Below are 71,318 nucleotides of genomic sequence, written 5' to 3' on the forward strand. Positions count from 1 at the left end.
AATTGAGCTGATGACAATGAGACATTTCTTTCCATCTCATTCATAAGCTCATTAAAACTTGGTGGTCTCAAGTGATTCATCATTCAGGCACTCTCAGGTGCAAGAGTATGTTTTCTTGTTGAGCAGTGTGACCTTGATTTTAGTAAAAGTGCAAGGGGAAAATTTAATGAAATGGTAGCTGCATTCTATAACAACATTGCAAACTTGGTTTTCATTTTGGACCATCAAAGATCTTTTCCTCATCAAAGTTCATAGCGGCTCCACATCTCTCTCAAGGTGGTTGTCCGGCCTTTGCCTTGCCCATTGGCACTTTTGGCTTCAGATACAACAGTTTTCTCCCTGGCAGCAACCTGAGCGGGTTCTTTGGAGGAGCGCAGCTGGGGGAAGACGTGGTTCTTCCAAAAAGGAAGCCGATGTGCAGAGGAAAATATAGGCAAGCAATGGAAGAGAGGGCGACTCATGAGGCCAAGGGTGAAGTTGATCATGGGCGAACTGGATACATGCTGTTTGAGCTCAACTTGGTCCAGGTGCCCGGCCTCTAGAGCAGAATTGGAGAAAGGATTGGCGACGGGAAGACCTGGCCATGTTCCAACCAATGTGACCAGCCTTCATGGCGCCGAAGCCGTTGACGCAATCACCAATCACAAACAGGCACTTCTGGAAGGCCGGGTAATCCTTTTGCGGGATGGCGAAGGGGCAGGCAGAGGAGATCTGGAGCAATGCAAGCCCGGGTGCGCAGACGGAAATCTCCCCCGTTGGTGTCTCAATTGGCGACGGCCTCAGCCGCGGCTGCTCTTGTTAGAGCCCGACTCGACAGCCACGCGGCCTGATTTGCTCTTCTTATGTAGCTGCAGATCGCCCCCCAACTTGGCCAGATTCCCGCACTCTCCGAGGAAAAAATGAGCGCCAAAGTTGGCAAGGGCTTGGTTAGCTTTCTGGTTGATCTGATGGCCCAAAGAAAAGAACGTTTTAGAGCTTGTGTCACCATGGGAGTTTCCTCAGCACTTGCGTGCAAGTGCCATCTCTTAACTCAGTCATAGATTTGGTTGGATCTCACTTAGATTCTGGTTTGAAGGCAAGGTTCATGTCTGCCATAAAATATCCTGAAAGGATCTGGAACAATACTTGATGTATTGTGTAATGTATGTGTAAAATGTATACCACACCTATGCTGAAAACAAGGCCATTTTAATGATAAGTTTTACTTGATCCTCAAGCTTGACCAAAGTTCCTCATAACTCAATTATCATGATTTTTGAACTCTTTGAAAGCCCATACCCAGTAGTTTTCTCTGAAATGGTTTTTGTATTTATTTTCAGGGCACACACCAAAAAGCTGCCAGTTATTTCTAAGTTGTTTCTATTACACATGGTGAAAACTTTGGATGGAGTGTAGTGATACTATGGGAGGTAGAGCTGGTCCCTAGTACCCGTTGGCGGGTACCTGTGGAAGAGCGCAGGTATCCGCTGGGTGCAGGTGCGGGTGTCCAGTCTGGGTCCAAATTCAGGCAGGTACCCGCGCACAAATTGCTATTCTGGGGTGTCCAGTCTGGGTCCAAATTCAGGCAGGTACCCGCGCACAAATTGCTATTCTGCACAGCTCTGCTTGCCCCTAGTGCCCATTGGCGGGTACTAGGTACCTGTGGACGGGTACCCATGGAAGTACGCAGGTAACTTCCAGCGGGTTCCGGGTGTCCATTCAGGCAGGTACCCACACCCGCCGCGGGTACCCGGGTGCAAAGTGTCAGCTCTAGTGGGAGGTCTGATTTTTCTCTGGTACTACGGTTTGACTTTTGTGCTGTAGGGCCAGCTGTCACACAACCATGTAACCTGTGCGGGTTTCTGTGACACATTGTGTCACACAAACGTACGCGCGCGCGTTTGTGTGACACGTAGACCATCACCCAGCCATATCATGCCAAGATGAGTGCCCTGAAATCCCAGGGTTGAATTAGCTGAATCCTTTAAGAATGGTATCTGATCTTCATCCATCAGTACAGAAATCCTGTTGAGGAGATTTTCTGAATTCGTACACAAACCCTGGGTAATCTGAGGTTCCCCTGGACTTGTCCCAGAATTCTAACTCCCTTGGGACAAAATTTAGCAGCTGAAGAATGTGCCACACAAATTTACACATGTGTGCTGGTGTGTCACATTTTTCATCACTGAGCCAAGTGATGCCAGCCTGAGTGCTCATGCAGAGCCAGGGGCTTAGGTGGACCCTTCAAAAATTGTTTATAACGTTCAGCCATATGTGCACAAATGATTTTGGGGATATTTTCTGAAGTCATACACAACTCCTGATTAATATGAGGTTTTTTTCCATTTCCAAGAAAATGGGTTTGACTCATTTTACTGCAACATTTCCACATTCCATTATTCTAAAACCAGTAATACCAAGTTGACTTTTACTTTAATTTTTTACATGAGGGCCAATAATGTGCATTACAAGAAACTCATTTTTTCAGAGGAGTTGATTTTGAGAATTCCAATTTTGCTTTGCTATCCTTCAACCCTTATTATATTTGACATTTCCCCACTTTTTTTATGCACTCCTTGAATTAGCATGACACCATCTTTCATCTCTCATTCCACTTTTTGCCTGTATTTAGTATCTTCTGAAACCAATTAGACACAGCCCACCAGCTAAAATATCTCATCCAGGGATAGACATCAAAGAGCATATCACATTTGCACCTTGCTTTTAAATACTACAAAGAAATAACAACTGGAGAATTGAGAGAGGCAGAGTCGCCAAGATCACACTGAGTTTAATAAGCTTCAATTATCAAACTTTCAAGTATAATTATCATGTATTGATGCAAGAATTACTCAAAAGGGAGGCTAAAGGTGTTCAACTTTAGGACCAGTTTGGCTTAGAACTGATGATGAAATTTCTTGAATGGGAAAACAATCTTCAAGTAGCAAACACCAGGGGGGAAAGTGTGGCACTCCCTGGAGAGTGCCAGACCGTATGTTCCTTTGGGAAGACTGTCTGATGTCAAATTATGTGTGAGCATGTGTGATTTAGGCTTCAAATATGTTGACCTTATGTTCAACTCAGGCTGATCTTTGATCCACTCCATGGTGAACATGTTGGTAATTGAGTTGAGAGTACCCCCACTTGATGCCTGGTACACCCTGGTATTCTACACTTAGTGGTGTGTTTCAGGAATCAATTTGAGACCCCCTCCACTCAATGAATGGGTTGTAAAGTCATTGAGTGGAGATTCCCTCCACTTGATGACTGTTGGACAACCATTGATTGGAGGTTGTGTCCACTCAATGACCATATCTAAATTACCAGCCACCAAGTGGAGACATCCTCCACTCGATGACTGGTTTTTAATGTCATTGAGTGGAGGGATTCTCCACTCGAGGACTGGTGTGTATACTGGCTGTTGAGTGGGGGGGTTCCTTACTCGGTGACTGGTTCTACTGGCCATTGAGTGGAGACACCCTCCACTTGATCACAGTTCACTAGGCTGGGAAAATCCCAGAGCAGTGACCAGTACTGCATGTTGGTCATTAAGCCGGGCCTCTCCCAGCTTTAAGGACTGTATGTACTGTACTCAGCGCGGGGAAAGTCCCGGCTTGATGGACAGTATGTACTGTCCATCCTGCTGCACTTTTCCAAGCTGAGTGGCCAGTGTAGGCTGCCTACCGCGCTCGGAAAGGCTGACTAGATGATCAGCATTTGCTGGTCGTTGGGCCAGGGCTTCTCGCTGGATGACCAGTATCTACTGGTCATCGGATTTGAGCTCGGAGAGGCTGCAGATCGATGACCAGGGCATGATGCCTGTCAAGCGCGGCCTCTCTGAACTCAATGGCCAGTTTGTGTTGACCATCCAGTCGGAGAAGCCCTGGTCCAATGACCAGCACCTATTGGTCATTGTTCTGGGCCTGTCTGAGCTTGGTGAGCAGTCTGTACTGTCCACCAACCTCGGAAAAGCCAAGCTGAATGAACAGTATTTGATGTACTGTTCATTGAGTTGGGGCTTTCCCAGCTCCATGACCAGCAAACAAAGGTCATCGAGCCCGTGTAAACAAGCAACTCGCCAATGTCCACCCTGATGTTTGGCCGAACATGACGGTGGACATAGCGACAAAAAAAACACGCTCCCCGGGGACACCCGGGGATGCAGAGCTGATCCCTGTTGCCCCGCTGCCACCGTAGTTGACTTGTGCACAGATTGAAACTCCTGGAACACAAGCTTTTTTGGTGATTTGAAACACATATGAACACCATTTTTGCCACTACAAAATGATGATGATTTTGATTGTTCTGGATACAGCAGGTCAAAAGAGCATCATTCTTATCTTACACCTGGTGCTAATAATTACCATGTGATAAGAGCAATCAACACCATTTTGTTGCACAATGGCCATGGACATAATGGTAGGTGTGATGAAGGTATGCTACCTGAAGGAAAAAATTGCCCAAAACAGTCAGGCAAAAGGTGTGAAGATGACCAATCTGCAAGACAAACGGTATGACCCTGCATGCTGAGATGTGTGTGGACATTTCAGAGTTGACTTTTCACCTCAGAGTTCAGACCAGCTATTGAAATCTTTCTCCTGCTGGTTCCAGGATCATCAAAATGTTGATGCATCTATTGATATCCACCAATCTGCCCCCTTCCCTCTGTGAAGCTTAATAATTTTAACCTCTAGCTGCTGCATTTTTCAGTCAGATGGAGGTCAAGTGAAGGAAAATTGTGCAATGTGTATTCACATACAAAAGGTGCATGGACCCAAATGAACAGCTGACCGTATGGCAAACTTTAGCCTGCATAAGTGGACCATCACTTGGTAAACATGGTTGGTGAAAAGGCCTCTTTGATTGTTCACATTTCATATTACAGGGAGGGAAGACAGGTTACAGAGGTTTTCCCAGCTTTGACACTGTGTGATACTCAAAAAAGAGAAATTTAATTTTACATAAATTTCCTCCCAATTGATAAAGGGAACAAGCATGGCAGAAATATCCCACAAGGATTAATCTACCAGTTAGCTGAGTCTTTGCGGTTGCTATAATTTACAGCTATCTTTCATTATGTGATTTTATGTGGGTTTTGATTGAAAAAAATCAGCCCTGAAAAATCTTCCTTCTCACTTGGTCAAGGATATCTTTGAGCATCAGGATAGTTACATTCTTGGCAAAACATGTTGTGAATTGAAGCTCACATCCTGGATTTTGTTTGATATGAACCAAACAGAAAATTTCAACTAAGATATTTCCATGTGTTGGAATTGAGTTACAGATCATCCCGCAACCACTTCACCTACAGTTACACATCTGTTGGGAAGAAAATTGAACAAGGAGTTGCAACTCACATCTAACTCACATCAGACCATTTGACTGACAGAATTACGGCCTGGCACTCTCCAGAGAGTGCCACACTTTCCCCCCTGGTGAAATAAACATTTTGCAGAATGTTGTCCCATGATATGCATGAGCAATGCATAAGAATAAATACACAACAAAATGAAGTGACATTCAAGGGATTTTGAGTTACAAGAAAAGGAAAGTGACATGAAATGGAAAGAGAGAATTACACCATGACAGTTGAGTACACCCACTCTTTGAAGAGAACACAGACTTTTTTACCATGAGCTGTCATTATGGTCACTCTTGGGCTCAAGAGCTGCAGTAATCCAGCTTAGTGTTTCCACTTGCATATTGCCTGATTTGGATAAAAGATGATGTTTTGTCTGAGAAAATACCACTGCTTGAAACTTGATTATGCTGTGAAGATTTTTCAAAGACTTTTGGGGTGGTGGGATAATTTGGTTCTCCATTTGTTGGCTATCATCCATCATATTTGTTGAAGTGAAATTGCATGCAATTTTGCTGCTGTTTGAATATCTACATACATGTTTTTGAGGATATTTCCTCCTGAAGTATCCAGTTCATCACATAAGAGATGTGGGGTGGGGTTGTGGGTTATGTTATGTTACCCTCTTCCCCTGAAAGTGCAGCAGTGTAGCCGCCTTGAACTCTAGTATTACTTGTATCATAGTCCCCACTTATGCGTAACGGAATATGAGTGTGAGAAGGGATAAATGAGTGATACCCTGTTACGAGTTCATTTCCCGTGTACTGTAATATTCAGGTGTACTGTAATTATGGTCTTCAAAGTTGAAGTTCATGCATGTATAAATGCATAAATCATAAATTCATAAAACTTTGTTGTTAAGATAAAGTAGCCCGTATGTACTACTTGTATTCTTATAGTTAGTTATGCTTTTTCATGAATTTATGATTTACACATTTATGCATGCGTGAATTCCAACTTTGAAAACCATAAATATTAAGGTGTACTGTAATATTAATGTTACATGTAACTAAACTCTTATAATGACAGTACATTGATGTAACTAGATGTATATGTGTAATACAGATGTAAAATAGAGTACTGTGTGTAATGTAGACAATTGCAGGTACTTGGTATGTGTACAGTACTGTGACCACTGACGTGTACTCTGTGGCTGACATCTTATCCACCAAATACACCACTCCTTCACAGAATTTACTTGCTCATAATGTGCATGTTAAGAAACACAGCATGTGCCAACCACATTTAGATAGGATATTAAGGATATTATGTAATCAAAGTTTGAAAATTTAAGAGCACAGTCACACCTTCTTCTGGAGGATACTCTAGTTTTTCAGACACTCAGAACCACAAAAACCCACATCAAACTAGGATCAACCACATTACTGCACAACACTCAAATATATTGATGGTTATTAACCTTCCTGTGATTTTTTTTTCTTCTTCTCAATTTCACCTTCTCTGGCCTCCTTGACGTGCTTGTCTTTCCTCCCCTGTATCTTGAAAATCATCAAATCATATATCTGTAATCATCCAATCCAATCAAAGATCACCTCAAAATCATGATGTATCATTCTCTTTCTGCAGTTTTTCAACGGTGTATCCGCTGGGCTACACTAAAAAAAGCAACCTTTTAGCGTAGCGCAGCAGTTGACCGCTACATGGCCAGACCAAAGAGGAATAGCGCAGCGACAACACCGCTGCGCTACTCGCTAAGCGCAGCAATCGTCCGCTACCCTAGCGGAACAGATCCTTTGAATGTATAATTGGTGGAATGTTGGAGGATGTTTGAAAGGTTGATGGCGACTTCCAGCATCTTGATCCTACATAACATGCATACCTCAAGCATGTGCTCGTAGCGCCAGATAGTGGTCTTTTTGTGTGTGTTTCACTGAGACAGTATTGGCCACCGATTATAGGTCAACCTCTTCCAGCGGGGCGAGTTGGGTAGGTCTCTTATGTGGCTAGCGACGTGGCAATGCGGCTTAGTATTCTGTCAGAGTGCTTCAATGAGAACACGACTCGCGCGTCCCCTTTGCGATCACGGGGCAATCACCTGAACGAGGGTCTTGGCAGCTTGCGCAGCGCAAAGCACGGAGCCCACCTTCGGCAGCCTATAAAGAACGCACCACCAAGACCGGACTACCTAGCTCCAACACTCCTCCCTACCCACTCAAAAAAGAAGATGCCTCCTCCACAAGTTGTCGTCGTCAAGAACGAGGGTGGCAAGGAGATTGGAGGCGGCAACCACTACTGCATCATCTGCCGCGCCCCCGCTTCATCTACCCCTTCCGGTAAGCACCCCAAGTCCTCTTCATCACATTCCTCTCACAGAATCCCCCGCACACAGCTTAAAAGTTTGAGTTTTGTAAAGCTTGATTTATTTGAATGTATGAGGTCGGGTTGGATGTGGCCGCAAGACCTGGCTAGCCCTATGACTTCCGAACCCCTGCCCTAATATAATGGGGTATGAGCCAATCGAGCTCTAGAGAAAACTAGAGTTTAAGCTCCCTAGGTCGAACCAGAAACACACACAGCTGAGAATTCTGAGGCGATTGAGTTCGGTGAGGTCCGGTGGATGTGGCCGTCACACCACCTGAGGCCTCTCACTTCCCCGAAAGGAGGAATAATCTTTACTGCCAGGCAAAGGCCGGATGAGTGTCTCCAGTTTCTGAGAAGACTTACAGCGTAGTCGCGACGCGGGTTAGGATTCCGTCCGAGTGCTACACGATCCGCGCGCGCCCTTTGAGATTGAGATCACGCGGTGACTTGTTGCATAAGCAGAACACGAGTCGCACGTCCTTTGTGGACACGCGGCGGTTGCCTGGACGAGGGTCTTGGCAGTTTGCGCAGCGCGAGACGCTGAGCCCACCCTCGCCTGTCTATAAAAGACGAACCACCAAGACCGAACTACCTACCTCCAACCACCAACTCGCCCTCCTCCTCACCCCCTCAGAAAAACAAAAAAATGCCTCCCGTTACCTGCACCAACCACGGCAAGGAGATTGGTGGCGGCAACCACTACTGCATTATCTGCCGCGCCCCCGCTCCCCCCACCCCTCCCGGTAAGTGAAAAGAATCCTCTTCACACAACCCGACTCCTGCAGAACGACTCGACTGACCCAAGATTCCACTTATACTTTGATGTTCCCAGCCTGAATTCTCCTCCCGCCTGAGGCTCCTGCAAACTTACTTTGGCCTTTCTGGAACTCTTTCTTTTTTTCTCCGAGCAAACCGTAGGTCTCTTTCAACATCCACATCCTCCTCACTCGAAATCAGCCTTGTACTAATTTTTTCCTCCACTATCAGTCTGTGTATCACACTCGGGCACCATCATGGCTGAGCATCTTATTATCTCAATTGATAAATCGAGGTAAGGTATTGGATACTATTGCAATCCTTTCGGTTGAATCACACACTGATATCCTTCCTCTCTTCTCTTAACACTGTGGCGTTTCCGACGGCGGTGGTTTCTTTACTCTCCCAGTTTCCTTTCTGATTTGCAGCCATATTGTTGTATATTTAGTTCTCTCTTTTTTTGCAGATGTTTTTGAAATTCAATGCCTCTTGCCTTGATCGAGCTCTGAGAAAAAATAGTCTTTTCATGGAAAGAATTTTGCAATTTTATGTGATCTGTACAATGAACATGATAAAATTTGATGACACTCTTACTCGATCCTTCCTCTGGCAGGACATTGGGAGATTGAACAGTATTCTTGCTTCTTAAAGCATAGGACACCAATATGCGTCACTTGTCCGTCACCGCCAGCTGAGTAACCAGGACATTCGCAGCAAAATGGGGTTGAGTCTGATTCCTCCCAATGTGCCAGGTCCGGGTGGATGCGGCTGCCCCACCTTAATTTTACCCTTCTCACTTTCCCGAAAGGAGAATTGGGAATAATTTAGTGTTTTTTTATATTTGTCCGAACCAGGCCGGCAGAAGGTGTATAGTTTTTTTAGGGGGCTAGCCAAGTCGCGAGGCGGGTCAGCATTCCGTACGAGTGCTTTGATGCGAAACCCGACTCGCGCGGCCCCTTTGTGATCACGCGGCGGTCGCCTCGACGAGGGTGTTGGCAGCTTGCGCAGCGTGAGACGCTGAGCCCACCTTCCCCTGTCTATAAAAGACGAACCACCAAGACCGAAGTACCTGCCTCCAACCATCACCTCGCCCTCCTCCTCACCCCCTCAGGAAAAACAAAAAGACAAAAACAAAAATGCCTCCCGTTGTCTGCACCAACCACGGCAAGGAGATCGGTGGCGGCAACCACTACTGCATCATCTGCCGCGCCCCCGCTCCCCCCACCCCTGCCGGTAAGTGAAAAGAATCCTCTTTGTACAATCCGAGTCCTCAAGAGCGGCTCGATTGACCCAACATACCATTTTTACTCTCATGTTCCTTGTAGCCTGAATGTCCTTTCCCCCTCGTCACGCTTCTGGAATCTTTGTTCGGCCTTTCTCGAAATATTGTTTACTTGAGCAAGTTGTAGGTCTCTTTTAGTATCCACATCTTCCTCGCTTGGCATCATCATCGGGCTAATTCCTCTGTGACTTTCCTTCAGTATCAGTCTCTGTTCTTCCTCATCATGGCCAACTAGTCAAGTATCTCAATGGGAACATCGAGGTAAAGCATTGGCTGGTATTGAAATCTCTCGGGATGAATTCCATACTGAATCATTTCTCTTTTCCCGAAATCTTGTTTCAGACGGCGGCGGTCTCTCTACTCTCTCAAACTTTTTTCTGACTTTTAAACTGGTCTTTGTATCTTTAGTTGTCCTTATTTTCGGGTGTTTCTCAAATCCAATGCCTTTGATTTGTGACCTTCTCAAACTGCGAAAGCCCTTCCTCAGAGTACTTCTTGAATTGTTTTTGGCCTTCAGGAACAAACCTGGGATACTCAAGCAATCCTAACTTTTCTTATCCTCATAGTCACCGAATGCATATATCTATATTCCAAGTTTTACAATCGTGCATGGTGTATTTTCCGAAAGAGAGAAAGAAATCACAATTTACCCTTGCTTAATGTTATTTGGGGAACACGAGCTGCCTCTGTTTCCTGGTCTTCGAGCAGAGTGCAAGCTCTTCCGAAGTGCCCGGGATTGCCTTAAGAGACAAAGACAAATGTAGTGGCTCGCAAAATGTCCAGAAACAACAATATATATAAGGCCTACCGCTGTCAACCAGCGTCACCTCGCTCCCATGTTGTGATTCTTTTCCAGTTTCTGCTCGGGGGTATTCACTCATCGAGCCCGATAGAAAACTGTATTTTACCTCCCCTTGGATAATATAGTTAGCCCTATTGCATGACTTCTGCCCCCTTCCCCTAGTGTAATCCTGTTTTGCTTTTTCCTCGGGGGTATTAACCAATTGAGCTCGATAGAAAAATTGATTTTACTTACCCTCCCTAGGTTGACCCGTACACAGTTGAGAAGTCTGAGGCAGGTTGAGCTCGATAGTTCTGAGGGTTTGAGGTCTCGGTGGATGTGTCCGTCAGGCCACCTTAGCCCTATAGCTTCCCGAAAGGAGGCATATCTGATTCTTATTATTTGCCGGGAACGGGAAAAAGCATGCTGAGTGTGTAGTTTACATGTACAGCAAAGTCGCGATGCGGTTTAGTATTCCGTGCGAGTGCTTTGATGAAAACACGTCGCGCGCGCCCCCTTTGAGATCACGCGGTCACGCCCCAATGCGTGCGCAGCGCAAGACGCCGAGCCCACCTGCACCGGTCTATAAAAGACCAACCACCAAGACCGCACTACCTACCTCCAACCATCACCTCGCCCTCCTCTTCACCCATAAAAAAAGAATGCCTCCCCCACAAGTTGTCGTCTGCACCAACCACGGCAAGGAGATTGGTGGCGGCAACCACTACTGCATTATCTGCCGCACCCCCGCTCCCGCCACCCCTCCCGGTAAGTTGAACAAACCCTCTTCGCACGATCCGATCACTTCTGAAACCGACTGACCAGTGATTCAACCTCTGTTCTAATCTTCCCAGCCTGAATTTCCCTTCTCGTTAACTTCTAGGCTCCTGCAATCTTGCTTTCGGCTTTCTGGAACTCCTTTTTGTTTTTCCTGAGAAAAGTGTAGGTGTGTCTCTTCCAGGATCCACATCGAAATCAGCCTTGTATTTGTTCCTTTGTCCTGACTTGATTTTCCACAAATTTCAGTGCGTGTACATATCATAGTCAGTTCAAATCACCCCCGAACAGCCAAGTATCTCAATGCGAACATCGAGGTGAGGTATTGGATACTATTGAAATCTCTCGGGTTGGATTCCACACTGAATCCCTCTCCTTTCCCTGACAATTTGTGATATACTTCAGACGGCGGTGGCCTCTCCACTATCCCAATTGTTTCTCTGCTTTTCCACCATGTCTTTGTATCTTTAGTTTTCCCTGTTTTCCGGCCTTTCTGAAATTCAAAGCCTTCAATTTTTTTCCTTCTCAAAGTGGGAAAGCCCATTTACATTCCGTCTCAAAGCACTCGTCGGATACTCAAGCAATTCTTCATTGTATGTATACTTAGTGGTGAAATGTTGTTGGCCACTTCCAACGCCTTGATCCTACATGATCATGTTTTCATACTGCCAAATAGTGGGCTTGTTGCCTACGTTTAACTTTCACCTCGGCATATTCGCCACCGATAAATGCCACTCGTCCAACAAGGCAAGCTGAGTAGGATTCTGAGGTGGCTAGCGAAATGGCTGCGTTGTTTTAATATTCCGTCAGAGTGCTTTCGCGGGTCCCCATTGTGATCACGCGGCGGTCGCTTGGACGAGGGTCTTGGCAGCTTGCGCAGCGCAAAGCACGGAGCCCACGTTCGGCGGTCTATAAAGAACGCACCACCAAGACCGGACTACCTAGCTCCAACACTCCTCCCTACCCACTCAAAAAAAGATGCCTCCTCCACAAGTTGTTGTCGTCAAGAACGAGGGTGGCAAGGAGATTGGAGGCGGCAACCACTACTGCATCATCTGCCGCGCCCCTGCTTCACCTACCCCTTCAGGTAAGCACCCCAAGTCCTCTGCATCACATTCCTCTCGCAGAATCCCTCGGCGGACTCGGCTTCTGATTTCACTCTATTCCCAGCCTGAAAACCTTTTCTACTTTTCTTGATCTGATGGTCGGGCGCCTGGAAGTCTCCCCACCATACTCTTCCTCATGCCGTAGGTTCCTTTCAATGTATATTCATCTGGTCTCATTTGCACTGAACTCCCCAGACATTTCTGGTTGCCCTTAGCTCGCCCCTCACGTTTTCTCCGAAAAAACAAAAAAAAAAGCCCTGTTGATCACAGCAGAAAAATCAAGTCGACATATCTACACAACCATGTAAGACTTGCTATCCTCCCAACATTGCTTGGCTATTGGGCTGATCTCTTGATCGTTCTCTCCCTTTCGGCCCTCTCGGTACATAGGATCCCCTCCTTTCTGATTTATCTATCTCTTGTTTTTATCACCATCTGTTGTAACTTTACCTTTTCGATCCTCAGAGTCGCGGAAGTCTGAGCTTTGTAAAGCTTGATTTATTTGAATGTATGAGGTCGGGTTGGATGTGGCCGCAAGACCTGGCTAGCCTTATGACTTCCGAACCCCTGCCCTAATATAATCCTGATCGGCTTTTTGGTCGGGGGTATGAACCAATCGAGCTCTAGGGAAAACTAGAGTTTAAGCTCACTAGGTTGAACCAGAAACACACACAGCTGAGAATTCTGGGGCGAGTTGAGTTCGGTGAGGTCCAGTGGATGTGGCCGTCAGACCACCTGAGGCCTCTCACTTCCCCGACAGGAGGAATACTCTTTACTGCCAGGCAAGGGCCGGATGAGTGTCTCTAGTTTCTTAGAAGGCTTACAGCGTAGTCGCGACGTGGGTTAGGATTCCGTCCGAGTGTCCGCGCGCCCCTTTTGAGATTGAGATCACGCGGTCCAAGCCGTCTCCGTTCGTCCGTCGTCTGCACACGTTTCCGGGAAAATCCTCCTGGCTGTCTTAGTATCCAGGAAGATTATTCCCGTAGACTCTTGTGGTCCCTACCTGCCGGTAGGTTTTCACCAGAATCAGTGTTCGGGTCTCGGCGGAGAGAATTTGAGTTCACCTGGCTGTCTCGGCCTCTGGAGTGCCTCGACCCGGTAGGGTGGAGCCTCTTGGCGAGTCCCAGTAGATCAAAGACTCTCCTCCTGAAGCAGAGAGGAAAGCGTAGGAGAGGCTGCCGTGGCAGGTGTGGAGAAGGGGTTTGGGTTACACCCTCAACTCAGGGAGAAGCCTGAGCCTACACGAACCCCCACACTTCGACCTACACTTACCGACCCGAAACACTGGACTAATATCTTACTCAAGGCATATGCTAAAGCCGGTACATAAACCGCGTCGAAGGCGGCTGCGCCTGGGCTATGTGAAGAACATTAATGGGCTATATGGCGAAGATTACCTGCGACAGAAAACCTCTCAAATCTTCCGGCAGTTCAGCGATCAATTGATACTTGACGTCCTGCCCCGAGCGAATGCCCCTAGATAAAGCGTCGGCTTTGTTATCCTTCGAGGTTACGCGCCTGGCGACCAAGTCCACGCCTTCTTCAATTAGTATGTTCTGGATCAACCTCCATTCATTGTTCGCGTCGACATCTCTCGTCTTCTTGTTGTTGATACCGTTTTCGGTGGTCGTATTGTCTGTCCAGACTACCAACGATTTGCCCCGCTGGTCCCGGAGTTTTAGTACCATCAGGAGACCAAGGCGTACCGCGACTGTTTCTAGATATGATATTCGCGCCTTCTTGCCCCTGGGCTCGTGGAGCCTGAATTGTGCCCAGGATTTGCCGACCAATACACCAATTCCAAAGGAGGTTGAAGCGTCGCCTACCCACCCTATATCAATGGGTGGCCCATAGTTGATTATCCGAGTGTGTTCAAAGTTCTGTAAAGTCGATTTCCAAACTTCAAGGTCGAGCAGGACATCCGCTGGGGTTTCGCGCAAGGCCTTACGGTATTGCCATGACATGAGCCACCGGTACAATGAGTTAAGGTGGCAACGCAGATGGGGGAGTATGTATGAGACGTGATTGAGGCGACCGACGAGTACCTCCACGTCCTCATAATCGAAACGTGAACCCTTCTCCAGATACGGCTGGATCTGGCTTAACCGCTTCTGAATCTTCTCATCCGGGAGGTGGACCGTTTTGTTGATCCCGTTCCACACGAAACCAATGAACTTTTGTTCTGCGCCAAAAGGAGAGTACTTTGTCGTATTCGTCAGGACTCCTAGAGCAGTCGATTTTCGGACTATATCTTCCATATCCACGTGAGTGTCTTTGACCTTGACGAACAAATTATCATCTACCCATCTGAATATTGTGACCAAATCAAAATGACTCTTCATAATCAGTTTCCACGCATCTGCCGGTCGTCCAAAAGAACCGCACCCAGCGACTCCTCCAAAAGTAATCCGCGTGTCAATAAGAAAGTTCCCGTTGAAATCTTTTACCGACAAGTACCTCCATTGGGAGGGCATTGTGGGGATTTGTCTATACGCTTTTTCCCAGTCAAATAAAGCCAGTTCCAGAGGCCGAGGGTCTTCGGCAAAGAATTTTGAGACCCGATTGAAATCGTCCCACGTCGTTTCGAACCTTGATTTATCCACGAAGGAGTTCACCGACGGTACTGAGGGATCGTTCTTTGGAAATGAAAAATTGTTTATCGGCCGGATCGCCCCGTCGCTGTTAACTACGGCCCCTAAAGGATTGGATCTGAAGAAAACAAAAAGTGCTATCATCTGTTGCTGTGTGAATGGACCAAACATCCTGTTGGCCTTCAGCTCCTTTGCTATGGATTCTTCAATTTTCGGCCTCGCTTTCTCAGACGATGTGTGATTATCGGGAGTGTAGCATTCCAAAGAACCTAAACTATGCTCTGGAATTCCTTGGTCAAACCCGTACTTAAAACCAGTAAGCACATCGTCGTATTCCGGTAGTAAGCCATTCTCCACCAGCGCTTTCTCCCACATTGGTAAGTTCATCTCGCAATGAACGGATGTTGGCAGCAATGGCTTCTCAGCAGAATTCATGGCATCAATATGATTGCCATACTGTGGAACACCGTTCACGAAACTCGCATCAATCGACCAGCTTATTACAAAGGAACCACGCCAGTGAGAAACAAAAAGACAAAAACAAGGAAGTTAGGAATTCTATGTATGCGGAGAGCTTCGGAAACAAAGTTGAGAAATAAAATTCTTGAACAACGATTTATTAATCATGAACGAAATTGTGATTGAAGGCAAATACAAAATTAGCGAAACTGAAGCCCACTAAGTTTCTTTGTCTTTCATCGAAGATGGATAATCCTTCTTTTTGAACGTTCTGGAAGGACCCTGGTCTCTTCCATAACCACCGCGATCGCGATTATAACCCCCGCGATGACTGACCCCGGCTTCATTGCTCCTATGGTACTCCTGTTCTCCATACCCATTGTCTCTGGGTCTTTTATTGTATCCCTCTTCAGAATAATGAAAATCATGATAATTTCCGTAATCCGAGTTGTGTCTGTCTTGAGACCATCTGCCCCCAGATCCTCAACCACAATAGCCTCCTCTGCCGCGCCCGGAGTTCGAATCGTGCCTTGATTGATCTTCACCGCTTTTCTGAGCCTTGACGCGCGGTTTCCCGGTGTTAGGATTGTAACCGAATTTCTCGCCTCCAATTGCATAAGGATTGTCAGTCTCGTCGTTTTCGCCCAGGGTCAGAGTGATACGCCAGGCTTCTCGTTTCACGTCGTTACGATACATTGATATATCAACTGCTGAGATCGCCCCCGTGTCCGTCGTTACTTGATACGAGAAAGCGTTTTGTCTGACTATCATGTCGTATCTAAAAGCAGTCATGAACCCTTCTTCTCCTACAATTTTGTCGACGTTCTCCTTATGTAATAAAATCCATTCTGCAAATTCAGGGTAGCCATACAGATCTCTGAAGGTGATATAGAAGTTGCAATGATTTGTCGTCCACTTGCTAAAAGATTGCGACCATTCATTCGGATATTCGTATCCAATATAATTTCCGTCTTTCTCGTCACCTTTAGACCTTCGATTCGTATACCATTGGATTGCATCCCTTTGCCAATTCTTGTCGAAAATAGTCAAAGGAATAGGCCCTCTAAACTCTCTTATATTCTTGTCGAAATACGGCGTGAACCCAACATCAAAGTGTTTCGGAAGCGAACCTTTGATGAAGACAATCGAAGTTTTATCGCTCGGTCGTTTAGCAATGTTCAACGCCGGATTCACTGCATCACAAGAGCTGGATCTGAGTATATCTGGTTTATCTGGAGTGAGGCTAGAACCCATCTGCCCGTAAACCTTCAAAAAGAAGTCCGATGTAACTTTATCGCCTTTCTCAAATGCCTCAGTCGCTTTATCCCAAACTTCTTGTTTGATAGTCTTTGACGGCGGGGCTGGTATAACAGCTATCTCTTCCCCCGGATCCGCAGGTTTAGTCGCTCTAGTCACGGTAACTGCTTCTGGCTCAACTATTGCAGGTACGGTTGACAAGATCGCCTTGTATTTCGCCGCTGTACCGCTGATATCTCTCATAGGATTCGGTATTTCTGTTACACGTTCAAGGGTAATTGCCCAGTTAACATCACATCGAGCAAATTACGATTGAACAATTGCATATATGATTGCTTCTCAGCAACTTTGAGAGCGGAATACTAACCTTTGAAACTATCATCGCTATCGCTTTCATGAGTCGTTTCTTTTTCCTTCTGCGTAATTTGGTCCCCTTGAGGGCCTGAAATACAACGAACACACTTAGCTAACCATCTACTTTGGTTGCTTTGAAGCTAACCAGCTACTTTGGTTGCTTTGATTCAAAATGAAGAACTAACGACTTAAGTTCTCCAGTTGGTCTGTCGACCCTTCAACTCCCCTCGCTTCTGCCTCTTCCGTACTTTGACCTTGCATCGTGATCTGACTATCTGCCGCCTTGTTCAGTCTCTTATCCGCCCGTTTAACCATTTCTTCTACCATGGCCTTGATGAATGAAACCTTGCGTTGAGATCGAAAGCTTGCGTCGTTGTTGAGGTTGCGATAGCTTGAGGTGGCGATGTCGACTTGACCGATAAGTGAAAACTACTGAAAAAGCACTTCGGCGATGAGCCGCGGAGAGACCACGAAGAGTGAGCGGGATGAGTGGTGTCGTGGGACAAGAGGAACTCCTGGCTATACTTGCGGGGGAAGTATGCGAGGAGAGAGCACGGGCCCGGTCACAAACCTGAATGCCTGTGGGTGCGCTCTGAACCTCTTGGCCCTGCCTGGGCTACCTCACTCGCTGACCTCAGGAAAAAAAACAATGCCTCCCAAAGTTACTGTTGTCTGCACCAACCAGGGCAAGGAGATCGGTGGCGGCAACCACTACTGCATCATCTGCCGCGCCCCCGCTCCCCCCACCCCTGCCGGTAAGTGAAAAGAATCCTCTTTGCACAATCCGACTCCCGAAGAGCGACTCGACTGACCCAAATTTCCATTTTGACTCTGATCATGTTCCTAGCCTGAATTTCCTTTCCCCCTCGTCACGCTTCTGGACTCTTTCTTCGGCCTTTCCCGAAATATTGTTGACTTGAGCATGTTGTAGGTCTCTTTCAATATCCACATCTTCCTCGCTTGGAATCATCATCGGGCTAATTCCTCTGTGACTTTCCTTCAGTATCAGTCTCTGCTCTTCCTCATCATGGCCAGCTAGTCAAGTATCTCAATGGGAACATCGAGGTAAAGCATTGGCTGGTATTGAAATCTCTCGGGATGAATTCCATACTGAATCATTTCTCTTTTCCCGAAATCTTGTTTCAGACGGCGGCGGTCTCTCTACTCTCTCAAACTTTTTTCTGACTTTTAAACTGGTCTTTGTATCTTTAGTTGTCCTTATTTTCGGGTGTTTCTGAAATCCAATGCCTTTGATTTGTGACCTTCTCAAACTGCGAAAGCCCTTCCTCAGAGTACTTCTTGAATTGTTTTTGGCCTTCAGGAACAAACCTGGGATACTCAAGCAATCCTTCATTGCATCCTTGCCGTTAAAAGGTTGTTATCACCTTGATCCTACATACCTGGATTATGCTCTCAGACCGCCAAATAGTGGGTGCGTCTCACCGCAAAAGTATCGGCCACAGATGAGAGCCACTCGTCAAGCATTAAGGCAAGCGGAGTAGGCTTCTCAGGTGGCTTCCGGCATGACTATGCAGTTTAGTATGCCGTCCGAGTGCTTTCGGGCGTCCCCTCTCGCCCGTCCTCCTTTGTCATCACGCGGCGGTCAGAGGGTCTTGGCACCTTGCGCAGCGCAAAGCACTGAGCCCACCTTTGCCGCTCTACAAAAGACGCACTACCAAGACCAGACTACCTACCTCCAACCTTCCTGCTTACCCACTAAAAACAGATGCCTCCTCCACAAGTTATCGTCGTCAAGAACGAGGGTGGCAAGGAGATTGGAGGCGGCAACCACTACTGCATCATCTGCCGCGCCCCCGCTCCACCTACCCCTCCAAGTAAGCACCCCAAATCCTCTTCATCGCATTACTCGCTAGCTTAGATCCCCTCGACAGGCTCATCTTCTGCTTTCCCACCATTCCCAGCCTGAACCCCTCTCCTGGTCTTATTTATATGATGCTTTGGCGCCTGGAAGTCTCCCCATCGTACTCCTCCTCGCGGCGTAGGTTCGCTTCAATGAATAATCATCTGGTATTATTTGTACTAACTCCTTAAATATTTTTGGTCGCCCTTAGTTCTCCCTCCTACCCATTCGCACAAACAACACTCCGGTCAGTTGATCACCGCAGAATGATCAAGCTGACAGATCTGCGCAACAATGTTCTCAAGTGGAAAATCAAGGTGGGGATTGGATACTATTGAAATACTTTCAGTTGAATTGTACACTGATATTCTCCCTCTCTTCCTAACACTTTGCGATATACCTCAGACGGCGGCGGTATCTCCACTCTTCCTTTTTTGTTTTCCTGCTTTGCAGCTATATTTCTATTTATTTCTTTTTTTTTTTTTTTTTGTTGTAGCCATTTTTGAAATTGAATGCCTCTTGCCTTACTCAAGCTTTGAAAAAAGAAAAAAAAATCCATGATAACCTTGTGAACAAATGATGAACACTTTGACTGATCAACCCTCCCTCTTGCGGGTTATAAGGAGACTGAACTGCAGTCTTGTCTCTTTTCAACGGGCTAAGATAAGAAAACAGTGTCACTTCTCCAGTAACGCAAGCTGAGTAAACGGGACATTTGCAGGTAGATAAGGTTGAGAACCAACCAACATGTTTTTCCAGCAATGCAAGATGAACATTTGCAAGGAAATAGGTTTGCACCTGATTGCTCCCAATTTTCCAGGGCCAGGTGGATATGGCTGTCCCACCTTTTTCCCAAAACTAGAATTGGGAATTATCCAGTTTTTTTTTTTTATACACTAGAGGCCAAGGCAGCTGCGCCGCTGCAGGGTACAACACCCTGAAGACCAGGAACCATTTTTTTATACATGTACAACAAAACATGTTTAACTATATACATGCAACATTCTAGGTTCAGGTTTAATAAATACCACTATTTGGCATCCACCAATGTGCTGCAGAGGGTGAAAAAGGAAACCCCTGTACTGCCAGTTCAACAGGACTCAAGGCTTGGTGAAAGCCAAGTTTAGCTCTCAGGATACCACCCATGTGGTGGATGCCACATCAGCTTGGGAGCTAACAATGGCTCACTGTTAGCACTGCATCCAGAAAGCTCCTGCGGTGAAGTTTCTCTCAGGTTTGATTCCTGACTTAAAAGTTAAAAGATGGGTGAGAATGAAATCACTGTGTAACTACTGTATGGACTAAACACATGTCACAGATTGCACACTCATGTTTTGAGAGGCTGGAGATCCAAGCTCCTTCCTCATCCCAAAATCTACCATATTTGATCCAGAACCCCCAGAACCCCAGACCCCAGGTTGTCTCTTCCTCTCCACAGACCAGAACTTATTATGTACATATCCAGGTTTATTAAAGAGGCAGTTTTTACAAAATCCAAAAAAAATCCAGAACAAGGGTTCCCCCTGCAAAGTCACCACAACAACAATAATGGTTTCCTCAAGGTACAAATGTGAAAAAAAGTTGCAAAACAGTGACTTATCAACAAATAGACAGGATAAATGTGAAGCACAAAATCTCTCTGTGAGTATATACAAATTTGATCTCAGAAGAAAAGGATAGAGAAAAAGGAAAGTGGTTCAGAATCTACAATAATATTCTAAGTATTACATGTGTAAGATTCATGAATAATGTATCTTACATATATAACTAGAGGCCAAAGCAGCTTTGCCGCTGCAGGGAAGAGCTCCCCCTCCCTTCCCCTCCAAGGCAACCACTCCTTTCTGCCATCTTCCTCATTCCCAAGAGCCCCATCCCACGCAGTTGCCTTCACTTGTCAGGTGTCTCCTAGTCCTGGGCCAGCTCATCAATCATTGCCAGGTGTCTCTTTGACTCTGTCAGCCGCCACAGATAGGCTATCAACACAAGACATGACAACAATAGCAAAAGCCCAAAATCTAGCAGGAAACATCACATCCCCAATTTCTCTGGTGCAAAGTCTTGCTGAAATCAGTTGGAGGTCAAGACAGATGATAAACAAATATGACCAAGTTCTTTGTCTAATACATTATCCAAGTCCACAATGTTTGTTTACGCGCTCCCAAGTCTTGGGTTGCTGTGGTGTAAGAGAAAACATCTCAACATAGTTAAGATGTGTACAGTGGGTGCGCTATAGTTTTTGGTGCGGGGTGAAAACATGTAACAACCCAAGTTCACCCAAGTTTAACTGAGAGGCATATCACCCATGACCCAGCTCACCTCTCATCATTGGTCAGCAATCAACACCAGCAACACCCCCAATACCTCATGAAACCATTCCCAACTCCCTCCGCATACCCTCATGATTCTCTCATATTTTTTGAAAAAATATCCAGCAAGTCAAACATTTTCTGATAATTTCATCATGTTTTATCTTTTCTTCTACTTGCTGTGTAATTATAATGTCTTTTGCATCTTTTTCCTTGACCCCTTGAGCCCTCCTGAGAAATAAAATGGAGCTTTAAAAGTCCTCCTTGTCCCTCAAAAATTAAAAAATGGTGCGCCAAAAATTATAGCGCACCCACTGTACATGTCAGGAGTTCAGGACTTTGAGTGATAGCATGATATGAGCAAGAGGGGCCATGATCCACATCATTAACCCAAAAAAAGTTAAATGCTAGTGGGAAGACCATGAAGGCTATCCATAAACCAGATGTTTTCAATGGGAAAACAGGCATGCCAATTACATATCTATCAATCAAAGGATATGGTGTGTGAGAGCGGGTTGGGGAGACGGAAGGGTTAGAGCTCCAGTAGAGAATCACAATGATGGAGGTTCTGAGTCTAGATGCACCATTAATGTTGACATATCCTATGCCCAGAGTTGTCAAGTGGCCTTGTGAATTGTGCTTGGCAAGGCGCTTGATACCCTTGGCTTGTTGGGCTCTGAGCTTGACAAGGCCAAGACCAGCAGAAAGAATTTCAGTGACAGGTGGTTTTGGATTCCATAGAAGCCTGTGGTAAATATCACAGCAAGAGCGCAATGTGGACAGCCAAAACAGCGGCCAGGATTGCTTGTTAGAAGCAAGACCCAAGAAAGCCCAGAGTGGAGGGGTTCATGTCCGCACCCCAAACTTGGACCTTGAGTTGGGAAGCTTTGGGGTCGCAGTTGAGGAGCCGGGCTGTCAAGTCTTGGTAGCCATTCTGGATGTTTGATATTGTCAGGTCTGGGTTGTATGTAGGGTCATTGATGTCCTACCAGTTAAACTTAAACAAATATGTTTTTTTGTTAAGAAAATTGGCAATGCTTGGAGCCAAAGATGAGGTTTCTTACCCAGTCAAAGGGGACACGGCACCAGCCCAGCCTTTTGCTCTTAATGGCTGACAGCAGATTATAAGTGGCCAAGACAAGTTTATTGTGGAGGAGGCCGTCGGCGTCTATTACAGTGAGCTTGACCTTATTGAACCCTTTGTCAGCTGGCTACTATGTCAGAGCCACCGTGACATAATATCCAAAGCAAACATGAAATATCATTAGATAAGACCTTATTACTGCTATTACTTATACTTACAGATATAAAACCTGGAATATGATTCCGGATTCTGAATCTAAACCCAATTTAACTTAGGGTACCTCACTTCAAGGTACCCTTAATTTTTACTGCTTCCTTGTGTAAATGTGCATTGAAAATTTAACAGGTACACTCAAAAGGAGTGATATGTATGCTCATAAGCGTATGTACATATGCTTATACCCCAGTTTCAGTAACAAAACTGAAGTGTTATGTTTAGCTTAGAAGACAGCACAATACAGGTATGCTTTGCCAAAACCCGCGTGCTGTGCGCTGAATAACACAGCCCATGTGTGACAGGTTTCTCAGAGCCCGCGCGCTGCACACTACAGAAACCTGTGACAAACCATTTTGTATTATATGAGCGCAAACCCCCGTGCAGGCTTTTACATGTCCCCAAAGGGTTACAAGTACGCATCCTGGAAAGAATATGACATAATCAGCCCAAAACGTGACACGTTAAATGTTGTACAAATGCCCTACACATGGAATGATGTCATGGAACGTTCCTCATGCAACAGAAAGACTAGTACATATACAGTACGCCAGATTGGGAAAATTGGGAAATACTGTGGCCCATTCTAGAAAAAATGACCACACGTCTCAGCCCCCCTCTGTACGGATCTACACCACCACTTGAATTTGAGCTTGGGTTGACGTGGGCCCAACGGCGCGGTTGGCGAAAGGTTGGCCCGGGTGGGCGCCAAGGGGACCGGCATCCTGGAAACATACTTGTTTCAGACAGCACATACGAAGTCATCCACATTGACTATGGCATCTGTTTTGGTCAAGGCTTGAACCTCATACACCCCAAAGTAGTTCCTTTTCGATTCACTCCCAACTTGGAGCTGCTCTTGCAGGATCTGACTATCAGGAGCAAGGGGCGGTGGCGCAAGGGAGCGAACAAGGATGACGAGTTGCGGATCTTCAAGCATTTTTTTGCCACCACCTTGTGGCATCTCAGTGGCGCCCGAGGGGCGCCACCTATGCCCACAGTCCCGGTGGCTCCCCCTAGCATGACAGAGTGGCGCCTGTGCGGCCCTGGGTCCCTGTCACGCCACCGTGGCGCATGGAGTGCTGGGACGCCAGCTGGACGCATTGGCTTTGCCCAATCTGCCCCGCTGTGTATGGCGACATCAGACAGGCCAAAAATACGTGTGAAAGCGCCCACAAGTTGGCCAGAAGCCCTGTACTTCCCCTGAGCGCCCCAGAGAGCTTCCACGAGTATCCAAAGGGCACTCTGTCCGCCCCAAAAGCCCTTTCCTCACGCTTTGACATACCTACTATAGCTTACCCGCCTTCAACACGTGCTCAATAGCCTGTTCCTAGTCTGGTAAGCCCCTTAGTAGTTGTTTTTTAGCCCCATTTTTCGCCAGAAACTGCCCAGTGTCCACCCAGCCTCCAGAATCAACCTCTTCAAGCGCTTCCAACTTCCCAGTTTCTACCCTGAAGAACCTCAAGACTTCAAGGGCTTTATACTAGTAATTTTAAACCCCTTCTCTTGAGATTCTCCACCATTCTTTACTGGGATTCAAAACACCCCTGTTCACAGGCCCCAGTGTGTAACAGGTACCTAAATCCTCTGTTTTTGCAAGATACCTTTGAGGGATTCAACACTCCTGATTTTATCAGGCCCCTCTGTATTTAATTGTATTAATTTTATTAATATAATGACACCATTTTCTCATATACTAGAGGCCAAGGCGGCTTTGCCGCTGCAAATCCAAATTTGAATGGCTTTAATTCCTTGATATAATTCTCCCTCTTTGGAGCACTCTATCAATCCAGATGTTATATCAATTCAAAGCCCTCAAATTTCAGCACTCTTCATCATCATTGTTTTAGTCCCAAATGCAGTGGGTAGAACTCCCCAATATGTAACTTCATTCCCATTCTTATCAAAATTATGGATTTGATGGTCCTGCTCCTGCTGCCTTTAATGTCACTTGGATTCAAAAAGGTGGCCAAAAGCCATGAATTTGCCAAAGCTCTCATGCAGAAGAATCCCAATAACTCATAAGCCTTCCATTGGAGATGGGAGATGCTTCACATTGAGGTGATCTGCACCCCCAGTCCCAGGAGGCTTAGTTAATTCAGCCCCTCTCAGTGTTTTTATCATTCATATGTTTTGGAAGATATCCTAACTTTAACACATTGTTCATCCTCAAATAGAGAGCTGAGAATATGATTATTACAAAGTTTCAATTGAGCTGATGACAATGAGACATTTCTTTCCATCTCATTCATAAGCTCATTAAAACTTGGTGGTCTCAAGTGATTCATCATTCAGGCACTCTCAGGTGCAAGAGTATGTTTTCTTGTTGAGCAGTGTGACCTTGATTTTAGTAAAAGTGCAAGGGGAAAATTTAATGAAATGGTAGCTGCATTCTATAACAACATTGCAAACTTGGTTTTCATTTTTGACCATCAAAGATCTTTTCCTCATCAAAGTTCATAGCGGCTCCACATCTCTCTCAAGGTGGTTGTCCGGCCTTTGCCTTGCCCATTGGCACTTTTGGCTTCAGATACAACAGTTTTCTCCCTGGCAGCAACCTGAGCGGGTTCTTTGGAGGAGCGCAGCTGGGGGAAGACGTGGTTCTTCCAAAAAGGAAGCCGATGTGCAGAGGAAAATATAGGCAAGCAATGGAAGAGAGGGCGACTCATGAGGCCAAGGGTGAACTTGATCATGGGCGAACTGGATACATGCTGTTTGAGCTCAACTTGGTCAAGGTGCCCGGCCTCTAGAGCAGAATTGGAGAAAGGATTGGCGACGGGAAGACCTGGCCATGCTCCAACCAATGTGACCAGCCTTCATGGCGCCGAAGCCGTTGAAGCAATCACCAATCACAAACAGGCACTTCTGGAAGGCCGGGTAATCCTTTTGCGGGATGGCGAAGGGGCAGGCAGAGGAGATCTGGAGCAATGCAAGCCCGCGTGCGCAGACGGAAATCTCCCCCGTCGGTGTCTCAATTGGCGACGGCCTCAGCCGCGGCTGCTCTTGTTAGAGCCCGACTCGACAGCCACGCGGCCTGATTTGCTCTTCTTATGTAGCTGCAGATCGCCCCCCAACTTGGCCAGATTCCCGCACTCTCCGAGGAAAAAATGAGCGCCAAAGTTGGCAAGGGCTTGGTTAGCTTTCTGGTTGATCTGATGGCCCAAAGAAAAGAACGTTTTAGAGCTTGTGTCACCATGGGAGTTTCCTCAGCACTTGCGTGCAAGTGCCATCTCTTAACTCAGTCATAGATTTGGTTGGATCTCACTTAGATTCTGGTTTGAAGGCAAGGTTCATGTCTGCCATAAAATATCCTGAAAGGATCTGGAACAATACTTGATGTATTGTGTAATGTATGTGTAAAATGTATACCACAACTATGCTGAAAACAAGGCCATTTTAATGATAAGTTTTACTTGATCCTCAAGCTTGACCAAAGTTCCTCATAACTCAATTATCATGATTTTTGAACTCTTTGGAAGCCCATACCCAGTAGTTTTCTCTGAAATGGTTTTTGTATTTATTTTCAGGGCACACACCAAAAAGCTGCCAGTTATTTCTAAGTTGTTTCTATTACACATGGTGAAAACTTTGGATGGAGTGTAGTGATACTATGGAAGGTAGAGCTGGTCCCTAGTACCCGTTGGCGGGTACCTGTGGAAGAGCGCAGGTATCCGCCGGGTGCAGGTGCGGGTGTCCAGTCTGGGTACAAATTCAGGCAGGTACCCGCGCACAAATTGCTATTCTGGGGTGTCCAGTCTGGGTCCAAATTCAGGCAGGTACCCGCGCACAAATTGGTATTCTGCACAGCTCTGCTTGCCCCTAGTGCCCATTGGCGGGTACTAGGTACCTGTGGACGGGTACCCATGGAAGTACGCAGGTAACTTCCAGCGGGTTCCGGGTGTCCATTCAGGCAGGTACCCACACCCGCCGCGGGTACCCGGGTGCAAAGTGTCAGCTCTAGTGGGAGGTCTGATTTTTCTCTGGTACTACAGTTTGACTTTTGTGCTGTAGGGCCAGCTGTCACACAACCATGTAACCTGTGCGGGTTTCTGTGACACATTGTGTCACACAAACGTACGTGCGCGCGTTTGTGTGACACGTAGACCATCACCCAGCCATATCATGCCAAGATGAGTGCCCTGAAATCCCAGGGTTGAATTAGCTGAATCCTTTAAGAATGGTATCTGATCTTCATCCATCAGTACAGAAATCCTGTTGAGGAGATTTTCTGAATTCGTACACAAACCCTGGGTAATCTGAGGTTCCCCTGGACTTGTCCCAGAATTCTAACTCCCTTGGGACAAAATTTAGCAGCTGAAGAATGTGCCACACAAATTTACACATGTGTGCTGGTGTGTCACATTTTTCATCACTGAGCCAAGTGATGCCAGCCTGAGTGCTCATGCAGAGCCAGGGGCTTAGGTGGACCCTTCAAAAATTGTTTATAACGTTCAGCCATATGTGCACAAATGATTTTGGGGATATTTTCTGAAGTCATACACAACTCCTGATTAATATGAGGTTTTTTTCCATTTCCAAGAAAATGGGTTTGACTCATTTTACTGCAACATTTCCACATTCCATTATTCTAAAACCAATAATACCAAGTTGACTTTTACTTTAATTTTTTACATGAGGGCCAATAATGTGCATTACAAGAAACTCATTTTTTCAGAGGAGTTGATTTTGAGAATTCCAATTTTGCTTTGCTATCCTTCAACCCTTATTATATTTGACATTTCCCCACTTTTTTTATGCACTCCTTGAATGAGCATGACACCATCTTTCATCTCTCATTCCACTTTTTGCCTGTATTTAGTATCTTCTGAAACCAATTAGACACAGCCCACCAGCTAAAATATCTCATCCAGGGATAGACATCAAAGAGCATATCACATTTGCACCTTGCTTTTAAATACTACAAAGAAATAACGACTGGAGAATTGAGAGAGGCAGAGTCGCCAAGATCACACTGAGTTTAATAAGCTTCAATTATCGAACTTTCAAGTATAATTATCATGTATTGATGCAAGAAGTACTCAAAAGGGAGGCTAAAGGTGTTCATCTTTAGGGCCAGTTTGGCTTAGAACTGATGATGAAATTTCTTGAATGAGAAAACAATCTTCAAGTAGCAAACACCAGGGGGGAAAGTGTGGCACTCCCTGGAGAGTGCCAGACCGTATGTTCCTTTGTAGAGATGGCACTTGGCACCCGCCGGCGGGTACCTGTCACACTTCAGCACATAATTCTATGCGCCTGCAGGCGCCCATGGCGGGTGCCAGGGGTTCCATTTTAGTAAAAATACATGCAGGAAGCTGCACGCGCGCAATGGGTACCTTCAAGCACATAGAATTATGTGCTGAAGTGTGGCGGGTACCCGCCAGCGGGTGCCAAGTGCCATCTCTATTCCTTTGGGAAGACTGTCTGATGTCAAATGTGTGAGCATGTGTGATTTAGGCTTCAAATATGTTGACCTTATGTTCAACTCAGGCTGATCTTTGATCCACTCCATGGTGAACATGTTGGTAATTGAGTTGAGAGTACCCCCACTTGATGCCTGGTACACCCTGGTATTCTACACTTAGTGGTGTGTTTCAGGAATCAATTTGAGACCCCCTCCACTCAATGAATGGGTTGTAAAGTCATTGAGTGGAGATTCCCTCCACTTGATGACTGTTGGACAACCATTGATTGGAGGTTGTGTCCACTCAATGACCATATCTAAATTACCAGCCACCAAGTGGAGACATCCTCCACTCGATGACTGGTTTTTAATGTCATTGAGTGGAGGGATTCTCCACTCGAGGACTGGTGTGTATACTGGCTGTTGAGTGGGGGGGTTCCTTACTCGGTGACTGGTTCTACTGGCCATTGAGTGGAGACACCCTCCACTTGATCACAGTTCACTAGGCTGGGAAAATCCCAGAGCAGTGACCAGTACTGCATGTTGGTCATTAAGCCGGGCCTCTCCCAGCTTTAAGGACTGTATGTACTGTACTCAGCGCGGGGAAAGTCCCAGCTTGATGGACAGTATGTACTGTCCATCCTGCTGCACTTTTCCAAGCTGAGTGGCCAGTGTAGGCTGCCTACCGCGCTCGGAAAGGCTGACTAGATGATCAGCATTTGCTGGTCGTTGGGCCAGGGCTTCTCGCTGGATGACCAGTATCTACTGGTCATCGGATTTGAGCTCGGAGAGGCTGCAGATCGATGACCAGGGCATGATGCCTGTCAAGCGCGGCCTCTCTGAACTCAATGGCCAGTTTGTGTTGACCATCCAGTCGGAGAAGCCCTGGTCCAATGACCAGCACCTATTGGTCATTGTTCTGGGCCTGTCTGAGCTTGGTGAGCAGTCTGTACTGTCCACCAACCTCGGAAAAGCCAAGCTGAATGAACAGTATTTGATGTACTGTTCATTGAGTTGGGGCTTTCCCAGCTCCATGACCAGAAAACAAAGGTCATCGAGCCCGTGTAAACAAGCAACTCGCCAATGTCCACCCTGATGTTTGGCCGAACATGACGGTGGACATAGCGACAAAAAAAACACGCTCCCCGGGGACGCCCGGGGATGCAGAGCTGATCCCTGTTGCCCCGCTGCCACCGTAGTTGACTTGTGCCCAGATTGAAACTCCTGGAACACAAGCTTTTTTGGTGATTTGAAACACATATGAACACCATTTTTGCCACTACAAAATGATGATGATTTTGATTGTTCTGGATACAGCAGGTCAAAAGAGCATCATTCTTATCTTACACCTGGTGCTAATAATTACCATGTGATAAGAGCAATCAACACCATTTTGTTGCACAATGGCCATGGACATAATGGTAGGTGTGATGAAGGTATGCTACCTGAAGGAAAAAATTGCCCAAAACAGTCAGGCAAAAGGTGTGAAGATGACCAATCTGCAAGACAAACGGTATGACCCTGCATGCTGAGATGTGTGTGGACATTTCAGAGTTGACTTTTCACCTCAGAGTTCAGACCAGCTATTGAAATCTTTCTCCTGCTGGTTCCAGGATCATCAAAATGTTGATGCATCTATTGATATCCACCAATCTGCCCCCTTCCCTCTGTGAAGCTTAATAATTTTAACCTCTAGCTGCTGCATTTTTCAGTCAGATGGAGGTCAAGTGAAGGAAAATTGTGCAATGTGTATTCACATACAAAAGGTGCATGGACCCAAATGAACAGCTGACCGTATGGCAAACTTTAGCCTGCATAAGTGGACCATCACTTGGTAAACATGGTTGGTGAAAAGGCCTCTTTGATTGTTCACATTTCATATTACAGGGAGGGAAGACAGGTTACAGAGGTTTTCCCAGCTTTGACACTGTGTGATACTCAAAAAAGAGAAATTTAATTTTACATAAATTTCCTCCCAATTGATAAAGGGAACAAGCATGGCAGAAATATCCCACAAGGATTAATCTACCAGTTAGCTGAGTCTTTGCGGTTGCTATAATTTACAGCTATCTTTCATTATGTGATTTTATGTGGGTTTTGATTGAAAAAAATCAGCCCTGAAAAATCTTCCTTCTCACTTGGTCAAGGATATCTTTGAGCATCAGGATAGTTACATTCTTGGCAAAACATGTTGTGAATTGAAGCTCACATCCTGGATTTTGTTTGATATGAACCAAACAGAAAATTTCAACTAAGATATTTCCATGTGTTGGAATTGAGTTACAGATCATCCCGCAACCACTTCACCTACAGTTACACATCTGTTGGGAAGAAAATTGAACAAAGAGTTGCAACTCACATCTAACTCACATCAGACCATTTGACTGACAGAATTACGGCCTGGCACTCTCCAGAGAGTGCCACACTTTCCCCCCTGGTGAAATAAATATTTTGCAGAATGTTGTCACATGATATGCATGAGCGATGCATAAGAATAACTACACAACAAAATGAAGTGACATTCAAGGGATTTTGAGTTACAAGAAAAGGAAAGTGACATGAAATGGAAAGAGAGAATTACACCATGACAGTTGAGTACACCCACTCTTTGAAGAGAACACAGACTTTTTTACCATGAGCTGTCATTATGGTCACTCTTGGGCTCAAGAGCTGCAGTAATCCAGCTTAGTGTTTCCACTTGCATATTGCCTGATTTGGATAAAAGATGATGTTTTGTCTGAGAAAATACCACTGCTTGAAACTTGATTATGCTGTGAAGATTTTTCAAAGACTTTTGGGGTGGTGGGATAATTTGGTTCTCAATTTGTTGGCTATCATCCATCATATTTGTTGAAGTGAAATTGCATGCAATTTTGCTGCTGTTCGAATATCTACATACATGTTTTTGAGGATATTTCCTCCTGAAGTATCCAGTTCATCACATAAGAGATGTGGGGTGGGGTTGTGGGTTATGTTATGTTACCCTCTTCCCCTGAAAGTGCAGCAGTGTAGCCGCCTTGAACTCTAGTATTACTTGTATCATAGTCCCCACTTATGCGTAACGGAATATGAGTGTGAGAAGGGATAAATGAGTGATACCCTGTTACGAGTTCATTTCCCGTGTACTGTAATATTCAGGTGTACTGTAATTATGGTCTTCAAAGTTGAAGTTCATGCATGTATAAATGCATAAATCATAAATTCATAAAACTTTGTTGTTAAGATAAAGTAGCCCGTTTGTACTACTTGTATTCTTATAGTTAGTTATGCTTTTTCATGAATTTATGATTTACGCATTTATGCATGCGTGAATTCCAACTTTGAAAACCATAAATATTAATGTGTACTGTAATATTAATGTTACATGTAACTAAACTCTTATAATGACAGTACATTGATGTAACTAGATGTATATGTGTAATACAGATGTAAAATAGAGTACTGTGTGTAATGTAGACAATTGCAGGTACTTGGTATGTGTACAGTACTGTGACCACTAACGTGTACTCTGTGGCTGACATCTTATCCACCAAATACACCACTCCTTCACAGAATTTACTTGCTCATAATGTGCATGTTAAGAAACACAGCATGTGCCAACCACATTTAGATAGGATATTAAGGATATTATGGAATCAAAGTTTGAAAATTTAAGAGCACAGTCACACCTTCTTCTGGAGGATACTCTAGTTTTTCAGACACTCAGAACCACAAAAACCCACATCAAACTAGGATCAACCACATTACTGCACAACACTCAAATATATTGATGGTTATTAACCTTCCTGTGATTTTTTTTCTTCTTCTCAATTTCACCTTCTCTGGCCTCCTTGACGTGCTTGTCTTTCCTCCCCTGTATCTTGAAAATCATCAAATCATATATCTGTAATCATCCAATCCAATCAAAGATCACCTCAAAATCATGATGTATCATTCTCTTTCTGCAGTTTTTCAACGGTGTATCCGCTGGGCTACACTAAAAAAAGCAACCTTTTAGCGTAGCGCAGCAGTTGACCGCTACATGGCCAGACCAAAGAGGAATAGCGCAGCGACAACACCGCTGCGCTACTCGCTAAGCGCAGCAATTGTCCGCTACCCTAGCGGAACAGATCCTTTGAATGTATAATTGGTGGAATGTTGGAGGATGTTTGAAAGGTTGATGGCGACTTCCAGCATCTTGATCCTACATAACATGCATACCTCAAGCATGTGCTCGTAGCGCCAGATAGTGGTCTTTTTGTGTGTGTTTCACTGAGACAGTATTGGCCACCGATTATAGGTCAACCTCTTCCAGCGGGGCGAGTTGGGTAGGTCTCTTATGTGGCTAGCGACGTGGCAATGCGGCTTAGTATTCTGTCAGAGTGCTTCAATGAGAACACGACTCGCGCGTCCCCTTTGCCAACACTGGGTCGCTACGCTAACCATAGCGGTTAGTTTTTTAGCGTAGCGTTAGCGCAATTGCACGCATGTGCGCTAACGCTACGCGCACGCGGTGCGCAGCTATTTTAGCTGATAGCGTAGCGTTAGCGCAGATGCGCGCAATTGCGCTAACGCTACACATGCAGAGCGCAAAAGAGCGCGCTCTACGCTGCGCTACAGCGCCTTCAGCGGGAAAAAAGGGCTTTTTTTTCCGCTAAAAGAGCTGTAGCGCAGCGCAGCGTAGCGTAGCGACTGTAGCGGCGCGCTAACACTAACAAAGAATTGGCGCGCTGTTAGCGCCGCTGAAAATGAGCGCAGCGTAGCGTCGCTAACAGCGCGCTAACGCTATGCAAAATAGATGGGCGCTTTTTGCCGCTACGCTAACGCGTAGCGTTGAAATAGCGTAGCGACCCAGTGTTGCCTTTGCGATCACGCGGCAATCACCTGAACGAGGGTCTTGGCAGCTTGCGCAGCGCAAAGCACGGAGCCCACGTTCGGCAGCCTATAAAGAACGCACCACCAAGACCGGACTACCTAGCTCCAACACTCCTCCCTACCCACTCAAAAAAGAAGATGCCTCCTCCACAAGTTGTCGTCGTCAAGAGCGAGGGTGGCAAGGAGATTGGAGGCGGCAACCACTACTGCATCATCTGCCGCGCCCCCGCTTCATCTACCCCTTCCGGTAAGCACCCCAAGTCCTCTTCATCACATTCCTCTCACAGAATCCCCCGCACACAGCTTCAAAGTTTGAGTTTTGTAAAGCTTGATTTATTTGAATGTATGAGGTCGGGTTGGATGTGGCCGCAAGACCTGGCTAGCCCTATGACTTCCGAACCCCTGCCCTAATATAATGGGGTATGAGCCAATCGAGCTCTAGAGAAAACTAGAGTTTAAGCTCCCTAGGTCGAACCAGAAACACACACAGCTGAGAATTCTGAGGCGATTGAGTTCGGTGAGGTCCGGTGGATGTGGCCGTCACACCACCTGAGGCCTCTCACTTCCCCGAAAGGAGGAATAATCTTTACTGCCAGGCAAAGGCCGGATGAGTGTCTCCAGTTTCTGAGAAGGCTTACAGCGTAGTCGCGACGCGGGTTAGGATTCCGTCCGAGTGCTACACGATCCGCGCGCGCCCTTTGAGATTGAGATCACGCGGTGACTTGTTGCATAAGCAGAACACGAGTCGCACGTCCTTTGTGGACACGCGGCGGTTGCCTGGACGAGGGTCTTGGCAGTTTGCGCAGCGCGAGACGCTGAGCCCACCCTCGCCTGTCTATAAAAGACGAACCACCGAGACCGAACTACCTACCTCCAACCACCAACTCGCCCTCCTCCTCACCCCCTCAGAAAAACAAAAAAATGCCTCCCGTTACCTGCACCAACCACGGCAAGGAGATTGGTGGCGGCAACCACTACTGCATTATCTGCCGCGCCCCCGCTCCCCCCACCCCTCCCGGTAAGTGAAAAGAATCCTCTTCACACAACCCGACTCCTGCAGAACGACTCGACTGACCCAAGATTCCACTTATACTTTGATGTTCCCAGCCTGAATTCTCCTCCCGCCTGAGGCTCCTGCAAACTTACTTTGGCCTTTCTGGAACTCTTTCTTTTTTTCTCCGAGCAAACCGTAGGTCTCTTTCAACATCCACATCCTCCTCACTCGAAATCAGCCTTGTACTAATTTTTTCCTCCACTATCAGTCTGTGTATCACACTCGGGCACCATCATGGCTGAGCATCTTATTATCTCAATTGATAAATCGAGGTAAGGTATTGGATACTATTGCAATCCTTTCGGTTGAATCACACACTGATATCCTTCCTCTCTTCTCTTAACACTGTGGCGTTTCCGACGGCGGTGGTTTCTTTACCCTCCCAGTTTCCTTTCTGATTTGCAGCCATATTTTTGTATATTTAGTTCTCTCTTTTTTTGCAGATGTTTTTGAAATTCAATGCCTCTTGCCTTGATCGAGCTCTGAGAAAAAATAGTCTTTTCATGGAAAGAATTTTGCAATTTTATGTGATCTGTACAATGAACATGATGAAATTTGATGACACTCTTACTCAATCCTTCCTCTGGCAGGACATTGGGAGATTGAACAGTATTCTTGCTTCTTAAAGCATAGGACACCAATATGCATCACTTGTCCGTCACCGCCAGCTGAGTAAACAGGACATTCGCAGCAAAATGGGGTTGAGTCTGATCCCTCCCAATGTGCCAGGTCCGGGTGGATGCGGCTGCCCCACCTTAATTTTACCCCTCTCACTTTCCCAAAAGGAGAATTGGGAATAATCTAGTGTTTTTTTATATTTGTCCGAACCAGGCCGGCAGAAGGTGTATAGTTTTTTTAGGGGGCTAGCCAAGTCGCGAGGCGGGTCAGCATTCCGCAGCTACGCGAGCTTGCTGATGAGGTGGAAGGCGTCCGAGGCAGTTTGGGATGAAGGTGCTTTGCCAGGGCCAGGGATTCAGTTACGGCCAGGGTTATTTGGTGTGGCATAGCGGGCAGAAGCAAATCAGGCCTGAGGAGGTGGTGGGGGAAAGTCAAGGTTGAGGGCAATGGAAAGCTTAAAAGGCGGATATCTCGGAGGTGTTGTTGTTTCCCCAGGCAATTGGAGATGCTGCACTTCCAGCTATCCGTTGTCCTCAACCCCTCCGCTGTTGCACGTGCGCAGTTTGAGGGGCAAAGAGTGGGCCCCCCACGGGTCTGCAGCCTTTGCCGCGGGCCGGGGGCCTTCATGTCCATCACTTTTGACCCGTGCACTTGACACGGGCTGGGTGTTGAGCCTGGGAGCACGGCTTTGCCGCTGTTGGAAGGCTGGGTTGAGAACTTGCTTGTGTCTTTTTTATGTTGGGGAAACCCAGCATTTTTTTTTTGAGATTTTGTTAATGGGGAAACCCATGATTTTTTTTTCTTCATTTTGTGTAACTGTAAGGGGAAACCCTTGATCTTGATTTTTTTAATTTTGGAAAAACTGTGTCTTGAATAAACTTGGATTACATAATAAATCCTCCTCTTTTTAAAAGAGTGTTTAAAAACCCTTGTAGTGGTTAAATTACCACGTAACAAGCTTAGTAATTTCCATTACTAGTGTTTACATCAGCACAGTTATAGTGCTAGGGCCCAAAACCCTTAATTTTGACGGGTTTTTGCCCTAAGCTTCATAAACAGAGCTTTCAACTATAGTTAAAAAGTGCTTTCATTCTCACCCATCATTCAATTCAGGAATACTCTCAACTCTTGATTACCCTTACCTTTCTGTAGGTAAACCCACAAACCCAAGTTGAGCTATTCCTTGGATGCCTATTAACACCCTGTGTTGATCTGGATGCGCCTTAATTGAGCAAGCCTCTCAGTCAAGATTACTGATAGAGTGAAACCTGTTACAGGTCTTACCACAAACCCATTGGCCCATCCTTGGCATCTTACACCATCATCTTGATAGTAACAACCCTCTCAGACACGGTTAGTTACATACAGGCTGACAGTCTCAATAACTGGAACGGTTCCGGTCATGGAGAGGTGTGTTTACTCCTCTTGATGACCAGGACCGTTCCAGTCATTGAGAGGAGTGCTTAATCCACACAATGACCGGTGATTTGCACTCCCCCTGTGTGCTGGCTGGTCATCGGGGGAGTTTGCATGTTGTACTCCGCTCCGGGACCAGCCTGTGCCGGCCATTGGCACAGTGAAGTCATGGGGTATCCTCAAACTCTGTTTTCAAGAGGCTGGGTTACCCAATCCATGGAATTCTGGCAGGTTGAAAATCCACGGGGGGTGCGCCCCGGGGAGGCGCTCCGCTTAGTTTTTTTTATTTCTTTATCATCCTTTTTCTATGTCATGCTGAGGGGTCCAAATACAAGAAAAATCCCCTCTGCCAGCTGGCAGAAAAAAAAGGGAATTTCAAGCTTTTCATGTGCAGTGCGCAAAGCGTTTTGAGCTACCGCGCACTGTGGCCGGGATGTTGAGTGGACGCCCCCTGCAGTGCGCGGCGAGTTTTTTGCAGTGCGCAAAGTACATCCGTTTGAATAAGAAATAGTACTAGAGGCTATTCCTCAGGGTTCTAGACTACAAGAGGCTGCCATAAAGGCTAAGATCAGATCAAAAAAACAGGCTACAATATTAAGTAAACATTAACATAGAATAAGGGATTTTTCACTACAACCTGTATCTCATATCCCATACAGGTTATCTGGTAAAAACACCAGGATATTTGGTAAAAAAAGGGGATATTTGGTATCATTATTTTTTTCCTTTGTCTGTGGCAACAACTTGTCACAGGCAATTCACAACAGGTCACAGAGGTATCACAACGTGTCACAAACATTTCACAACATGTCACAGACATTTCACAGCATGTCACACACATTTCTCAGCATGCCACAGACATTTCACAGCATATCACAGACATTTCACAGCATGTCACAGACATTTCAAAGCATGTCACAGACACTTCACAGCATGTCACAGACATTTCAAAATATGTCACAGGCATTTCACAAGATGCTACAGACATTTCACAAGAGGCTTCTGTGTGTAGCATCTTGTGAAATCTCTGTGACATGCTGTGAAATGTCTGACCTGCTGTGAAACGTTTGTGACATGTTGTGACCTGTCTATGACATGTTGTGAATTGCCTGTGATATGTTGTTGCCACGGACAAAGGAAAAAAACAATGATACCAAATATCCTGTTTTTTACCAAATATCCCAGTGTTTTTACCAGATAACCCGTATGGGATATGAGGTACAGGTTTTAGTGTTTGGGGTAAGTAAAGAGAAGAAGCCGAAATTCCAACAACTTTTTTGAAGGGATTGGGAGTGCATGAGTGTTCACTCCAATTTTTTGGAGTGCATGGGAGCACCAATTATTTGGAGTGCATGGGTGTGCCCTCCAATTATTTGGAGTCCATGGGTGTGCACACCAAAAATGGTGTGCATGTGGTATTTCTTTGGTGTGCATAAAGGCTGACCCAAAAAATACATGCATTTCAATACAATACTGCACAATACACAATACATGTAAAGTATCAGTTTCATTGTTGATGCAGCCCCAAGAAGCAAGAGCACATGACTACCCAGACACTCAACACCTCATGTTTTGCACACAGCAGTAGCAGTAGCAGGATTTGGGCCAACAACAAAACAACAACAAAAGGGGCCGGAGGAAAACAAGTGTGGAGAAGAGTGTGTGCAAGCATAATGGAGAAGAAAAAGGAGATGATAGGCCTAGATGTATACAAAAAAAAAGCACGGGGGAGAGATGAGGGCAAGGGGGGGGGGGGAAGATTTACTTGAACATGCCGAGGCGTTTCTTGAGTTCGCTGACGCTGCCGAAGGCCTCCGGCTGGCCGGCGTCGTGATCGTGGGATGGGGGAGGGAGGGCGGGGGTGGGGGGTTTAGCGGAAGAGGATGTGGTGGCGCGTCTGCTGGGCGGGGGCGGGGGGGCGCGTTTGCCGATGGAGGAGGAGGGGGCGGGTTTGCCGGGGTACGAGCCTGTGCGTACGGGTGCACCGATGGTCGAGGAGGGGGGCCGGTGGATGTGGGGGTGGACGGTGCTGGAGGGCCGGAGCGCCGCGCTCTCCGACTCGTCCTCCTCCTCCTCCTCTTCCTCCTCCGCATCTCCCCCCGGCCCATCCTCGTCCACGTAGTGTTCGTCCGGGTCCGCAAACGTGTCCTGCTGGCGCTCCGGGGTCAGATATCGCCCCGGTTCCGGCTCCTGCTCGGACACACAATACGCCGCGGGGAACATGCCGGTCCGGCCCGAGGCCTCGCTGCGGCCCACGAACCATTGGGCGTTGATCTCGTTGGTCACCCGGACCCGGTCGCCGACCTCGAGCTCGAGCTCGTCGGACTCCGTCGCATTGTACGCCCACTTCGCCCGCATCATCTTCCCGCCTCCTCCGCCCGTCGAGCCCTTGCCGTTCGTCGCTCCACCTCCACCTACAACCGAGCGGCGCAGGTTCGAGCTCGAGTTCTGGTTCCGGAGGGTCCCGTTGGACCGCCGGCGACTGCTGCTGTCCAACGTCGGCGAGAGCGAGTCGTCGGACTGGATCGAGGCCGTCGCGGGAGGCATCCCCGGGATCCGGACGCCCCCGTAGCGACTCCCATTCGGCGCGCTGGCAGGCGCCGGCTTTTCTTTCAACAGCGATCCGCGGCGGGAGGGTGGTTGGCGGGGCTTGGGCGGAGCGGTGACGGCCGGTCTGGGCTGGCGTCTGGCGCTGAGGTCCGGCTCGCGCGTCTCGTATTCGTTCTCCTCGTCCTGCTGCTCCGATCCGCCCTGCTCCTCCTCCTCCCCATCATCCTCCGAATAATGGGAGCGCGAGCGTCGGTGAGGGGCGGTCTTGCCCTTGATCAAGCTCCTCGAAGGCGGCGGAGGCTCGGCGCCGAACGAGTGGGCTGTTTTCTTGCGTTCACCACTACCAACCTTGAAGGCAGATCTTTTGTCGAGCGCACGTGGAGGAAGCAGATGTCAGAATGGCAGCGGTGGTGGCGAGAAGAGAGAGAGAGGAGGGACTCAAAACGGATCAACCCAGCTCCTTTTGAGATCATCGAGGATGCGCTTTTGCTCGTCGACCCAATTCGACTCGATTTCCAAGAGTCTAGTGAGAGCGATCATCTGATCAGCCTCGCTATCCTGGATAGCGACGGCCCGCTCCTGGACCTCCTCGCTCGTCTCCTCGTAGCGGTTCTTGGCCACTCGGAGGTCATCCTCGAGGTCCCTCTTCTCCTTCTTAGATTTCTGCACCTTGGCCAGCATGGCGTCGTACGTCAGTCGACGGGAGTCCAGCTTCTTGCGCTGGTTGGTGTATTCGGACATCTGCGCCAGCGATTTCTCCAGCGAGGTCAGCCAGCCTGAGTTCATGTGGTCGGCAAAGTTCGCCGTGGCCGTGGCCATCTGCTGCTGGGCTTTCCCGAAGGAGACCAATGCTTCGCCTGAGAAGAGTTTCCGGGGACAAGTCAGCTTGAAGAAGAAGAGCAAGGGAGGTGGGAGGGATGCGGGTGGACACACCAAAGGAGCTGTCGCTTCCAAACTCATCCCCATGGTTGGCCAAGACCAGGCCGAGGCCGTCGATCGGCAAGACCTTCCCGGTCTCGGTTCCTTCGGCCTCCAGTTTCCTGGTGAGATGCTTGGAGTACTCCTTGGAGACGGAGTACATCTTCTCGACGCCGGCCTTGCGCAGCTCGACATCCTGCTCCAAGGACTGGAAATCTGCACAAGAAGATGCCCAGACTCGTCAGTGCAGTCAGTCAGTCGGGCTTGGCATGATTGGCCTGGGCCCACCTTCACTCAGTCTGTACAAAAAAGGGGCCAAAGGAGCGCAGTCAGTCGATCCAGTGCTGTGGGATATTCAGAGTGGAGGTGGGACTCAACTCAGTCTTCTGCTGGCCCCCGAGCTTCTCGCCGGTCCACTAGCACAGCGAGTCAGTCAGGCGGCTGTGTGGTGGGCAGGGCAGAGCGAGGGACAGACCTGTTTGAGTTTTCCGATGCGCTTGTTGACCTTCATGGCGTGGCGTGGTGGGTTGTGGGCTGGTTTGCTGGGGATGGGGTCTGGGGGTGGTGGGTGTGGAGTGGTGTTACCCGGCTGTCCGACCGGGGGGCTGGCGGGTACTCCCGTGGTCTCTGGCGGAGAATGAAGGGTCTCTGTTGCCTGGCACACTCACCAATTTTCCTCAACATCGCCAGCTATCCGGGGGGACCCTGCAGGAGGGGCGGGGCAACCAAGCTTGCTCCCGATCTGCGAAGAAGACACACACACTGGGTCTCCGGGCAACGGCGGATCTGAGCCCTGCCAACCAGCAGCTGCCTGCGCACAGAAACCACGCCAACAACCAGCATCATCATCATCAACCCGTGTCAGGGCAGTCGAAACAACAGTGTACACATGTACTTGGCTCGATCACGAAATTAGTTACGACAAAAAAAAAAAAAAAAAAAAAAAAAAAAACTCTACATGAGGAGATGTGAAATGGACTGTGTGTTGCGCCGGTGATGAGAAGAGCGGGGCGGGGGATGACAATAGCGAGGGAGAAGTTGTATTGCGACCGGCTACATGAGCCGGGTCAGCAGAGCCTTGAGCGCCGCTCAGCCAACCAAGAACTCGGGCACATCCTGGCCATCCTCACCGGCGTCCGTCGGATGAAGCCCGACGAACTTCTTCTTCTGGTAGGGCGTGGGGGTCTGGAGGGTGAGGAGCGCGGACTGGTCGGCCCTGAGCCTGTGCAAGTCGAGCGCCTTGGCGTCGGCCTCGTCGTGGGCGTACTCGATCACGAGATGGCGGCCGAGGAGGTGGGAGAAGCGGAGGCTCTTGAGGGCCTCGGCGGCCTCCTTCTTGGTGTGGAACTCGACGAAGCCGAACCCGCGCGACTTGCGGTCGAGCTTCTTGGGCAGCCGGACCGACTTGAGCTTGCCATAGACCCCAAAGAGCTCGGAGAGCTCCTTCCTGCTGATCTCGAACGGCAAGTTCTTGATCATCAGCTTGCTCGTCGTCTTGCTCTTCTTGCCGCCAGCCAGCTCTCCCTTCTTCTCCTCCTCCTCCTCCTCCTCCTCCCGGCCCTGTTTCGCAAACTTCAGCGCCAGACTGTGGCCGTCCAAGCAACAGCCCTGCATCCGCTGGAGCCCCTGCTGGGCGGCCTCGACCGTCCGGAAGCCGACGAACCCGAAGCCCATGCTCAGACGAGGCCCGCCCGCATTCTTCGGATCCGGCTTGGTCTGGATGCGCGCGAACAGGTATCCGGGCAGGCTGGAGAAGCGGGAGGCCAAGGCCTCCGAGCTCGTTCCAAACGACAGATTCTTCACAAACAGCGTCGACCCGGGCTCGCCAACCGCTTCTTCCGCCTCTGCTTTCGACGGCTTGCTTTCCTTGACGACAACCACTGCCGAGTCGGGCTGAGCAGGATCGATCTTCCACAGATCCAGCGGCGCCTTTTCGAGGTACAGGACCGAGTTCCCGATCCGCTTGTAAGCCAGCGATCTGAACGCGCTTCTCGCGTCCTCCTTGTCGCCCATCTCCACCACCGCGATCGTCCCGGACGGGGGCATCAAGACCTTGAGCACCGAGCCGTGCTCGGAGAAGAGCGCCTTGACGACAGTCGTCGAGGTGTTGTAGGGGATGTTCTTGACCAGGATCGTGGTGGGCGAGCGGGCTGACTTGAGCTTCTCGAACGCTTCCACATCGATCCCGTTGTCTTCGAGAAACTGCTTCGTCTCGTTGATCACATGGGTCTCTGCTAAGGCTAGCTTGACTGCGGGGTTTTGGGCGTCCGGGTTGAAGAGCTCAGCCTTGGTGATCTTGAGTCGATCGGCCACCGAAGATGCGACAGCATCCGACTATGTACGGAAGAAAGTCAAGGTTGAGTCCAAGCATCACTGTGTGAGATCTCAGAAGCAAGACTGACATTCATGTACAAAGTAGCCCAGTTAAACTGTTTGCTGCTCTCCAACTTGCGTTTGGCATCCTGCTCCATCTTGACGGAATTGTGCGGTTTGGAAGCCGGATCGGCGCGCGAGTTGCGGGTGACAGCGGGCAGGATGTGGAGAAGCCGGCCTTGAAAGTCGCTCTGGTCTAGCTTGCGGTAGGCTTCGAGCGCATCTGACGATCGGCTGAAGCTCACGTAGCCGAGGCCCTTGGGTTTGCGTTCATGGTCGAGAAGAATGTGGACCTGCAGCAACCCAGGACTCAGTGAGTGAGCATTCCTTAAAGCGCCACACGATTTGATGGCATCTCTTAGATATGAACTCAACCAACTTGGGCAACGTTACCAAACGGCTCAAAGAGCGCTCGGATCTCCTCTTCGGTGACGGAGAAGGCCAAGTTGCGCAAGAACAGCCGGCCGCTCTCGAGGATCGTTGTCTCGTCGCTAGCCACGGCGGGTTCGGGCGGCTTGGAGCCATCATGGGGTTTCTTGGATTGCTGCTGGTCATCCGGAGCCGCTTTCTGGTCGCCGTTCTCGGCCAGGTCCTCCTCTTCCTGATCCCACTCCTTAGATTCGGATGAAGGCTCCTTCGGATCAGGCTGAAGATCGACAGTGTCCGCGAGCTTCCTTTTCATCCGCCGGGCCAGGTATTCTTTGTCTGTGATATCTTCATCATCACCGATCACCGGTGGAGGCGAGGAAGAGCGGCTGGATGAGGAGCCGTCGAGAGGTGGTTGATTCTCCGTGGGGGGGTCTTCAGGCTCAGGCTGTGGTGGAGCAGCAGCGTTGGTGGTGGGTTGTTGAGGAATAGACAGCTCCATGATTTCGTGGACCAGGGACTTATTTTTGCGAGGATGAGAGAGGGACATGAATTCGGCAAACTGGGAATCCTGTGGTTTTTCGGCCGCCTCGAGTTTAGTTTTCTTCTTGGGTGGATAGTCGGCAGGGGAGGAACTCTGGAGTGTGGGGCGAGTCATAAAAGGTCAGCAGTTGAGTCTGTGAGAGTTCGTGAGAAGGGGGGAGGACGGACTGTGGAGGGGTCATTCTGGGCGGATGCGCGAGTCTTTGTGGACGGCTCGATGCCCTTTGCCCATTCGACGGAGACCCTGCTGCCGGTGCCCCCGCCCGCCCGGCCATCGACCCAGGTACCCTCCCAGACATCCTTGATCCACGCCGCCTGCTCCTGGGACTTGTATCCCACAAAGGCCATCCGCCGCGACCGGCCGAGCTGGTTGAGCAGAACCTTCACATCCGTCGGCCGGGGGGTGGTGTGGTCCAGGGCGGCTGGAGCGGAGATGCCCTTCGGCGGATTCGCGAGAAGCTCGGTGAGCCCAGCCGTCGTCAGATCGGCTGGCAGTGATCCGAACAGGAGTCGAGGCCTGCCGTCAATCGAGAAGGAAAGCCGGTCAGCTGGTGCTCTCGAGACATCCCAAGGGGAGGGAGACACTCACATGGCGCTTCTTGGCTGCAGTGTGCTGGCTGGGGGGAAGCTTGTCGGCGGCCAACTCGGAAGGGTTTCCTCCAGTTTCGGGCGAGTTTCAGACATGGCATATTGCATATTGCGGGTGATGCATACACAGCCTCCTTCCATCGGCGCATACATCCACCCTCATCACCACCAAAAAAAAAAAAAAAAGAAAAAACCAACCACCGCACATGGCAGACCACGGCATCCTTCCACCGGGCCTGAACCCAGACACGCTCTCGACGAGGCTCAACCCGAGGCACCACGTCAAGCTCGAGGCGGAGAAAGTGCAGGACGTGAGCAGACCCTGCGCAACCGGCCGCCGGCGAGTGCTGACTTCTAGCACACCACAGGTCGCAGCGAACGACTTCCCGGGACATTGGCCGGGCGAACACCACGCCTGGGACATCCAGACATTCAAGAAGGTCAGCACCCACCGGGCAGGCGCTGTTCTGGGATGGAGAAGAAAGCTTACCCAGACTCTGTGTGTGTGTGTGGGTTGATGAAGAAAGAACCTGAAGATCCAGATCTCGCGGCTCTCGAGCACGTCGATCGAGTTCGACCTGATTGGGATCGATGCGAGCATCGCAAACGCGATCCGGCGGATCATGCTCGCCGAAGTGAGTGGGCGAAAGCAAGCGATACCCGGAGATGTCGACCATCCAGAGTGGTGATCCTCCCCCTCCTCTCTCTCCGCCCCTTCTTGTGTGTGTGTAGGTACCCACCGTAGCCATCGAGGACGTGTTCGTCTGGAACAACACCTCGCTCGTCCACGACGAAGTCCTGGCCCAAAGACTGGGCCTCGTGCCCTTGAAAATCGACCCCCGCCTCGTCGACATGCGCACCGGTTCGTCCCCCTTCCTCGGTTTTTTCTCTTTCACAGTTGCTCACCCTCTGGTGGCCCATCAGACGAAGGCGCAACCGACCTCAACACGATCGTGTTCAAGTTGGTCGTCAATTGTCGGCGGAAGCCGAACGTGTCCAAGACTGAAAAAGACCCCACAATCCTCTACGAGAACGCCCTAGGTACCGGTCTCCCCTCCCGCTCACTAAAAAAAAAAAAAACAAGATTGTTTATAGTGTGTTTTTCAGTGACAACGGATGCGCTGGAATGGGAGCCGAAGGGCGACCAGCCGGAGATGTTCGGCGCCGACCCGCCGCGGCCGGTGCAGAAAGACATCGTGTTAGTGAAGATGCGGCCGGGGCAAGAGATCCGGGCGGAGATGCACTGTGTGAAGGGGATCGCGAAGGACCATGCGAAGTTCTCGCCCGTCGGCAAGTGTCTGTCTCTCCTATCCCACCTAGTGCAGCCGAATCTGACGCGCTGTGTGTGTGTGTGTGTGTGTGGGTGGGATCACAGCTACGGCCTCCTACAGACTGCTGCCCCACATCATCATCCACGAGCCGATCCCCGAGGCCGACTGTCAGAAGTTCCAGGCCTGCTTCTCCCCCGGCGTCATCGCCATCGTCCCCGGGCCCACCGGCGCCTCCAAGACCTGCGTCGTCAAGAACCCGCGCAACGACTCCGTCAGTCGGGAGGTCCTGCGCCATCCCGAGTTCGAGGGGAAGGTCTCCCTCGGCCGCGTCCGCGATCATTTCATCTGTGCGTCCTCCTCCCACCCTCCTCCAAGTCTCCAGTGGACTCATTCGTACTCTGTTTCAGTCAATGTCGAGTCCACCGGCGTCTATTCGCCCCAAGAAATACCACTGGAAGCCTGTGAGGTCCTGCTCTCCAAGATCAGGACTGTGAGAGCTTCGTTGAAGCTACGGATGGATGCAATGCTATAATTCTCTTTTCCTCTTCTTTCTGTAAAAAAAGTTACATTCACAAAATCAACAAAGGAACCTAAAAGAAGCCTTGCTTTCCGTGATTCAAACCCCCAAGGACTCCATGATGACTTCCAAATCCTGTAAGCATACGTCGAAAATCTGCTGCAGTTGTATTTGAGGAACGCATTAGTCCTGGGTGAAGTCGAGCGAAGACCACCAGAAGAATCGAAATGATGGGCTGCTCGTCTAATTTCGATGATGATGAATTACAAATATCTTAATAGTTACGTGAAGAACACCAACAAAGATTCTCGCACAGTTCTACGTTTTCAACAGCATAAAGATGGATGGGATGTACATTCACCAATTCGGACTAATCAATGGTACATCGCAGCATGCATGTACACAGCTGTTCCACGCGGGGGTGGATTAAAAAAAAGATACACAAAAGAAGGGGATGGAAGTGTCCGATGAGGGTACCAGGGCAGGACTGGTCTCATAAGAAGCTCCCGGCGGCTCGGGCGCGCAGGTTGAACAAGTCGGGCTGGCGGAGGCCACCGCCGAGCAGGGAGTGAGGGAGTGCGGAAGGAGCCTCGGCCGAGGAGGAGGCGGGGGCGGTCCAGAGCTGGTCCTTGAACACGATCCGGACGACCTCGTACAACGAGCCCACGTAGCGCACCGACACCTTGTTAGCGAGCGTGCGCAGGCCCTCGTCCGCGTCGACGTCTTTCGCGTTCTTGGCCGGGATGAGGATCTGGGTGATGCCTGCCCTGCTCGCTGCCAACACCTGCCAACAACATTGGGGAAGAGGGCCAGTTAGCACGAGGTTGAGGGGAGAGAGGGAGGAGGGCGCGTGCCTTTTCGCGGATCCCGCCGACGGGCAGGACTTGTCCTCGGAGCGAGATCTCGCCGGTGACGGCCACGGTGTTGTCGACGACGAGGCCAGAGAGCAAGGAGACGAGGGCGACGACCAAGGCGACGCCCGCCGACGGGCCGTCTTTCTTGACTGCGCCTGAGGGGAAATGGATGTGCACATCCCTCGTCCCGTCGATCTTGCCCGGATCCACATTCATCACAGACGCATTCGCCTTGATCCAGCTCAACGCTAGCTCCGCTGACTCCTTGATCACCGAGCCCAGCGAGCCCGTTAGCTTTAGCAAACCTTTCCCCGGGTAACTCGTCGCTTCTATGTACAGGATCGACCCGTTTCCGCTCCCTTGATACGCCATTCCTATCGCCACTCCCGGCTTCAATTTCACATCCGAGACTTCCATCTCATCTGTGAAACAAAACGCTCATGTTAGTGTTAATCTTCGACTGGGTCAAGATCAGTAACTCACAAGGTTCAGGCCCAAGAATTCGGCGCACATCTTCCAGGTCTATCTTGGCTTTGAATTGCACGGCCTGGTCTTGGTCGGACTTGTGCTCACGATCTTGGACGAGCTCTAAGACTTTAGCGCGACAGAGCGCCCCAATCTCTCTTTCCAAACCTCGGACGCCGGACTCATTCGTATAACTCAAGATGATTTTTTTCAAGACTTGGTGGTCGTCGACAATGAATTGGTGCGGCAGAAGCGAGTAATTGTTCATTTGCTTGGGGATCAAGTTCCGGCTTGCGATGTTGATCTTCTCGTCCAACGAGTACCCATCCACTTGGATGGTCTCCAGTCGGTCTAATAGTGGCGCAGAGATCGTCGACGTCGAGTTGGCAGTCGCCAGAAACAAGACTGACGAGAGGTCGATAGGGGTATTGATGTAGTGGTCGACAAAGGTCAAGTTTTGTTCGGGGTCCAATACTTCCAGGAGAGCTGAGGCTGGGTCCCCGTTAATGCTTCTGTTGCCTACTTTATCAATCTCATCCCTACAATAATATCAAGTCAGCCAGGCCTGGATTCTCCAAGACATCATGATTGACTTACAGGAGGATCACCGGATCATTCACGCCGACTCGTCTCAAAGCTTGGACGATGGAGCCAGGCATCGATCCAACATAAGTTCGGCGATGGCCTCTGATCTCCGATTCATCTTTGACCCCACCCAGACTGATTCGATAGAACTTCTTGTTGAGCGCCTTTGCAATACTTCTGGCCACAGAGGTTTTACCCACCCCTGGAGGGCCGACCAATAAGAGGATCGGCGCAGGTTTCTTGCCGGTCTCTTTGGGTGAGCCGGCAAGTCCCGAGCGATCAACTGTTGGTCTATCGAGATGATTGTCAGATGGCTCGACGAGGAAAGTGGGGTCCACGGTGTCTTTCCAAAGCCGGCTGATTTTGGATTCGTTGGGAGGTTGATTGGATGATGAGCTGTTTGGGGAGGAGGTCTGTTGTGTATTGGCTGCTGCTCGGGTTTCAAGATCAACACGGAGTTTGATGACGGCGAGGAATTCGACCAAGCGTTGTTTGACTTTGAGCATTCCGAAATGGTCGATGTCGAGTTGAGCGCGGGCCTTTTCGAGGAAACCTTTGGCGAGGAGGGCCTGGTTGGTCAGGTTGATGGTACTCTTGGACCAGGGAAGCTCGAGCATGACCTCGAGATAATTCTTGATGACACTGTGTTCTACCGAGCTGGGCTGGATGGATGATAGTCGCTTGAGTTCCTTGGAACAGATCTGGAAAGCTTCTTGGCTCATGCCGGAGGACTGTATCTTTTTCTCGAGCTCTTTGTGCTCGTCCCCTTCCGAATCAATCTCGCCAAACGGGCTTCCCTGATCGAACATCCCCGAGCTGCTGCGACGAGGAGCGCCACCGATGATGATCGGACGAGAGAAGGGACGTGGTCTGGGGTAAGTAATGCGGAGCGGGCGTGATTTGTCGTTGGGATGATGATTGAACATGGATTGGTTGTTGGATTGGTAGAGTTGGCTGAGCTGTTCGATTCCATTAGCGAGTTGGGAGTTGATGGCCTTCAATCGACTGCGTATCAAGAGTTCTTTCTGTTGAGGGGTGAGGCTGGAGGAGGAGGAGGAGTCTGCGGATTTTGTAGTGCTGATCTGGGCGCCGTCGGACTGGGCGTTGAAGATGTGGATCTGGTCTGAGATGCGAGTGAGCAGTTGGATGAATTTCTCGAGTTTGACTTGTGAGTTGTAGTAGCTCAAGAACTCGAGCTTGTCCTGCCAGGGGATCAGCTGGATATCCCGGATCATGAGATCGACGAGGAAGGAGAGCTGGCTGGGCTGTAAGGAGTCGATGAGCCTGTCGATCTGCGGCTTCGGGTCATGGGCACGCTGACGAGGGGTGATGGCATTGGCGAGTAGGAGGATGAATCGGGTGATGGCGGCCTTGAACTGTTCGAGCAGGGCGGATGGTTCGAGGGCAATCTCCGGGAAGCTGGAGATCTGAGCCTGGAGGGGTGTTTGGAGATTGCTGAAGCTGGTGAGCTTGAATCGGTGGATGCCGATCAGGCTGAGTTTCAGAGAATGGTTCGCAGTCGAATGGTCGAAGCTGGTGATGCGTGCGATGCAGCCCCATTGGAAGGCATGCTGGACCAGGTTGGACTGCAGAGATACGTCGTTCCTAGTGGTCTCTCTGCTGCTGTTATGTTTGAGGGGCAGGCATCCGACGTGGATCGGTTGTTGCTTCTGTTGTTGTTGGCTCAGGATGGGTTTTGCGAGTTGGATGGAGAGCGGTGGGCTGATGGTGAGGTTGGCGATGGTCTGGTGGGGGAAGAGGATCTGGTTGTGCGGGAGGACGAGGACGGGGAGGCTCGTCGTGACCGCCATCGTCGTCGTCGTCGTTGTCAGGAGAGGTCGGGAGAGGTCAGGAGGGCGAGAGGCCAGGAGAAGGTGTTGGGTTTTTATAGTCCAATGACATCATCGGACAGCCCGGCGGCGATCCGGAACCCGGAAAAATACGATCTCCGGATCGGGCCTCCGCTGAAACTTCGGACAGAGGAGCAACGGTGAAACTGATACACGGCGGACGCAAAATTTCGAAAGATATCCGAATCAACCTCGGAAAAAGGACGTCGCGGACCCTGGTCGTACTGAAAACCGAAGGAGCTTCGAAGTGAGATCTGGGAGTCCTTCAAGCGCTGTTCGGAGTTTCTCCGGAGGAAAGTCCAAACTTCACTAAGGCCCCGTTTGGCAGCAGTGATGTTATGTAATAACTACTGCTTTTCTATAACCGGGCCTCACCGAGGCCCAAATCATATCACTCGCGCGTTTGGCAGATTTGAGAAGTGATGAAGGTCATCACGAATCTCGTCATCACCGCTCATCACCCCCGCCATTTCCCACATAGTACCCCTGGGGGTCACATAGTACCCCTGGGGGTGTATTTGGGATGATATCGGCACACTTACACCACACATCCCCAACCATACCCTCCCACCAGTACATTTGTTCCGGTACTCCCCTCGATGGCCGGTACAGACTTTGGACCGGCCATCCAACTTAGTCCACACTCCACTCCCATTGATTCCAACACACCCGCTCATCAAGAGAATATGCCCCCTGCAAGGTTGGATCTACCGACCATCCTCGTTAGCGACCAACTGTGTCGGCCATTATTGGGAGTGGATGATCCCTTGATGACCAATACAGTCATTCATCAAAGGGAGATGACCTCGTATTCCCTTTGGTGACCAATTCTATCGTTCATCAAAGAGTCTACATGTATGTATATGTACTCCCTGATCTCGACGAACGATCAAGTTGGTCATCGAAACGGCCTTGAACTCGCCTCAATGAGCATTTCTACCGGCCATCGAATACACAATCCAATGGCCGGTATGTACCGGCCATGCAGCTTGTTATGTAGATCAAAGTACATGACTCGAGTGTCTGCCAAACACTCAAGTTATGTAGAAATATATGAAATACACAAGTGATGTGTATCACATTAGGTAAGTGCATGTCATCACATGACATTACTGCTGCCAAACGGGGCCTAAGTCCGAAGGTGGGGGCGCGAACAAACTTATCAAAGTCCCTCCAAGGGGGCCCGAAGGGCCCTCCACAGGAGGGACTTACACCTAAGCGGTGAAAGTTGGCATGGCAGGGAACAAACTTGAGGCTCCATGAAGGGTTTTTTTTTGCATCAGTATTTATACCCCCATGTCATGGTTTTTTTGCATGGTATGTTACACCAAAAGATAGAGAAGAAGCAGGGCTTCATCTTCATCTTATCCTTATTCCCTCAGCTCTACATTCCTGTTCGTCCGGGTGCTCCAAAGGCAAACGTGTACGGACTCGCTCAAAGATACCGCGATGCCATACTCTCACGAACTCACTGACACACACATGCAGTTTCAATTACAAAGCTGAGATCAGTATAGGCTACTGAACATGATATGTCAGGTGGCTGTCTAAACTCTGAAAGGAAAAAAGATATTCGGGCAGTTTATCAAGTTACTCACTCCTCCCCCTCAGAAGGAAGTTGGATGGTTTGTTGCTTTGATTACACAATGAAGAAAGCAGATAATGAAACTTTTAAAACGGCAGTCCCCTCTGCAACATGCAGAGCTTTCATGTACTGAAAATCAGGAGAAATAACTTGGTAAGATGAGGGAGAAATTGTGAGATTACTAAAAAAAAGTGTGATTTTCTCAAAAATTCACGTTCCTCCTGTGCCAAAGATCACTGCTTGCGGGCAAGTCCCTCCTGCGGAGGTTGTGCCTTGCGCGACCTCCTTGGAGGGACTGTGTTAATTTTGGGGCGCAAAGCGCCTCCACCGGAGGGACTTGTGCGGTATCGGTGATTTAGGACTGAGAGAAAAGGCCAAAAACACTGATTTTGACAAATGTTCCCATAACTACGTCACCTCCAAGGATCCCAACAATGTTTTTGGACCAGATGAAATATCAACATCTTGTCTAATTTTTGATGCATCAATATCATCATGAGTCCTCCTGCCTCACTCACAATGACCCATGAAAGATGGTGGATGGCAAAAGCCAACCCAAAGACTGTTAAAACAGCATTTTTAGTGCAAATCCATACACTTGCCTTGAGGAAAAAAAATGACAGGTATCCAGGACTTACTGCTCTGACAAATCTGAGAATGTCACAAAGCTGCAGGATGCGTGTGGGAACATGCATTTTCAGCTATTCACTCCAAATCCCAAGGGAGCCAGTTGGAAAAACAGTGATCAATCATCTGTTCTAGCCAGGACAAGTTTTTTTGTGTTTACATCCCCTGTATCTCAAGTTTGGCAAGGAGAAAAATACACGAGAAGGTGGCTGGAGATAGCCACGCTTCTGATGAGACTCAGTGAAAATGTACGGGGTGATCACAAAAACACACCACCGTACAGGGACCTTAGCACAAAAAGGCAAGGATTTGGGGCATAACTCTCAGGCCAAAATCACCTGTAAGGCATAAGTCCCTCCCAGAGGGAGGCCTTTGGCCTCCCTTGGGAGGGACTTAGTTAAGTTAGAGGAAAGTCCTCCTTTGAGTTTTCCCCAAAAGGCCCCTTGAGATGGATTTGGATGTAATTCGAAGCAGATTCAAAAAGGGTCAGCCTTTAGGCACTCCAAAAATTTACTATGTGCACTCCACATTTTTGGCTTTGGGGGGACCTTACTCCAAAAAACTTGGAGTACTGGGACTTTGTACTCCCAAAACATGGAGTCTCTGGATGGGCACTCCATGTTTGTTGGCGTACAGACCCTGTTACTATAAAATTCTCCAAAATAGGGGAGTGCAGCTAGATGCACTACAAAAAACAAGGAGTGCATGCCCAAGCACTCCACCTTTTCAGCAAAGGAAGCTGGCTTTGCACTCCAGTAGCTGCAATATTCATTGGAGTGGATTGGAGTGCACTCCAAAACTCATCTTTTCTGGAGTGCCCGGAGTATGCACATACCCAAATAGAGCAGAGCACACAGGCCACTCAATGATCAATTATCAAGAGGCTCCATGCCGGGGTGCCACTGGTACTCTGCTCAATGGCCGACACAGACTGGTCATCAAGAGATGCCACTCCACTCGATGACCTGCATGGACCAGTCATTGAGAGGAGTGACATCTCCACTTGATGTCCAGTCTGTGCCAGTCATTGAGCGGGGATGTCACTCCACTCAATCACCGGCATATTGAGTGGGGGCGTCACTCCCCTTGATGAGCGACAATGGACAGGTCACTGAGTCTGAGTGGAGTGACATCTCCCCTCAATGACCATTCCATGCTGGTCATCAAGTGGAGATCTCACTCCCCTTGATGTATACCCGTCATCAAGTGGAGATCTGACTCCCCTCCGACCGGTCCATGCCGGTCAGCAAGGGGAGGTCTCACTCCACTCAATGACCAAGCAGACCGTTCATTGAGTGGAGTGACATCTTGCTCCACTTGATGACCGGTATATGTAGAGCGTTCATCGAGTGGGGTGTGTACCCCAACCCGGCTGGATGACCAGTCATCAAGTGTGGTGTGTACCCAGCTTGATGATCAGTCATGAGTGCGGTGTGTATACTCGAGGGGTCATCAAGTGTGGTTAAGACCCAGCTCAATGGCCGATCATTGAGTGGCCAGGTGTTGCACCGCTTGATGGCCGGCGGCAGTGATGCCAGTCGCATATCTGGAATTCCAAGTAATGCACTCCCCTTGCAGGCTCTTTCACGGAGATGAACCATTAGAAATGGAGTGCTGGCACCATGCACTCCAAGCTAGTGGAGTGAACCATCTAGGCACTCCTTAAATTTGGCGGCCTTTTGAGTGCACAGTAGCTCACTCCAATTGCTCTGGCCTACTGGGGTCCCCACTCCAACTGACCTTGGAGTGCGCTTGACTGTACTCCAACAGTATTTGGAGTGCACACTTCATGAACTCACTTCTGGAGTGCACTTAGTAAAAAAGTGGAGTGCCTTAAGGCTGACCCATTCGAATAACATGAGACCTTGGATGTTCTTCGAGTGTGGACTTGGAAAAATACTCGAAAGAGGTTTGAATAATATTTGAACAGGGGCCCTTTGTTTGATTAAGAATATTCAAATGGGGACCCATCAGACCCGGCTCAAATGCTGCTTGGCCCGGCCCATTTGAAGTATAGACCCGGCTCAAATGCTGCTTGGGGATTGGACCCGGCCTTGTATTTTGGTTGGGTTGCATGTATAATGAATGGGCTCTTACACCAGGAAAAAAGAATGTTCACTTGCCAACAAGTGAAATAGCAAAGTAAAAAGGGGCCTTTGTACTTTTTGATGTCACTTGCAGACAAGTGATCATTGTTTTTTCCTGGTGTTATTTCATTATCAGCTAGTTAAACTATGTACATGATATGTGTTTTGTGAAGAGAAATATAATACAGGAGGCGAGAGCAACAAAGGAGACAAGAGTGCTGTCCTCTATGAGCTGGGTTTCTTCATTGAGACAGATATTGTGGCGGCCTGGTTGCTGCTGATGCTACCGCGGGCAGTCAAGGGCAATGTTTGGATGGTGCTTGCCGCCGGTCAATCCTCATGCAGACAATTGGTTGATTGCGGGTGTTTGGCAGCAGTCAATAAATGGCTCTCTGACGAAGTGCGTATGCCTCTGAGGAAGGGGTTGGCAGGTGTTGACCTTTTGGGGTATTGGGCAAAGAGAGTCAGAGAGTGAGTGGTGACTAACCAAGAGTCTTCATTTGTTGCACCTCTCACTTTGGCTTCTATCTTGATGTAGTTGAATGCTGAGGCCGAGCTCTCTAACCGCGCCCTCTCTCCCTGTTCCTCAAGAGCCCCCGCAGAAAAATCAATCAGCCAGTGGTTTGGTCTGAGACACTACAACCTGTACCTCATGTCCTATACCGGTTATCTGGTAAAAACACTGGGATATTTGGTAAAAAACAGGATATTTGGTATCATTATTTTTTCCTTTGCCCATGGCAACAACATGTCACAGGCAATTCACAACTTGTCACAGACAAGTCACAACATGTTACAGACAAGTCACAACGTGTTACAGACAAGTTACAACATGTCACAAACATTTCACAACATGTCACAAACATTTCACAACCTGTCACAGACATTTCACAGCATGTCTAAGCCGTTTCACAGCATGTCTAAGACATTTCACAGCATGTCACAGACATTTCACAGTATGTCACAGACATTTCACAGTATGTCACAGACATTTCACAAGATGCTACAGACATTTCACAAGAGGCTTCTGTGTGTAGCATCTTGTGAAATGTTTGTGACATGCTGTGAAATGTTTGTGACATGTCTGTCACATGTTGTAACTCGTCTGTGACAACTTGTGACATGTATGTGACACATTGGGAATTGCCTGTGACATGTTGCCACAGACAAAGGAAAAGAATGATGAGACCAAATATCCTGTTTTTTTATCAAATATCCTGGTGTTTTTACCAGATAACCCATATGGCATATGAGGTACAGGTTGTAGTGAGACACAAGCCAAGAAGAATGGAGGGACGTACATCTCAAGGCACAAGGGGAGATGGTGGTTGCAGGGACATGGGAGGACTGTGAGACTGACTGAACATGAGGCTCTGAAGGCCACAGGCAAGGCCCAGGATGATCATGACCAGGGAGGAATTGTCAGGGCCTGAGTTCCTAAAAAGGAAAACACACTCAGCTTGACTGCAGTGCGGGAGGAGAAAGCCGCGCCTCCAATGGAGGGGCTGGTAGAGCTAAGTTGTACTTGAACCTGAAAGGTTTGTAAAGGAAAACTCAAGCTTACCTGGTAAGGTAGCAAGTGAAAGGAGCTAGAGAGAAAGGGTAGTGGTTAACGGCGGAGGTGACGGCGGAGGCGGAGTCAAGGGAGGCAAGGAGAAGAGGTCTTGAAGATATAAAGGAAAATGAGATATGAAATAGACAAAAGCCCCGGTTGTGTGTATCAAACAAGGTAGACGGCGTAGTAATCTGAATAATAATCTAGCGGACCTTTTGTGTTTGTGGGGCGGAGGCCCCAGGTCTTTTATAGCCAAATATGAAGGCCGCACTTAGACGTTGTGTCTTCACGATGTTCTTGTTTGAACTAAATCCACGTGTGGTACATTTGCGTGGATTTTACTCACTCAAGCTTGACAAACTAAATCCACGCGTGGATTGTGCTCACTCCACCAGGAAAAAAAAAGTCACTTGATGGCAAGTGACATGATGCAGCTTTGGTTTCTGCTCCAGAGCTGCTTCAGTGCTTCTCCAAGTCTGCTCAACCAGCACTTGTAGAGCTTGGACTAAAGCTGAGAATCAGCTGGGCCAGGACTGTTTAAAAGCTGAGCATGAGCTGGAAACCAAAGCTGAGCATGAGCTGGGCACCAAAGCTGAGCATGAGCTGGGAGCCAAAGCTGAGTATCAGCTGACCAGAAATGTGAATTAGTGGTGCCCAGCCAAAACTGAGGATCTCCTGTGGAAATTCTGAAAGGTAAGTAGATGGGGGGGGGGGGGGGGGGAATGTGGTTAGATGGTGGGTATATGGTGGGTATATGGTGGGTATATGGTGGGAATATGGTGGGTAGATGGTGGGTAGCCCGCTGGAGCTGGCATGATGTCACTTGTCATCAAGTGACTATTTTTTTTTCCTGGTGCTTGAGCTCGACAACTTGTGAGTGTTACCCAGCTGGGTATGACACCCACTGGTACTCTACTCAGTCGCGCTTACTCGCGCACTTGTTGTCTTTGGCGCGTGCTGTGCTTGGAGCTGCACTATGCGCGCACAGCTCTTCTGCTGCGCGCGCAGTGTCAGCCGTGGCGCTGTCTGGACTAGTCAAGGGCTGACAGGAATGTTTGAGATGTACATCTCCGCTTGGATATAAATGTCAAAAGGTGCTGTGCAACCCACAGTCCTCCTCTTGCGGACCTCCGAAGCCCTTTTGGATAGCATCCAGAGGGCCTCCGGAGGCCCTCCAAACCTCCTTGGTAGGTCAAGGTTCCACCTCCAGAGGGCCTTTGGAGTGGAAAACATTCAAAGGGCCTCCAAGGGTTCCATCTCTGGAGGGCCTTTGAAGTGGATGGCATCCAAAGGGCCTCCGAGGGCACTCCGAACCTCCTTGGGAGGCCAGGGTTCCACCTCCAAAGGCCCTTTGGAGTGGGTATTGATACGGTCCAACCCGCTGGTTGGACGGATATTTCTGTCACATTTGAATGCACTTTGAAGTTTCCGCGCAACTTTGGAGAAGCTTCAGAGAAACTTTGAAGAATGTCCAAAGGACCTTGACTTTGGAGGTCCTCCAAATGAAATACCCCACTTCAAAGGTTTTTTGGAGAAAACTGTAAGAGTCTGAAATAGACTCTTCACTCAAGGGCTTTTGAAGGGAAGGGGATCCACCAAATGGATCAAGGAGGGGCTTGAGACAAGACCAATGTCTTGGAGATAATTCTAGAACCCAACAGTGTTTTATTTCTAGCTCAGTAGAAGAATCAGTATTGTTCTCTACTGTATGTACAATTGGTGATGATGAGAAATGAAAAGGAAAAGGAAAGAAAGAAAAGGCTTACCTAGCTCAGTAGAAGAAGCAGTATTGTTCTCTACTGAGCTAGGAAGGAGATGGAGTTGTTGAGACTAAGTATTTGAGTCGAGCTGAGTGTGTGATATTCTTGTGATTGCTTTGTGGGCCCGCGGAGCGCGCGGGGCTTGCAAAAACCCTTAAAAGTGCGTCCGCCGTGTACTTTACAAGTATCAGCATTGTGCGTGTATTGTATCAAAATAGATGTATTTTGGATGTATTGGTTATCAGATACAATACATGGTTTTTCAAAACTGTGTATTTGGGTGCCCAATACAATACAATACAATACAGCATGTATCAGGGGAAATACATGCTGTATTGTATTGAAATACATGTATTTGTGATGTATCTGATATCAGATACAATACAAACTTTTCCAAAACTATGTATTGCCAATACAGATACAAATACACGTATTGTATCAGTTTCACCGTGCAGAGGAGGCTCTGACACAGTCAAGCATTGCAGTGGTTGCGCTCAAACTCTTGATCTTTCTGCAGAAATTGGCAACTCAAAGATAGAACGCATATGGCACACAGGTCTCGCTGACATCAGTTGGGAAGACTCTTGCAGAAGAAGAAAGTGTTTATACATATGATAGAGAAAACTAGTAATTACAAGTCTACAATATTTGAGATACTGACAGGATTTTAGATACAAACAGTAATTGACATCTTGAAAGGATTCTAGATACAACTAGAAGAAAGAATCTGCAAGCTGGAATTTTAATGTAGAAGATACAAGGCTGCTGAGGGCTTTGGAATTGGAAAAAGATGATCAATGCTTTGAGAGAAGCATGGCCACCTGTCTCTCGTCGATGTGGGCGGGCTTGTTGTCCTTGGGGTGGGTGTTCTTCTCGCCGCAAGTGGCCAAGATACTGTGGACAGCTTTCTGGAGGGTTTGATCTGGGCTATGAGTGCAGTAAAATGCAGACAGTTAGCTGTCTTGGACAAGTTTGCTAGTGGGATTGGATGGAAAGAAAGGATGCTAACATTTCTTTTGCCACCACTTTGTCCTTCGAATTGTGCAGCGACAACTGGGAAGAAACAATGACACTGCTATTAAGTACTTGAACTGTTTTTAGCGCGCATGGCAGCATCACAGTGGGATTTACTTGGCAGCCTCCACTCGAAGCTGACTGCAGGTTCTTCTCGCGCAAAGTCTGGGCTGCCCTATTGGAATAGACAAGAAGAAAAAAGGGCAAGGGATGGTCAGTTAATGATGACACCGATGCAAACCACAGTCGAAACAAGCATACTTCAAGCATTTCGATTTGGAGCAGCGACGCCTTTGCTGTTGCGGCAGGTAACGCTATCGGCCGAGTTCCGACGGAAGAGTTGGTCGGCATCGAGGTGGACAGCCCGGCGACTGACGGAGTGGGTTTCCTGGCCGTCGGAGGCCTTTGCGAAAAAGCCTCCCATGCCCAGAGCCATGCTGATCGGAAACACCCCTCCTAAGAAGCAGGCGCCGCCCATCGAGAAGGCCAAGCTGCTGAGCCACTGCCACCAGGCATATCCAAGCATGTTGAGCCCCATCCCGCCCCACGAGGTGAAGCCGCCGTGCATCAGGCTGTTGCTCAGCCATCTGGCAATGGCATGCAGGTCCTTGTCTTTCATTCCGCTGAATTCTTCCGCACGGCGTGACGGGACACAGCGACGAGCACGAAGACAAGGGTGATTAGGCAGGCTAGGTATAAAAACTGAGGCTCAATGTGAATCCCACAACAAGAAACATGTTGCCGGATCAGCTCAGGATCACTCGGTATTAGAGAATGTAAAAAGGTACCCGTTGCTAGGTACCCGGCACCGCCTGGCGGGTACCGCCCACACCCGCCCCGCACCCGCCCAGCGGTGCCGGATGCGGTGCCGGGTGCCCGTTTTTTAGCAAAAAGCGGTGCGGTACCCGGGTACCGCCCCCAAGTACCGTTCATCCCCGGCTGGGGAGCCGGGTACTCCGGCACGCGGCCACCTTTGGCCGGCCATCGAGGGGATCAATTACTCCTCTCAATGGCCGGCAGGGGAGCGTGTCCTCTTCTCGACGCCATCGAGAGGAGTTAACCATTCCTTTGATGGCATCCAGAGGGGGATGGACTCCCATTGGTGCCATCGAGGGGAGTACAAACTCCCCTTGATGGGATCAAGGTGTGTACTCCCCTCGATGTCATCGAGAGGAGCACCCCCCCCCCCCCCCCCCCCCTCGATGTCATTGAGAGGACACACTCCCCTCCATCGAGGGGAGTGTGTCCCCTCGATGACAAGGGGATTGCGTCCTCTTGATGACACCGAGGGGGGTTGTGTATTCCCCTCAATGTCATCGAGAGGACATACCCCACTCGATTCCATCGAGGGGAGTGCACCATCCCCTCAATGACCGAGGGGAGCCGAGGGGAATATCTAGAAAGTAGAATCCTTCTAAATCCCTCGATGGCATGGAGGGGATTATATCTTCCTCGCAATGCCATAAACGGGAGTGTTCCCCCCCCCCCCCCCCCCCCCCTTAATGTCATCGAGGGGGTGCACTCCTCTCAATGACCGGTCTCTGCCGGCCATCAAGAGGGTAGTGAGTCTTCACGCCCTCCCTTTGGGGCTTGGGAGTGAGTTTTGACAAAAAAAAACCAGCTGGTACCCGTGGTACCCGCCTAAAAGACCGCTGGTACCCGCCTGGCGGTGCCGGATGCGGTGCCGGGTGCCCGTTTTTCTCAAAAAACGCGCGGGTACCGGCGGTGCAACCGGTACCCGGGTCCGTTTTGACATTCTCTACTTGGTACCCATTAGGGGGTTTCAAAGTTGGCCAGATGCGACTTGCATGCACTTTTAAAAGTCGGTGTTCAAGTTCATTCTTGAACACCAAGTTGAAAAAGTGCATGCAACCCACGCTGCACTACACCCCCTAAGCCTGCTTGATTTTTTTTTTGAAATTTGGTGTTCAATAAAAGTCTTGAACATAAACTTGCAAAAGTGCATGGCCAACTTTGAATCCCCCTATTAAAGTCTCCTATTGGCGCCGGGGACAGGCTTCCCAGCCCTCAGGTCCCAGGAGTTGGAAGGACATGGGCATTGCAGAAGCCGGGCGGGACCTGGGAGATGAACCTCACTCCAATGCCGTTTTCACTCTCATCATGGTGTTTTTTGGCACACAATGTTGTTCTTTTGGGGTTGACTCTGTGATGGAGACATGCGCCGTAAATGGCATGAGGAAGAGGAATTTTTGATGCTTGCTGCGTCAAAATATGAATTTTTCTTCTCAACTTTCTCTAAGCTTGAGGAGACCCCCAAATGACTTGATTCTTTTTTTTGGGGATCATAAAAAGTCATTTTATTGATTCCTCAAAAAATATCTCAAGAAAGGTAAGCTGTTTTTTTTGGGGGAATGCACAGTGTGCAAAGGGCCGTGGCAGAAGCACGCACTGGGGACTGGACTTTGAGACAACAACCTCCACAGTGCAAAAAGAGTTTTTTGAAGTGCGCGAAGTAAGCCTGTAAAATTATATTAATTAGTAAAATTTCTTTCCCCTGTGAAACAAGAGCCACAGGTGGGATTGACATATAGTACAAATTGACATTACAATTCATATTACTTCTTCACATGACAATTGGTTATACAAATGTCATGTGTGGGAGTAAGGGAAGTTTTGTAATATCCAAGTTTATTAAAGACAGCAAAAGAATTCAGGATCAAGGGTTCCCCCTATTTTTGAATAATCAATAAAACAAAAAAAGGGGCCACTAAGTATTTTTTGAAATGTTTTTAAATTACGGACTTACTTTGCGCACTGCAGAAAACTCTTTGCGCACTGTGGGGGTTGTCATCTCAACATCCAGCCCCCAGTGCGCGCTTCTGCCACGGCTCTTTGCGCACTGCATTTTCCCCCCGAAAAATTGGCTTGCATTTCTTGAGATATTTTTTGATGAATGAATAGAAAGGCTTTTTATGATCCCCCAAAGAATAATCAAGTCATTTAGGGGTCTCCTTGAGCCTAGAGAAAATTGACATGAAAAAAATCATATTTTCAACGCAACAAGCATTTAAAAAGCCACTTCCTGCCACCCAGTAGCCACAAAAACTTCACAGTACAATAGTGCATGTGCAATTTCACAGCCTTATAATTTTCAGAATTTTCACCAGCTTTCCTGTAGCTCAAATAGGTATTGCATTTATTATTTGGGGCATGCTAAATGCACCCCAATTCTTTACTTCATGGACACCAAAAAGGGGTACAGCTGATGTGTACTCCAAACCACTTGGGGTGTACACTTACACACCCCGTGGAAGTTTGGGTGAGCCACAGGGTACCCCAAAACAAGTGAAATTTATGGTGTACATGGCCATGACACCCCATCATACTGGGGTGCAAACCCCCTGAACTCCAATCTGATACCCTGTGATAGGGGTGAGCCCCTTCACGCCCCAGATGTACGTACATATCCGGCACCCAGCCCAACTTGTCACACCGGTTGGCACCAAGAGGATTAGTCTTGGCTCCTTGAAGACCCACAAAAACCAGTTGGCCGGTGTAGTCGTTATTCCTGTGTTTGTAGGAGAAAAATTAAAACTTTTATTGGTACTCTATAAACGCCTCAAGATAGCAACAGATGGACGGCAGAAATGGAATCTACGGCCAAAATAACCCCTAGTCACCAACTGGAACCACCTTCATATATCTACTGGATCAGAAGATACACAGATCACACCTTTCACATGCTAGTCCGGGACAGTTCACAGAGTATTTCACATATGATTTCACACACAACTCAGCTCTAGGATACTTTGCATAGGATATTGAATACCTTTGTTTCTTTTATTTCCTTCCTTTATTTCACTCAACCACAAGTTGGCCACTGTTTTGATATTGCATACATATGAAACTCATGTAACCCCCTAGAAGTTAGACCCCTTCTCAGTTTACTATATAAGGAGGCCTCTGCCTGCCAGTTGTTTCCTGCCTCATGCCATCTGGCTCCCATCATCCATCTACTCACCTGTCACAGTTATTTACTACACATACATATCACAGTTACTTGCAATTCACACTCATAGTTGATTTCACAAACCTTTCACAAGCCTCTCAAGGTACTGGGTTCCAATCCTGGTGGAAGCATAGCTTTCAAACCTTGACCTTCTCTTTTTCGCTTTATATACCCTCTGCTCGCAGACCTGGGTTCAAGCCCCATCCAAGTCACCAGTATTTTCTGCCCATTTCAGACTCCTCATCTGTTTCTTAGACACTCAGAACTTTCCACCATACAATCCAACTATACTCTTCATCTCTGAACATATCCTTATCACTGAATAAAACTGCCAAGCTTAGCTTGGTGGTCTTGTTTTCTGATATACAGAAAGGCAGAGCTTGCACCTCATCCATACCTTTCGCCATTCAGCAAAAGGGTCTCACGACACCTTTTGAGTCTTACACCGGTCTGTGCACTCCCCTCAACCACCGATGTGCCGGTCATCAAGGAGAATAACCCCCCTCAATGCCTGGGCGCACAGATCATTCAGCAAGGGGAGTTGCTACTCCCATTGATCCCTGGCACAGACCGGTCATTGAAAGCAGTGCCACCTCCTCTCGGTGACTGGCATAAACCGGGTATTGAGAGGAGGTGGACTCCCTCAATTCCCGGGACAGATTGCTCATTGAGGGGAGTAGCAACTCCCCTCAATGACTAGCACCAATCAATCATTGAGGGTAGTAGCAACTTGCCTCGATGCCTGCTACTCCCCTCAATGACCAACACCAATCAATCATCAAGGGGAGTTGAAACTCTCCTTCATGTCTGGTCTCTGTCAGTCATCAAGGGGAGTAGCGACTCCCCTTCATGATCCTTCTGGGTTGGTTATCAAGAGGAGTTGCTACTCCCCTCAATGAGACCAGTCATTGAGGGGAGTATCAACTCCCCTCAATAATTGGTTGGCGTTGGTCATCAAAGGGAGTTGCTACTACCCTTGATGACCGGTTTGAAGGGAGTTGCTACTCCCCTCGCTGACTGGTCTGGGTTGGTCATTGAGATGAGTTGCTACTCCCCTCAATGACCGGTAGGTACCGGCGACCAAGGAGAGTCCACCTCCTCTCAATGCCTGGTATGTGCCGGTCACCAAGGGGAGGTGGGAGTAGCAACTCCCCAACAATTGGTCTGCGCTGGGAATTGATCAAAGTCCACCTGCCCTCAAAGACCGCCTCCAGCATGGTGTTTGGGGTGCGCCCCTCATGTACACCATCTCTGTTGGGGTAAATTGGATTGCACCCCAATATCTTAAGCTCTTCTGGAGTTTTGATGCAAGCACCCCAATGTTTTTGGGGTGGCCAGGTGAGTACCCCTTGAAGATTAGGGAGTAATTAAGAATACCCCAATTTTCTTGGTGTAACCAGTAGTGTACCCCTTTTTGTTGGTGTACATGAAGTAAAAACTTGGGGTGCATTTAGCATGCCCCTATTATTTTGCGTATATGTATAACTTTGTTTTTACACACACCAAAGGCACAAAATTTTGAGAGCACAGAGAAATATGCTTCAAATTAATTTCCTGAAATTCCTAGCAATAGTGTGTCATGATAAAATGAGATATAAGGGGTGCGCGGCAGGCTTAGTAAGAAAATTACTGCTAACTGTATAGCTTTTTTGTTACACACCCAAAAATTCCCAAAATTGCAGAAATGTTTTCATTGTGGATATTATCCGCGCCATAAATTTCTTGGCAATAGTGTGTCATGATAACATGAAATGTAGTGCGGCAGGCTTAGTAGGAAAATGACTGCTAACTTATCTCATGTTTTAATGAAACACTATTGCTAAGAGCTTTATGGCACGGAGAATATGCAAAATTGAAACATTCCTGAAAATTTAATACTGTTTCAGCGTGTAACAAAAAATCTATACATGTAGCAGCCATTTTCCTACTAAGCCCGCCGCGCACCCCTTATATCTCATGTTATCATGACACACTATTGCCAAGAAATTTATGGCGCGGAGAATATCCACAATGAAAACATTTCTGAAATTTTGGGACTGTTTGGGTGTGTAACAAAAAAGCTATACAGCTAGAAGTAATTTTCTTATTAAGCCTGCCGCGCACCCCTTATATCTCATTTACCATGACACACTATTGCTAGGAATTTCAGGGAATTAATTTGAAGCATATTTCTCTGTGCTCTCAAAATTTTGTGCCTTTGGTGTGTGTAACAAAAAAGTTATCCATATACGCAAAATAATAAACACAATACCTATTTGAGCTACAGGAAAGCTGGTCAAAATTCTGAAAATTATAAGGCTGTGATATTGCACATGCACTATTTTACTGTGAAGTTTTTGTGGCTACTGGGTCGCAGGAAGTGGCTTTTTAAATGCTTGTTGCGTTAAAATATGATTTTTTCATGTCAATTTTCTCTAGGCTCAAGGAGACCCCTAATTAATGACTTAATTATTTTTTTGGGGGATCATAAAAAACCATTCTATTGATTCATCAAAAAATATCTCAAGAAATGCAATCCGATTTTTTGGGGGAAAATGCAGTGCGCAAAGAGCCGTGGCAGAAGCGCGCACTGGGGGCTGGACGTCAGGACAACAACCCCCACAGTGCGCGAAGTAAGTCCGTTAAATTATTACATACTAGAGGCAAAGGCGGCTGCGCCGCTGTAAGCCCTATATCAGGCACCAGTGTAGGCTACCACTAACCAGAACTGATTTATTTAACATTCCCTCAATTGTGTGCCCCCCCCCCCCCCCAATTGTTGGTATTTTCTCATCAATGCTAAATATGAAAAACAAATTGTCAAGCAGAATCAATAGGACACTCCCTTGAATTCTCAATGAAATCAAAATAATTCATTGAGGATTCCTCAATCAGGTATGTGAATGTTTCAAAGCCTTGTTAAGTGCAAACACGTTTGCCTTGAAGAACTTGCCGTTATCATAGTTCCTGTACATGAATTGGTGTTTGAAGCCATTCATCAACAGGAACTCAATCAGCAATGTCATCAGGGTGATCAGTTTCACCTTGGTGTTGCCCAAGTAAAATATCAAGAAATCTTTCTGCAAGGAGAAAATTTTCTGCTCATTATCCATGAACTTCAAAGATCCTGGTGCGCAGAGAACTGGGCCATACCCATATCAAATTATACAAGACCAGAGAGTACCTTTGACTTCTGAAATATACTGAGAGCTAGAGGACAAGGTGGCTGCGCCGCTGCAGCGCCCAAATTACCAGCTCAACTGTCTACTCTGTCACAGTAGCTCATGTATTCATCACCAGGAAAAAAAAGTAGTCACTTGATGGCAAGTGACATGACACAGCTTTGTTTTCAGCTCCAACACTCCTCCAATCCTGCTCCTCTCCACCAGCACATCTAGGGCTCACATGGCAGGTGTCAGGATCAAAGCACACAATGTGAAAAAAACCAGATTATGCTCAGCTTTGGCCCTGGCCCAGCTGATGCTCAGCTTTTACCCTGGCTCAGCTGATGCTCAGTTTTTTCCCTGGCCCAGCTGATGATCAGCTTTGGAACCAGCCACCTGATGCTCATCTTTGGCCCTGGCACAGCTGATGCTCAGCCTTGGCCGTGGCTCAGCTGATGCCCAGCTTTGGCCCTAGCCTAGCTGATTTTCAGCTCTGGTCCTGTCCAAGCTGATTCCCATCTTTTTCCCTGGTCTGGCTCAGCTGATACTCAGCAAGCTGGGCATCAGCTGGCCAGCTGGCCCAGGAATGGGTCAAAGCTGAGCATCAGCTGGGACAGGACTAGGAAAAGGCTGAGCAAGGACTGGTAAAAAGCTGAGCATCAGCTGTACTAGTACAAAGCTGAGCATCACCTGGGCAAGGACTGGTCAAAAGGCTTTATTCCAATTCTGAGAGCGAGCTGTGTGAAAAAGCTGAGTATGAGCTGGTCAAAAAAGCTGAGTATGAGCTGGGCAAAAAAGCTGAGCATGAGCTGGGTACCAAAGCTGAGTATCAGCTGGATAGAACTGAGGATCATTTGAGCTCATCAAAAACTGAATAGGACCTCCTTGGTAAATTTTGGAAGGTGAGGAGATTGCTGGGAGATTGGGGTAGATAGTGGATAGATATTGGATAGATCGTGGGTAGCTGGCTGGAGCTGGTGTGATGTCACTTGTCATCAACTGACTATTTTATTTTCCTGGTGCATGCTTTTGAATTCTGAATGTTTAGACATTTTTGAGATATTTATAATTCAGTTTGATTTATTTGTGGTGCACAACCAAATACCCTAACAATAAACAACTTCACCTACCTACAATTGCCAAACATCATTTTTCCATCATGCAGGAGGGGTTAACAACAATTGAAATTTCCAAAACCTTAGGACACATTCTTTTTGAGGATATAGATCACAGGAATGATGATTTTATTACTATGTATAAAATCATGTACTTAACTCAGATACTCCAGCCAGGAAAGTTGTCTCAGATGATGATTGGAGCTTGGTGGGTTTGGTGTTGTTGAGGATGTGGCTGGGCAAAATGGGCTGGTTGAGGCTGACTGGAAGCGGTGGGAGTGGAGGGTGCAGAGACCTGGGAGATGAGGAGGACAAAGAGGGGCCGAAGATTTTTTGTGCTGCTGGAGCAAGGGGAGGTAGCAGCTTTCAATTGAGTTGAGTGAGTGGTTGTCCAAGAGGACAAGTGCCTCAATTTTCTGCTTGATCTGGCCAAACTGGGCTGTCAGCAGCATGAACAGGTCCTCTGTACATCAATCATTTCAACTCCACGGTGCCTCCGCAAGACTTACTAGTGCCTCCACCACAGTTAATAGTGCCTGCGCCACATTTAATAGCGCCTCCGCCACAGTTATTAGTCCCTCCGTCAAACTTAATAGTGTGTAAGGCACAGTCAATAGTGCTTCTGCCATGGTTAATAATGCTTCTGCCAAATAACTGTGGCAGAGGCACTATTAGCTGTGGCTGAGGCAATATTAACTCTTGCGGAAGCGCTATCAACTGTGGCAGAGGCACTATTATCTGTTGCGGAGGCAATTAGTAGCAGATATGACCAAAAGCCCCAGCTGCCTCAAAATTATTTTATGCTGGTGTGTTACTCCCTTGCAGCTAACCATTTGGGGACAGATTATTTTATTTGATGATCCAAAACTTTGGTGCACTTTGGGGCACTGTGGCAAAGGCTTTGGAGGATTTCCTTAGTAGGAAATCCACCAAATTAGACCCACAGTAGCACACCCCTTTCCTGGGGTTTCCTACTGCCAAGAAGATATCCATGTGCCTTTCAGAGGCTTTTATGTCCACTTTAAAATTTTGGGGGGCTTTGGGGCACTTTAGCTAAGGCTTTGGCAGATTTCCTTAGTAGGAAATCTGCCAAATTAGACCCACAGTAGCACACCCCTTTCCTTGGGTGCGCCAATTCCGTGAAGCTCATCAGGTGCTCTTCAGAGTGCTTTATGGCCATTGTAAAAGTTTGGGGGGGGGGGGGGGGGGGGGTTTCAGGTGGCCCAGCGCGGAGGTATAAATTTTTCTTCATTTTCTGCCAGTTTTTGTGAAATTAAAATTTTGACTCCCATTCTGGATAGCAGAATTAATTTTCCAACTCTCAAAATACGCGCGGGTCAAGCTTTGGTTCTGAAGACTGGGGACAGACTTCCTGAGGCGGTGTGACCTAAACAACTTTTGGGTGTCGATTTATTAATTCTCGGGAGTCGATTTTTCAACTCCATATACAAAAGAGGGCTCACCATTCAACGGTGGGTATTTACTTTACTTTACAATATCTGCAGGATTTTTGTAAAGTAACTACCCGCCGTTACTTTTTGCGCTGTTACAGTTAGCAGTAACGCGCCAACAGTGGCATCACACGTAACGTAATGGGCCTCTTTTTTTGAGGCTGTTACCAGTAAAGTAACACATTATCCAGCAGATAATGTGCTATTGTGCAATAAAAGGCCAAATTGGCCCTATTTTGGCCATTCATTGCTTTTTATCTTGCCTGATATCTGTGGCTACGCGCTCAGATATAGTAACGGCCGTCGCGAAAAAACAAACTCTTGGTGCAATATCAATATTGCACCGCCGTTACTGGTAACAATAACAATAACGGCCAAAAAATGTTACATTATTGTTATGTTACGCGTTACTGTAGCAATAACTACCCACCATTGCAATTATGTATATTCCCTCGTACTGCGCAAGTGCAACAGCGGAGGGGTGTGTGTCAGCCTTAGAGTCAACACAGCTGACCTAAAAGTCTGCCTTTTTCTACTTTTTACATATGAATTACTTCATATATTTTTCATCTTAAGAGATATCCTTATTTTGACTTCATATTCTGTTTCCACATGCAATTTTAACCGTAGTTGCAAATCACCAATTCTTTGTAACTCTACTCCTTGCCTGAGTTCTTGAGTTGTGGCGCGCATGCGCAGTTGTGACGGGGCAGCGCTACCTGGCGTGCCAACCACTTGTACATATGTAATTATGTAAGCAAAATCTGAAAATTTTCAAAGTCAGGATCCCCCTTGCCTGAGGAGGATCTACAGACTTCAGACAACCAAAACCACACCTCAGATAGCCCAGGATCATCACCAAAGAGGATACCATGCTCCCAGTACACCTACCGTCACAGGCACCTAGGATATTGACAGTAGGTATACTCCATCTTTGAAACTTGCTCATCTAGAGTGCTACTCTGTGTCTCTTGATTGCTTCTTCTTTATTTCTCTTCACATCAACCCCTCTCAAGATCAAGGTTACTCTGTTAATCCTAGACTTAGTCTAAAATTCAGAGCAGATTAGTTTACTATTCTGTGTCCCCCACTGTCTCCTTGGTGTGCGCGGTGGCTGTAGCCCCTGTTGGTCTGGCACAGCTGTCTTTACCACTTATCCAGGTGGTTCAAGTTGACTTTGAGGATCCTATTATAAAGAGTAGATAGATCCCCTCCAGATCATATCTTTTCTCTTTCTCTTTCACCAGGGGGGGAATGGTCGCACTTTCCAGAGAGTGCCAGACCATAATTCAGTCATACAACCTGTCTGATGTTAATCATATGTCAGTGCTAATTTCAACTGCAACTCATCTTTATCCTCATGTGTAACTCATCATGAGACCTGTTGGAAGCATGATATATATATATATTTCTTCCAGTATGTATTCAGGAGTGAATTATCCTGATGTGAATCTTACCTCCAGTCCATCCTTATAGTCTGTGTGGGATATCTGATCAAACTCAGCATGACTACAGATGCACTTGTAGCCAAGCAAGCCAAAAAAGTGTTACATGGTCACCAAATTTACCAAAGTAAATCAAATTCCAAGCCATGTTTCCTCAGTCCATTGTATGCCTGAGGGATCAAAGTCTCTTTGTGCCAAACTGAAGCAAGATTCCATCACTCTGTGATAGTCACATCCGCATATTTATCATTTGATTCCAAAAAACCTTGGAGTGCACCTTGTCGCACTCCAAAAAACCTTGGAGTGCACCTTGTTGCACTCCCGCCTTGACGGCCGCAGAAGACCGGCCATCAAGGGTAGACTGGTAATTGGGAGGAAACAACCCCTCTTGATGGCCGGTTCTGGTCATCAATATCCTCCCAATGACCAGCACCAGTCATCAAGAAGACTCAACCCTCTTGATGACCAATACAGATTGTTCATCCGGGGGAAACAACCCTCTTGATGACCGGTCTATACCGGTCATCAAAAGAGATGAGTCCTCCCAATGACCAGCACCAGTAATTGAGAGGACTCATCCCTCTTGATGACCAGTACAGATTGGTCATTGGGAGGAATTAACCCTCTTGATGACCGGTCTGTCCCGGTCATTGGGAGGAAGCAACCCTCTCAATGACCGGGACAGACCGGTCATTGAGAGGGATGAGCGGGGTGAGTCCTCCCAATGACCAGCACCGGTCATCAAGAGGGTTGTTTCCTCCCAATGACCGGTACAGACCGGTCAACTGGAGGAAATCAGGAGCAAGCAAACCTCTCAATGACCGGTCTGTCCCGGTCATCAAGAGGGATGAGTGGGATGAGTCCTCCCAATGACCAGCAGCGGTTATTGAGAGGGATTTTCCTCCCTATGACCAGCACCGGTCATTGAGAGGGTTGTTTTCTCCCAATGACCGGGATTGATGAGTCCTGCCAATGACCAGCACCGGTCATAAAGAGGGCTGTTTCCTCCCAATGACAGGTCTGTAGCCGGTCATTGAGAGGGATGAGGCCTCCCAATGACCAGCATTGACTGGTCATTGAGAACTCCAGGCAAGTGTGGTCTTTAGAGTGCCTGACCCGCACTCCATGTAACTTGGAGTGCACAGACATGCACACCAACTAATGTGGTGTGCACAAACTTGCACACCTTTTTGGTGTGCGCGGGGTAATTTTTTGGTGTGCAAAAAGGCAGACCCTTATGATAAATGTACCCAAAAAATTGCCAAATCCAATTTTTGGCATACATCAAACAGTCTGGGATAGAACCTACACAGTTTGCCATCTTTGAGTCACATTCAGCTCAAAACAAACATTTTGTACTATAATTATTGATTGCACCTTCCTTGTTCATGCTTTGTGGGTTTTGCCCCTGTGTCTGTCATGTTTAAGTCCACAGGGAGCCTCATATTCATACAAGAGGCCATCTGTCAATTATTGTGAAGTGAGAAAGGCAATGTTTTTTGTTGAAAAAAAACCCAGCCCAATATCATGGATTTTGGACCATTACCCTCCTGTGACAACTTGTAGGTCATCAGGGAGACAAAGGTGGACTGGACACCAGATACAAAATTCTTGAGATGAATTGGTTCCCATTGAATCTTGCAAGTGTTCCAGGCAGGCCCTTTTTATGAAGGGGGTGGGGGCGGGAAAGTCCCCAGAAAGGGGTGCGCCTTGATGAATGCACAAGTGGGGTCCAAACCGCGCACTTGTCCACCGCAACATTTGGCCAAACGTTGCGGTGGACAAGATTACAGGTTCTCAGGTGCAGCTTTCCTCACAGGCAGAGGGTAAAAGTGTGTGTTTGGGCAATGAGGATGTTAACATAACCCCATTGCTCAACTTGGCTATTGAAGGGAGAAGGCCACTAGGTTCTACCGGCCATCAAAGAAGTGTGTCCCCATAATGGCCGGTACAACGCAGACATGGAGAGGCGTACACACTCCCTTTTATGGCCAAGTTTTACCAGCCATTGAAGGGAGTGTGTACTCCTCAATGGTACAACCCAGCTGTTGAAGGGAGTGCGTACTCCCTTTGATGACGGGTACATCTCAGCCATTGGATATATGTAGACTCCCTTCAATGACCGGGTTGCAACCGCCATCAAAGGGAGACACACTCCTTTTGACGGCTGGGTTGTACCAGCCATCAAGGGGAGTACACACTCCCTTCAATGGCTGGCACAACTTGGCCATCAAAGGGAGGCAAACTACACACTCCCTTTGATGGCCGAGCTGTGCCAGCCTTTGAAGGGAATGTGTACTCCCTTTGATGGCCGGGTTGTAACGGCCATCAAAAGGAGTACACACTCCCTTCGATGGCCTGTGCAAACCGGTCATCAAGGCGAGTCTACACCCGATGGCCGAGGTGTAGTTGCGATCAAAGGGAGTACAAGGGAGTATGCACTCCCTTCGACAGCTGGGTTGTACCAGGCACCGAAGGGAGTGCGGGCTCCCTTCAATGGCAGGTATGTCTCAGCCATAGGTGGCATACTCTCCTCAATGGCTGAGTTGCACCGGCCATCGAAGGGAGTAAGGACTTTTTCCAATGGCTGTTCCAACTCAGCCATGGAAGCCCTCCATGGCTGAGTTTTAACAGCCATTGAACAGAGTTGTTACTCCGTTCAATGGCCGGTGCAACCCGGTCCAGCAAGCTGGATACTTATGTATCCAGCCCGCCGAGAGGGTTCCTCCCAGTGAGCTGGATACTTATGTATCCAGATCGCTGGGAGGAGTCCTCCCGGCGAGCTGGATATACAATCCAGCTCTGCAAAGAACATCATTTCCCATGTCCACCCTCAGGTTTGGGCAAACGTGA

General features: G+C 48.1%; 6 protein-coding genes across 6 annotated transcripts; 2 read left to right on the plus strand and 4 right to left on the minus strand.

Moving 5' to 3' along the window:
* Positions 1-15,366: 15,366 nt before the first annotated feature.
* Positions 15,367-15,552, plus strand: PtA15_11A233 (uncharacterized protein; the record flags this gene model as incomplete). The annotated part of the gene is made up of 1 exon (XM_053161121.1): positions 15,367-15,552. One exon carries the CDS (start codon positions 15,367-15,369, stop codon positions 15,550-15,552), a length of 186 nt encoding a protein of 61 aa, XP_053025099.1.
* Positions 15,553-23,229: 7,677 nt separating this feature from the next.
* On the minus strand, positions 23,230-23,427 carry PtA15_11A234 (uncharacterized protein; the record flags this gene model as incomplete). The annotated part of the gene is made up of 1 exon (XM_053161122.1): positions 23,230-23,427. The coding sequence occupies one exon, from the start codon at positions 23,425-23,427 to the stop codon at positions 23,230-23,232; it is 198 nt and encodes a 65-aa protein (XP_053025100.1).
* Positions 23,428-37,594: 14,167 nt separating this feature from the next.
* PtA15_11A236 (uncharacterized protein) lies at positions 37,595-39,812 on the minus strand (the record flags this gene model as incomplete). Its single annotated transcript, XM_053161123.1, has 8 exons — positions 37,595-37,862; positions 37,977-38,525; positions 38,628-38,744; positions 38,829-39,240; positions 39,317-39,517; positions 39,590-39,600; positions 39,680-39,717; positions 39,777-39,812. The coding sequence occupies 8 exons, from the start codon at positions 39,810-39,812 to the stop codon at positions 37,595-37,597; spliced, it is 1,632 nt and encodes a 543-aa protein (XP_053025101.1).
* Positions 39,813-40,390: 578 nt separating this feature from the next.
* PtA15_11A237 (uncharacterized protein) lies at positions 40,391-43,324 on the minus strand (the record flags this gene model as incomplete). Its single annotated transcript, XM_053161124.1, has 5 exons — positions 40,391-41,635; positions 41,704-41,967; positions 42,054-42,677; positions 42,752-43,100; positions 43,173-43,324. The coding sequence occupies 5 exons, from the start codon at positions 43,322-43,324 to the stop codon at positions 40,391-40,393; spliced, it is 2,634 nt and encodes an 877-aa protein (XP_053025102.1).
* A 53-nt stretch (positions 43,325-43,377) lies between these two features.
* PtA15_11A238 (uncharacterized protein) lies at positions 43,378-44,974 on the plus strand (the record flags this gene model as incomplete). The annotated part of the gene is made up of 7 exons (XM_053161125.1): positions 43,378-43,482; positions 43,540-43,611; positions 43,699-43,806; positions 43,904-44,033; positions 44,096-44,212; positions 44,279-44,461; positions 44,547-44,974. The coding sequence occupies 7 exons, from the start codon at positions 43,378-43,380 to the stop codon at positions 44,972-44,974; spliced, it is 1,143 nt and encodes a 380-aa protein (XP_053025103.1).
* Positions 44,975-45,452: 478 nt separating this feature from the next.
* PtA15_11A239 (uncharacterized protein) lies at positions 45,453-48,768 on the minus strand (the record flags this gene model as incomplete). The annotated part of the gene is made up of 6 exons (XM_053161126.1): positions 45,453-45,743; positions 45,814-46,235; positions 46,297-46,817; positions 46,876-47,868; positions 47,962-48,585; positions 48,764-48,768. The coding sequence occupies 6 exons, from the start codon at positions 48,766-48,768 to the stop codon at positions 45,453-45,455; spliced, it is 2,856 nt and encodes a 951-aa protein (XP_053025104.1).
* Between the last annotated feature and the right edge of the window lie 22,550 nt (positions 48,769-71,318).

This window comes from Puccinia triticina, chromosome 11A (assembly GCF_026914185.1).
Source record: "Puccinia triticina chromosome 11A, complete sequence".
Taxonomy (NCBI): Eukaryota; Fungi; Basidiomycota; class Pucciniomycetes; order Pucciniales; family Pucciniaceae; genus Puccinia; species Puccinia triticina.